At 37.6% G+C, this 72089-nt stretch overlaps 4 protein-coding genes, 1 long non-coding RNA gene, 1 other non-coding gene and 1 pseudogene across 6 annotated transcripts; 2 read left to right on the top strand and 5 right to left on the bottom strand.

Moving 5' to 3' along the window:
- Positions 1-1334, bottom strand: part of LOC135152245 (uncharacterized) — a 5139-nt pseudogene extending 3805 nt beyond the window's left edge.
- LOC135152466 (small nucleolar RNA R71) lies at positions 1021-1127 on the top strand. The gene has a single exon (XR_010291644.1). It is a non-coding gene; the product is annotated as a small nucleolar RNA R71 (small nucleolar RNA).
- A 22244-nt stretch (positions 1335-23578) lies between the features above and the next one.
- LOC108217001 (uncharacterized) lies at positions 23579-25747 on the bottom strand. Its single transcript, XM_064092094.1, has 2 exons — positions 24843-25747; positions 23579-24719 (listed from the first exon to the last, which is right to left on the bottom strand). The coding sequence occupies exons 1-2, from the start codon at positions 25745-25747 to the stop codon at positions 23579-23581; spliced, it is 2046 nt and encodes a 681-aa protein (XP_063948164.1).
- Positions 25748-29486: 3739 nt separating this feature from the next.
- Positions 29487-31618, bottom strand: LOC135152244 (uncharacterized). Its single transcript, XM_064092093.1, has 2 exons — positions 30717-31618; positions 29487-30603 (listed from the first exon to the last, which is right to left on the bottom strand). The coding sequence occupies exons 1-2, from the start codon at positions 31616-31618 to the stop codon at positions 29487-29489; spliced, it is 2019 nt and encodes a 672-aa protein (XP_063948163.1).
- A 3245-nt stretch (positions 31619-34863) lies between these two features.
- On the bottom strand, positions 34864-36995 carry LOC108217000 (uncharacterized). The gene is made up of 2 exons (XM_064092092.1): positions 36094-36995; positions 34864-35980 (listed from the first exon to the last, which is right to left on the bottom strand). The coding sequence occupies exons 1-2, from the start codon at positions 36993-36995 to the stop codon at positions 34864-34866; spliced, it is 2019 nt and encodes a 672-aa protein (XP_063948162.1).
- Positions 36996-39820: 2825 nt separating this feature from the next.
- LOC108216999 (uncharacterized) lies at positions 39821-42195 on the bottom strand. Its single transcript, XM_064092483.1, has 2 exons — positions 41138-42195; positions 39821-41024 (listed from the first exon to the last, which is right to left on the bottom strand). Exons 1-2 carry the CDS (start codon positions 42046-42048, stop codon positions 39908-39910), a joined length of 2028 nt encoding a protein of 675 aa, XP_063948553.1. The 5' UTR covers positions 42049-42195; the 3' UTR covers positions 39821-39907.
- Positions 42196-47364: 5169 nt separating this feature from the next.
- LOC135152369 (uncharacterized) lies at positions 47365-48168 on the top strand. Its single transcript, XR_010291450.1, has 2 exons — positions 47365-47589; positions 47882-48168. It is a non-coding gene; the product is annotated as an uncharacterized LOC135152369 (long non-coding RNA).
- The last annotated feature ends 23921 nt before the right edge of the window (positions 48169-72089 follow it).

The following is a 72089-nucleotide window of genomic DNA, read 5'->3' as shown; positions in this document are numbered from 1 at the left end:
GGTGGAGGTGGATATACTTGCTTGACCCCAATATCAGCCTTCGGGCCAGATCTCTCGGCTGAATCCTCGCTTGCTTCCTCGTTGATTTTATTCTTGTCAGCCTCAACAACAGTTTTTCCACTATCTGACTTAGATGAGAGCACGGGTGTTTCAACCTGTTGATCACTCTCTTCCTTGTTTTGCTCTGTTGCTGATTCTTTTTCCTTCGTAACCTTTCCGGACCTTAAGGTGACAGCCTGTACCTGTTCCTTCATCTCTTTCTTACCCGGATTGGCCTCGGTATCACTAGGAAGCGTTCCTTGTGGTCTGTTTATCAACGCGTTAGCAATCTGCCCAATCTGATTTTCCAACGTTTTGATTGACACCGCTTGGCTTTTAATCATTAATTTCATCTCTTCCCATTCAGATCTTTCGTTGGAAGACTGTCCAGCCACCCCATGATTTTGTTGCTGGAATCCAGGTGGATGGAATTGCTGCTTCGGTGCAAACTGTTGTTGAAAACCAGAAGGGTTGAAAGGTCTAGCTCCTTGCTGCTGAAACTGCTGTTGCTGTTGTGGCATGAAGTTCTGATTATTGCTCCAGCTGAAATTCGGATGATTTCGATTATTCGGGTGATAAGTAGCCGGAGCTGGCTGCTGAGATCGCTGAAAATTGCTCACAAACTGAGCTGACTCGCTAGATATGGCACACTGATCAGTGGCATGTGTACCCGCACAAAGCTCACAAACTGAAGGTGGCTGCTGAATTCCCAAGTTTACCAAAGAATCCATCTTCATAGTAAGAGCCTTGATTTGCGCAGTCAAGGCTGTAGTAGCATCAACATCCAGAATCCCTGCTGCCTTGCCCTGATGAAGACGCTGAGTAGGATTCTGATATTCATTTGCAGCCATCATCTCGATCAACTCATAAGCCTCCTCATAGCTCTTAGTCAATAGAGCTCCACCTGATGCTGCATCGAGCATTGGTCTCGATTGAGGACCCAAGCCATTATAGAAGCAATTGATAACCATCCAATCAGGCATCCCATGATGTGGGCACTTCCGAAGCATCTCTTTGTAGCGTTCCCATGCTTCACAAAGAGTTTCACCAGATAGCTGAGAGAATTGAGTGATAGCATTCCTTAGTGCAGCTGTTTTAGCCATAGGGAAGAACTTAGAAAGAAATTTCTGAGCCAGATCCTCCCATGTCGTAATAGATCCTGCAGGAAGAGAATGTAACCATCCCTTAGCTTTATCCCTCAGAGAAAACGGGAACAACCTCAATTTAATGGCATCTTCCGTAACACCATTGAACTTGAAAGTGTCGCAGATCTCAATGAAGTCTCGAATATGCATATTAGGATCCTCTGTCGGAGAACCCCCAAACTGTACTGAGTTCTGTACCATCTGAATAGTGCTAGGTTTGATTTCGAAAGTGTTGGCCTGAATCGCTGGCCTGACAATGCTCGACTGAATGTCATTGATTTTCGGCTCAGAGAAAGCCTTAAGAGCCTTAGTATCATTAACTGCTGGTGGTTGATCATCAATCGTATCAATCTCTATCGTTTCTTCCTTAATTAATGCTTCCTTACGAGCCTGAGAACGTGTTCGCATACACGTCCCTCAAGTACCTGAAACACACACAACGAACTAAGGTGAGAAAAGAATCCAAGTCACTGAACTTTAACGACCACTAATGACAAGCACATAAACTAAAATATAACACCGAGTCCCCGGCAGCGGCGCCAAAAACTTGTTCGCACAAAATCACGCAAGCGTACGTGGTCACAAGTAATATAGAATATAATTCAAGTTCGTTCCCACAGAGACTGGTGTATTCGGAAATATGCACTTATGCACCAATGTATGATTATTATTCAATGCTTGGACAAGTAATCAAATTGAGTTTTGGTTTTATACTTAACTAATCCTATTCGAATTATGAAACTAAGAATTATGAACTAATAGAATAACGATTTATTAATGAGAATAAAACATGGGATTCTAGCTTCATTAACAACTTCAATCAGAGTTCTACCTTTATTCGATTGTAATGGTTGATAACTAATCAGATAACACGAAACTGATACACGCTAACTGTCGTTATACGTGCACCATACTGCTACACATCCACAATTAAGATAGAAGGTAAACAGACACCAATTATGCTTAGACCCTATATGTCTATAGAATTTGAAAACATAACGGTTGAAGAGCAAGTTATCTATCAAGATTACATAGGGCGATGCAAGATGGGTAAAATCACATCACAAGTCATGTTATCGAACACGAAACCTATGCTCGCATGGCAAGTTCTAAATCAATATATCCACTGTCGCTTCAATAAAGATTAACAAGCAATCTTAGATGTTAGCTACGCATCCAAGACGAAAGCACAACCAATACGAGGAAATCAAACCATCACATATGAACAAGGCAAATTAACTACTGAAATTCATCGATAAATCCGCTAAAATCCCATGACAATGATTAGTTCATAATCGAACTTCTCATCATCATGGGTTCGAATGTAAACATGGTACTGATTAGGAAAAACAATATCAAAGTACTAGAACAAGAGTTAAGAAACAAATCCGAAATGAGCATCCAAAGTTACGCCTACTTCGAAGAATTACAAAAGTGAAAGTATGAAATTGATCTTGATCTTCTCCGTAGCCGTCACGTGCTCCTTAGAATGTTTCTAGGTTGTGTTTTAAGTCCCCCAAGCCTTCCTTTAAGTTTCCCAGCTAACGGGCCTTCAAATGGATCAAAAACGGGCAAAACGGGCCAAAATTCCCGCTCAGGTCGTGGGGCGGCCGCGCCAGAGTTGGGGCCCCCGCGCCACCGGGGCGGCCGCGCCAAAATTGGGGCGGGCGCGCCAAATCAGCAGCCCTGACACCCAACCTTGTCACGTCCATAACTTTCTCCTCGTGCATCCGATTGCTTCGCCGTTTTTTTTCAATTAAAGCTATGATTCCCCTCTTCGTTCTCCTTCCAAGAAACCTACACAACACCACACTAAAACATATCAAAAATATCAAAAGCTTGAGGCCATTCCATCGATTTAAGCCAAAACGAAGGCTTCCAAGTGGATATAAAATCCACTTATCATGGATACCTAGGTGTTGACTTTATCAAGCTGATGTTGTACTTCCTGCAAAAGGCTTTAGTTTTATCGCTTATGAATTGAGAACCATTGTCACATATGATTTCGGAGGGCACTCCGAACTTGCACAAGATATTCTTCTTGATGAAAGAGATGACCTCTTTTGAAGTTACTTGTCGGTAGGCTTCTGCCTTGATCCATTTGGAGAAATAGTCTGTCATGGCGAGCATAAACACCTTCTGACCTGGCGCAGTGGGTAGCTTCCCGACAATGTCCATTCCCCATTTCATGAAAGGCCATGAGGGTATTGATGTGTGTAGGTGCTCTGATGGCTGGTGGATGACAGGTGCATGGCGTTGACAAGCATCACATTTGTTGACAAAGTCTATGGCGTCTTGTCTCACAGTTGGCCAATAGTATCCCATTCTTAGCACTTTGAGCGACAAGCTCCTTCCCCCTGTGTGATTTCCGCATTCTCCTTCGTGAAGATCTCGTAACACTAAATCTGCTTCACTGCTGGTGAGACATCTCTGCAGGAGCCCAGTTGCTGATTTCTTGAATAGGACTTCGTCGATCATGACGAACCTTGAGGCCTTCATGCGTAGCATTCTGGCTTCATTACGATCAGTGGGTTGGTCTCCTAGCTGGAGGTAGTCCTTATATGTCTGGATCCATTTGTCTTTGTCACAGCATGCCTCCTCTATGTCCATTATGTGGGCTGCCATCTGGTCCTCTGTCCTTACATTGGCTGGTTTCAGGACGTGAATGATCGGGACGTTGAGAATGTTGTTGTCTTTCATGACGGCACCTAGTCCTGCCAAGGCGTCAGCTTGCGTGTTGAGTTCTCTAGGCACCTGTTGAATGTTGAACGTGTCAAACGAGTGTTGTAGCCGTTTCACAGTGTTAAGGTATAATGACATTTTGGTATCTTTAGCTTCGTAAGAGCCATTGACGTGATTAACAATTAGAAGAGAATCACAATTGATATTGATGTGTTTAACCTTTAAGTCTCTTGCGATGATCAGTCCCATAATTAGTGCCTCGTACTCAGCCTCGTTGTTTGTTGCTTTGAAGTCACAGCATATTACATATGGCATGGTGTCCCCCTGTGACGATTTGAGGACGAGTCCTAACCCGGTGCCATTCACGTTGGACGCCCCGTCTGTGTGCAAGATCCAAGGCCCCTGATCCTGTGTTGTCGTCAACTGTTGACATTCCACCTCTGCTTGTGTCATGAGGCTCGGACTGAAATCAGCCACAAAATCGGCTAGTGCTTGAGATTTTATAGCGGTTCGGGGTTCATAGACGATATCGTAAGTGCTCAGGCGGATGGACCACTTTGCCATGCGTCCTGTCATGTCCGGTTTGCTCAACACCATCCTCAAGGGGAAGTTAGTCATCACCCGGATTTTGTGTGTCTCAAAGTAGTGTCTTAGCTTGGTCGATGTCATGGCGAGGGCCAAGACTAGCTTCTCCAGGGGCGTGTACCTCGTCTCCGTGTCAATCAGGCTCTTGCTGACGTAGTATACTGGAAACTGTGTGTTGTCGACCTGCTTCACAAGTACACTGCTGACAGCATGTTCCGTTACGGAAAGATAAAGGTAGAGTTCCTCTCCTGGTACGGGTTTGGCGAGAAGTGGAGGTGTGGTGAGGTAATTTTTCAAGGCCATGAGTGCTTGTTCATGCTCAGGGGTCCATTCGAAACCTTTATTCTTTCTCAACACGTCGTAAAACATTCTGCACCTGTCAGATGACCGTGAGATGAATCTGTTCAGGGCAGCCACTCTTCCTGTCAACTTTTGGACCTCCTTCATGTTGGATGGACTTGTCAGATCAAATATTGCCTTTATTTGTTCAGGGCTAGCTTCGATTCCTCTCCTTGTCACCATATGTCCCAAGAATTTCCCAGAGGAGACGGCAAAGTTGCATTTGCTGGGGTTTAGCTTCATGTTGAATTCTCGGAGTATGTCGAATGCTTCTTTAAGGTCCCTAACATGATCTTCTGCTCGCCTTGACTTGACAACCATGTCGTCGATGTACACCTCCATAGTGCGTCCAATTTGTTGTTTGAACATTTTGTTGACTAGTCTTTGAAAAGTGGCACTTGCATTGCGTAGGCCAAATGGCATGGCCAGGTAGCAGTATATGCCTCTCTCCGTGATGAAGGCTGTCTTCTCGGCATCACTAGGTTCCATCTGAATTTGGTTGAATCCACTTGAGGCGTCCAAAAATGTTAACAGCTCATGTCCAGCCGTGGAGTCTACCATTGTGTCAATGTGGGGTAGTGGGAAGGGGTCTTTTGGACATGCCTTGTTTAGGTCAGTGTAATCCACACAAACCCTCCACTTGCCGTTCTTTTTTTGCACTATGACCACGTTGGCGAGCCACTCTGGATACTCGACTTCTTTGATCATCCCTGCCTTCAATAGACGTGACACCTCCTCGTTGACAATCCTGTTTCTTTCAGCTGCAAACTTCCTCCTTTTCTGCTGTATAGGTTTAAAATCTGGATCCACATTCAACTTGTGCGTGATGACGTCTGGGCTAATTCCCGTAATATCTTCGTGATCCCATGCGAAGGCGTCCTGTCGTGTCGTGAGGAATTCAACTAGGTTTGCCTCCAAGATGGGCGTTAAGTCTTCTCCCACAAGAACTTTCTTGTCTCCTTCTGCCAAGTCCACTTCTGCTAGTTTTTATGGTCCGCTTATAGGCACCCTGTTGTCTTTCATGTTGTCACACTGAACTGTAGGTTTCATACATGTCTTGTAACACTCTCTCGCCACACTTTGTTCTCCTCGTATTTCTTGGACTCCCCAAGGTGTTGGAAATTTGAGGACTTGATGGAAAGTGGAGGGCACGGCTTGTAGGTCATGAATCCAAGGCCTGCCCATGATTATGTTGTATGTTGAGTCGCAATCTATGACCAGAAACTTGGTCAATATGTTGACGCCTTTGACATACGTAGGCAGTGTGATTTCTCCAATGGTTCTCTTCGTCTCGCCACTGAATCCCACTAGAGTGGTTGGCTTCTTGATCATGTCACTGTCTTCAAGGGCCATTTGTCGTAATGTGTCCTTCATCATTATGTTGGCAGCACTGCCGTTGTCCACCATGATCCGTTTGATGAAGCAGTTACCGACGGGTAGCGATATTACCAGGCTGTCATGTTGAGGCTCCATTACATGTTGTCTGTCAGGGTCGCCAAATACAAGTGCAGGCGTCGTGTCATTCTTTTCAGCAACCGCCATCATCTGTGGAGCTTTTCCCCTAGCCACACGTTTTGCCTGTGAGTATGTAGTTCCACTAATCTCACTACCTCCAGCTATGAAGTTTATGATCTTGTGGTATGGTGGTGGTGGCAGCTGCTTTGAAGGGGTCTTGTGTGGGGAGTCGCGTATGACACCCGTCGTCTTGCCGGCCATGAATTCTGTCAAGTATCCCTTGCGGACCAGGTATTGGAGTTCACGTCGCAACGCAACACAGTCGGAAGCTTTGTGTCCATAGTCGCCATGATAATCACACCACAACTTTGACTCAGGGTTAGCTTTTGGTTTGTTGCTCTTAACCGGCCACTTGACCGTATCTCCCATCTTGGTAAACTCCCTCATCATCTCCGTTGGTGTGATCGTGAATCCATAACTGTCATAAGTTGGGGGAAGGTTGGGATCCTTCCTCCAATCTGTCTGTTCCTGGGTCGAGTTGACGCGTGGCTCCTCCTTCACGTCTCTGGCATCCCTTGAGTATGGTCTGTAGTCCCTGGTCTTGGTTGTCAAGATCTTCCTGTTTGGACGGTAATACTTGTCATCATGATCCCGTTTATCCTCCTCCAATCGTACTTGGGCCATTGCCTTAGCCTGAACGTCGTCTAAAGTCTTGCAAGGGTATTTCGTCAGCTCATCGTAGAGTGGGGAGTCCCGTTCTAAGCCCCTTCTGAAGGCTTCAATGGCTGTTGGAATGTCACAATTGGTGATGGTAACTTTTTCTCGATTAAATCTGGTCAAGTACTCTCGGAGTGGTTCTCTGTATCTCTGAGTAATCTTGTACAAGTCACTCGTGGTCTTTTCAAAAACTCTGCTACTTGCAAACTGGAGATTGAAGGCGTCTACTAAGTCGGCAAAGGTCCCAATGCTCCCGTTAGGTAGGCCCACGTACCATTGCAAGGCCGGTCCCGTGAGTGTTGAGCCAAATCCTTTGCACATGCATGGCACCCTGAGATCCCTCGTGATGGGTACGGTGAACATTCTCTGCTTGTATTGTGCCACGTGCTCCTGTGGGTCAGTCGTGCCGTCATATGCTTTCATGGGTGGGACTGCAAATCGCTTCGGCGTCTCGACCATTGCTATGCTGTCGGAGAAGGGCGAGTCTGCATAACTCAGGGGTGTAGCCTTTTCTAGGGGTTTGGGTACCCCTGGGATACGTTGCACCATCTCTTTGAGGGCCTGTAACTCCTTGCGCATCGTGTCATGACTACGTGACTTACTGGATTTGCTTTCTTTCTTTTTCTTCTTTTTGTTTCCCTTGTCGTGTCTGCTATTTTTGTCTTGTTTCTCTGGTCCACCATTGTCACCATTCGGACCTCCACCATTGTTATTGTTGTCATCCTCTGGACCCCTTTGTTCTGGGTTTTCCACTTCGATTTCCTCGTCGTATTGCTCCTCTTCCTCGTCATCCATGTTCAAGCGTCTAGCCACACTGCCCAACACTCCTCTCTCCGTGGGGTTAGACTTGGATCTAGCTGTCGTGAGTTCCTTCTGTAGTGTTTCTCTCTCGGTTCTCCATGCCTCTTGTTGAGAACTCATGTCATCCTGCATCTTCCGGATCGTCTCCAACAGTTGCTGTATTGTGGGATTGTCTTCCTGGCTCGTGGAGCCATGTTGTTGTTGATCACCCATCGTCATATGTCTCCTTGCAGATTCTTTAGCAAGTTTCCCACAGACGGCGCCAATTGTTCGCGCTAGATTTTGCGGGGTTAAATGCTAAAGAAATAGAGCTAGAAATAGTAAAGTAAAAAGACAAGAATTGGTTACGCGGAAAACCCCGTAAGAGGAAAAAACCGCGGGAGGGTTACGACCCTGCCATGAATGCTTCACTATAATTCAAAGTATGTTACAATGTGTTTAGGCTGATTTTACTTGCTCTCTACACCCTGAATACAAGCCCTATTTATACAGATTGAATCGCAACTAATTGTCCTATTATCGCTCCACGTGCAATTGTGACTTATCTTTGGCAACAACTCCGTGCATGACTCTTTCAATGGTTATCTACTTCTGTTGACTAGTTCCACTACTTCTCCCGTCATCATGTGCTCACGTCTGCCTTGTCACCTCACTATGACGTCGAACATCTTCTCGTCAGCCGTAATCAGCGAATGCGTACTAACAATATACTGAGGATATTATAGGAGCAATCAGTGGGTAGAAGTAGGTATGATGGAGGAAGAGGTGAATAAGTCGTAATTGCCGCAAATTATCTATGAAATGAAGTATATCTCTTTTAACCTTTTAATATAGGGTATATTAAATTCAGGTATGGCTATTGTGAGTTGGAATGCTTGAAGCTTAAATAAAGATGAAGCGATACGACATGCAAGGCTGCTCACAAAAAATCACAAGCCAGACTTAATGTTTCTAATGGAAACAAGGCTAGCAATGGGAAAAGTTAATAACATTTGTAAGAGCCCCGATTTTGAGCAAGGTTTAGAAGTTCCGGGAATTGGGCTTGGAAGGGGGTTAATGATTATATGGAAGGATACAGTGGGGGTTACACTTTTATCATCGTCAGCTAACCATTTTAGTTGTCTGTTATGGTGGGATAAACAACCAAGACCTTGGCACTTCACTGGTTTTTACGGGGAACCAAAAACAGCTAATAGACATTTTACATGGGAGCTGTTAAAAAAGCTTAAGACCGTAACTAATGAGCCATGGTTGGTTAGGGGAGATTTCAATGAGACACTTAGTCATGAAGATAAGGTAGGTGGAAATATAAAAAATGATTCACAGATTGAAGCCTTCCGGATTTCGATGGAAGAATGCGAGCTACAGCCTTTGGAATATAGAGGTGATCGTTTTACTTGGTTTAGACAGTCGACTGATGGTTGTATACAAGAAAGGCTGGATTGGGCAGGGGCTAATGGGGTTTGGTTGGAGGAATACCCAAATCATTCTCTAATCCATCTGGACTACTATGGATCAGATCATAGAGCACTCATGTTTACAAGATACTCAAAGTATGCCCTCACATAATAAGAAAAATGATCCAGATTTAGGTTTGAGAACATGTGGATAAGAGAACCAGATTGCAGAGAAATAATAGAGTCCAGCAGCGTAGATACAAATCAGGAGGCATGTCAACAATCCAAAATATAAAAAAATGCGCAAATAATTTGGAAGCTTGGAACCATGACAAATTTGGATCTTTGGCAAGAGACATAAAGTTGATTCATCAACAAATTATTCAAATTCGCAATAACCAAGCTCAGAATGGCGATACAAGTGAATTGAGGGCCAGGGAACGGGAGTTAGATGAATTGTTGCTAAAAGAAGAAATTTTTTAGAAGAAAAGATCTAGAATCTCATGGTTGCAAGAAGGAGATCGAAACACTAGATTTTTCCATCAAAGAGCAAAAAAGAGGAACAAAATAAATAGAATAAAAGGTATGGCTATGATTAAAATGCAATGCCTTGTTCATACTGTTAATGAAATGTCTAAATATATAGCTTTATCTTGAAGTATAATACAAGGTGTGCGACTATTGATAACTCAATTAATACATAACCAACTTAAATTTTTAAGATATAAATCTAGAAGAATGAAGGAGTTTCGATCTGGACTCAAATCGCATAAACTTTTGAATGGTAATTTCAATTACGAAGACTCCCGATACAATTAGATTGATGACGAGGTTAGCATGTTTATCATCTGGCAGCAATCTCATCTTCTAGCTTATTTTGAATAAGAGGCTATTGCTTTATGAAAATTATTCTCTCTAGTGCTCATCTGAACTATGTAAATATAATTATTTACTAAAGACTGAGTTCTGAATTTAATAGTATTTAGTAATGTCTCTTTATATTTTACTATGTTCTTTGCAAGTAGGGTATTTTAGAATGAATCTGAGTTTTAAGGATTACGAAAAATTAATAATTGTCATCAAGAAGCATGGTTGAAATATTGAAATCTTAACAGTAGTATACATTTCTTATGTAGTGAATGAAAATTATTCAACTTTACAAAGTAGCAAGCATTAGAAAGAAAGTTGTTCAGACTAGGATCTTTAGTATCTTATCATTTTTATTTATTTTATATTGTCTCAATTATCCATTTGCTCGCCATTAATATGGTGGAGAGTCTTCTGAACTAAAATATTTTAACAAACATAACACTACCAGTACATTTACATTGTAGATTCTTTTAATTGTGATATTGTAACTAAGTACTGCAAGCATATACTGACGTGTAACTGTAAAGTTAAAATCTACCTTTAATGGCGCGAACTAGATCTTTATAAGGATTGGAGCAAATGCTGCAATATCTTTACTATCTTCATTTTGGACACATCAACGATTTCTAAAGCAGCTATTCTGGGGATTGTTGTGGGTGCATTGCTGATTCTGTTCATGATCTTAGTAGCAGCATGCCGACCACAAAATCAAGCTCCTTTCATCAAGTCGATCACTTGACAAACCAGGTACAGTTGTGTATGATTTTATACTTATTTAATTGGACAAAATCTCTGAAACTTTATTAGCTACTAACTGTTTTATGGCTATTGACTACATTAAATTACTCAGCTCCAAAGTTGTGATACTTAACATGAACTTGGCACTTCATGTCTATGAGAATGACCGAGAACCTGAGTGAGAAGTGTATAATCGGATATGGTGCATCTAGCACCATATACAAATGTGTCCTCAAGAATTGCAGACCAGTGGCAGTAAAAAACTGTATACTCAGTGTCCGCAGTACCTTAAGGAATTCGAGACGGAGATTGAGACGGTTGGGAGCATCAAGCATCGTAATCTAATCAGCGTCCAAGGATATTCACTGTCTCAATTGCTATTCTATGACTACATGGAAAATCGGTAGCCTTTGGGATCTCCTTCATGGTGAGTGTACAGAGTTTTGCATTCTGCAAAGTTGCATGTTTATCCGATAATGATAGGTGTCTATAAGAAACAAATTAAAATCGTATTTGTTTGACTAAGAAACCACAAAGCATCAATATGCTTCAGTGTAATAAGGGGGTATTAGGCACCATGTGTAGAAATGGCCTTGGTTTTATTATGCATAAGCTAGATTAATTATATGCTCTCCATCTATCCTTCGGCTGGACTAGGCGAGTTTCACTCTTTATATTAATAAATTTTTTGAATCTGTTTCTTAAGGCCCTACTAAGAAAAAAGCTGGCCTGGGACACCGGCCTACGAATAACACGAAATCTCTATTAGTGCCAAGTAATTTGAAAATACATAGGTACTTGGTTTTCAAAAGACTTTAATTAACTGAATTGGGATTAAAAACTTAACTGTTAGACCTTTTATTTGTAGAAATCTCTGTTATAACTTATAAGCCAATATAATACAGATGGAATGTAGTTAAATCTGAAAATTGTTTTTTTAGATTAGTGTTCAGATATCTGGGCTCATTTACACTCCTTTAATATAATGGTTGTGTAGTTTGAATAAAAGTGGTTGCACTGATGTTCCAGACTCAGGGGACTTTTTTTGTGGTTAAATGGTGGGGTGTTGATGAGTAGTTTAACTGTGAAAGAGATGTTGATATAAGTATGAGCATTCTGGGTAAGGTCGCAGGTTGACATGGTGAATTTATAATATGCCGGTACTTCTGACACCATGGCTATCCTCTTGTTTGCCATTTGGATAATCAATATGTGGTGTGCTGAAGTTGGTTCATTTGACAACCTCTGTTTTTAAGCTGACATGTTTCTCCCAGGAATATATAATTATGTTACGCACTAGGTCTCTTGAAATTAATATAAAATTCTTTGCTTATGTTAATATTGTTTTCACAAGAAAAGTTTTAGTATGAATTATGAATATTTTAATACTTGTGTGTCTAACCAAAGTTCTTGCTTTGGTTAGACATTTTAATTTTTTGTCTATATTCTTTATTAATTTAAATATTTATATTGTTGAATACACGGGCGGACGCACATATAGGTGACTGGTGACTGGGTGCCCAGGAACCCACTTGGGCCTGGGCTTAAGGGATATATTATAGTGAATTTGCTTTTGGAATCCACTGTCATATTAACGAGGAACCCTCTAATATAAAGAAGCCCAAAAAAATTACACAATACAAAAGAAAAAGCTGTAGTAGTAGTAGTTTACCACGTTTAAAAAATAATAATAGAATTTACTGTCTGTGCTGCTCGTGCTCTGTCCCTTTGATCCTCTCGGTAGGGTTTTAAATAATTAACTTCTTTCGAACTCCTGGTGAATCTTTAAAAACCCACTTGAACTCTTGATGAAAGCACTATAGGAAGCAATTTTAAAGTGTAGAATATATTTATTTTTTTTGACAGAAAGTGTAAAATATTTCTAATATTAATGTATTTCATACTATTTATAATTATTATTGCATTTTTTTATTTTAACATTTATATTAGGAACCCATTAAAATAATTTTCTGGGTCCGCCACTGGTTGAATAAATTTGTTATGTCATGTAGTAGGTATTATATATCATATATTTGGTTTTTATAAGGTTCCCCCACAATATATACTTGTTCTGCTTAAATTATTATTCTTATGTTTTCTCTTTGTTTGTTTTGATTTTCAAGATCATGGGAAGAGATTTTATGTGTTTTCTTATCAGACTTTAAAGTCTTGTTATCTAAATGTCCGGAGATATCTTTGTGTATCTTTCGGTTAGATAATAAACTTTGTGGATGATAGTAATCTCTGATGCGGCTATTGTATCTATGATACAACTCATCTACGAATATGTAGATCCTGACAAAAATAAAATAAAATAAAGGTTGTTGCAAGTAAGGGTAGTAATAGACAACTATCTCATGAATTTAAATTGATGTTTCTGTGCACAACCGATCCAAAGAAATTGGAGGAAGGTGACAATATTAGGGAAGAACATGATTATTGTATAAAATACACAATTAAAATTTAGGTTCGCCGTGCTTTAAATCTTTAATTACATATAGAAATTTATTTTCATTTTTTCACTCGTGAATTATAGTCCAATTTTTCAATTTTATATATTGATATTTGTATTGCGTAGAGGTGTTTATAAAGCTAAATTTATTTTATTCTAGAAATATTAATTTTGAATCATTAAATATAATTTTTATAGACCGGCACAAATTTATTTTATTCTACAAATATTAATATAATTTTTATATGTCGCCGCAACGCGCAGCTTCTCAACTAGTTATTTAAAATAAAAAAGGATGGAAAAACCAACATAGCATTAATGGCTTTATTGTAATGTACCTTGGTATTTTCTATCATCAGTTTAGTAGTAGTTTTCCCGACTAAACATTTAGCAGCACGATCCGGGAGAACAATGTTATACCCTTCAACGGGGTCTTATGCCAAAATCACGATACAATATCTAGACAGAAAGAATTACAGATTTAGATGAATTTAATTCAAAATAGTCAAGAAACCATAATGATAACTACGAACTTAGAGCATCTCCAGCAGTGTCTTAGAGCAACTCCAATGCACTCACTCCTTACTTATATTTAGTCTACATGGACAATATTTGAGGATTGAGAACAAAAAACACAACTCCAACGCAACTCCCTATCCCTCATTTATTTTAGGTGAGAGAAAGTTCAGCCCCTTATTTGAGTGATGAAAAAGCAAACCCCTATATTCTTCATGTCATCACCGGCTCATATATCCTCTTGTTTTTCTGTCATTTACCACTGCAATTTCTCTCTCTATTTCAGTTGCATATGTGAATTTGAAATATAGGGGATCAATATAAGGTACCATTGAAGCAAAATAACTTTTTGGTCCCCTATATTTTAAGTAATCATTATTATATAATATTTTAGGGGTTGAAAATAGGGAATTGCATTGGGCTTGCTCTTAGTGTCTTCTTTATAAATATCATAAAATATTGAATCCGAGTGATTTAGGACAAGATTTTGTATTTCAACTCCAACAATGATCCTTATAATTCATTTTTTATTATTATTAGAGCATCTCCAACCATGAAGACCCCTTGGCTAAAAGATGAGTTGTCATGCCAAAAATAAAAAATTTAGCCAACCACTTCAAAAGTTCACACTCCAACCACAGTGACCTGTTGTCTATAAATTTAGCCAACCTCCTATGGATGGCTAAATTTGTCGAACCTCTACAGACCTGTAAGAAATCTGTAGGGTGATTACACATCATTTATTACCATATTAAACTGATATATTCTATTTATAACAATCTAAACATTAATAACATGCTATTTTCAAATTATAACCATCCAATATAGCCAATACCATCGAAGCACAATGTCTTATAGGTTCAACAAATGTTACATAATTCGCTACAGGTTCAATTTAGCCAACGATTATAACCAACGTCATTGGAGATGGTCTTATAATAATAAATTTGGAAAGAGATTGATAAAAGATGGAAGGAAGAGAGAGAAAATAAGTTAAAATAAGAGAGAGAAATGATTTTTTTATTAAAGAAATCAAATAAGGCATGGCTAGTGGTACCTCATTAATAAGGCATGGAAGGCTAGTGATTTAAGGCATCTCTAAGACACTGAGGATCCTAGTGATTTAAGGCATCTCTAAGACACTGTTGGAGCACTAATTTATGTCACATTCCTTATAATTGGACTTAGGACATGATATAGGGAATCTGCTGGAGTTGCTCTTAGGCACTTGCATAAAGGAATAACCTGTAATAAATTGCTGATATATACACAATTGTGCAATATATTTTTTACCTTTTCTCCGAGTTTGTATAACTTTCATGACATTTGGTAGTACACTTGAACTTTCCTTCAATTGTGTAAGAATCTTCTCGTCAACCAATGCAGCTAAAGAGAACCACCAAGCATTTGACTTTTATATGACCTTGGCCTTTGATAGGGTATAACCCGGATTGGTTTAATCTGGATCCTGGATTGGCTTAATCCGGACCCGAGCACGATATGACCCGGAGATGATCCTGGACCCAGGAGATGGTCCCGGACCCAAACACAACCTATCCACCCTTCCCCCGGACCGGGACACAAGAGTCCAAGCCGACACCTGAACAAGCCACATTCTGACATGAAAAGGATTGGCTTAACCCGGACTCTGGATTGGCTTAATTCGGACCAGAGCACGATATGACCCGGATATGATCCCGGACCCAGGAGATGATCTCAGAACCAGGAGACGATCCCGGACCTTGGAGATGATCTCGGACCCCGGAGATGATCCCGAACCCAGACGCAACCTATCCATCCTTCCCCAGGACCGGGACACAAGAGTTTAAGCCGACACCTGAACAAGTTGCAGTCTGACATGACAAGGACAATACCCAATGCCAGCTACTGACACTATGAAGACAAACCTCATAACACTCCAAAATACTATTCCTTAGCTGACACCTGGACAGGTGTTATGCATCCAAGCCCTACAGATGGACAGCAGGATCCAAGGTACACATCCTTAAACCCTAATCCTTGGCCTATAAATAGACCAAGGATGAGAGGCTTAAGGATCTTCTTCTCCACACTCTCATATTTCTCACACACTCTAAGCCACCATACACAGCAGCCATACACCTTCACCCACCACACATAGATAGCTCATTTCCCGTCTATATATTTTCCGACGCCTGTACTCATTCTCACGCCGGAGGCGCCGCGGGGCTCAAACCCCCCTCCGGTGTTGTTTTGCAGACACCCGTCCAGCAGCTACACCGCAAGACACCAGTACACGGCGGAGGAAGCACCGGAACGGGATTTGACGTTATCATTTGGCGCTAGAAGGAGGGGGAGGTTGTATTCTCCGTCCTGTGGTCACGGTGCCACTGGACTCATCTTCATCAGCAAACTCCCGAAAAGGGAGTCCCGATTCAACCCTGTAAGCTTCAAAATGCACTCAAATCTCTCAAAACCCTCTCAGCCATGATTCTCTTTGTTGTGTGCATGTTAGCAAACCCTGTCTAGAAGCACCCTAACTTTGTCTGTAGTACATCAAGACACCTTGTCCTGTAGTCCCTTACACCTTTGTCATTTAACTATTTCTAGCATTTCTTGAAGTAGTAAGTTGACTATCTGCCTACACTATTTCTATCATTCCACTATTGTCTATAATGCACACATACACTTTCACCAAAAAGCAAGCATACTCCCTGGGTAGTTCTTGTTTAAATCATTCACTATAATCATGACAAGAGGTGGAAAAACCCAAACCCAATCAACCCGATCCTAGCAGTTCAACCCGGTGGACCAGGACAATCCACATCAGGATCTCATCTCTAAACCACTCTTGACCGGGATCAATCCAGAAGAGACCCGGATCAACCTAGACGATGCCCGAGTCACAATTGAAATGAACCAGTTAAGTGCATCGATGTCCCGATGACCGCAGACCATGTTACATATCTAACCAACATAGAGTTGGCCGAAGCAATCCGGTTATACCAGGAACAACGAGCCGAGAACCTCAAAGGACCCGGGTTGATTGCTGATTTTGAAGAATTTGAAAATTCCCGCCAATCCCGGGGTTCCGTTTTTGACCGTATTGGTGACAAAGTAAGGAAAAAGAAGTAGAGAAAAAGTGATGCCACAAGGCGAAAGATCCTGGCCAAAAAAAAAAAAGAAAAAACAGAACACATCCGGAGGGAAGAAGGAGAAAAGCTAGAGCAGAAAATTCAAAGAAAGATCCAGCTAGAAGAATAAAGGCTTATGAGCAAGTCCCGCTTCAATCATGATCTATCTCTTACTTGGATTTATTTTATTTTTTTTTTCCATGGCAAACAAACAAAAAGCTACCCCGGTTCAATCATGACTATCTCTTACTTGGAAATTTTTTTCTAAGGTAAAAAACCAAAAGCTACCCGGGTTCAATCATCTTACTTGGAAAAAATTTTCTAAGGCAAACAAACAAAAAGCTACCCCGGTCCAGTTATGACATATCTCTTACTTGGAAAAATTATTTTCCAAGGCAAACAAACAAAAAGCTACCCGGGTTCAATCATGATCTATCTCTTACTTGGAAAAATTATTTTCCAAGGCAAACAAACAAAAAGCTACCTGGGTTCAATCATGATCTATCTCTTACTTGGAAAAATTATTTTCCAAGGCAAACAAACAAAAAGCTACCCGGGTTCAATCATGATCTATCTCTTACTTGGAAAAATTTTCCAAGGCAAAAATCAAAAACTACCCCGGTACAATTTTGAGAACCCGAGTACCCCGGTTCAATCATGAGCTATCTTACTTGGAAAAATTTTTCTAAGGCAAACAAACAAAAAGCTACCCCGGTCCAGTTATGACATATCTCTTACTTGGAAAAATTATTTTCCAAGGCAAACAAACAAAAAGCTACCCGGGTTCAATCATGATCTATCTCTTACTTGGAAAAATTTTCCAAGGCAAAAAGCAAAAGCTACCTCGGTTCAATTTTGAGAACCCGAGTACCCCGGTTCAATCGTGAGCTATCTTACTTGGAAAAAATTTTCTAAGGCAAACAAACAAAAAGCTACCCCGGTTCAATTTCGAGTACCCCGGTTCAACCATGAGCTATCTTACTTGGAAAAATTATTTTCCAAGGCAAACAAACAAAAAGCTACCCGGGTTCAATCATGATCTATCTCTTACTTGGAAAAATTTTCCAAGGCAAAAAGCAAAAGCTACCCCGGTTCAATTTTGAGAACCCGAGTACCCCGGTTCAATCATGAGCTATCTTACTTGGAAAAATTTTTCTAAGGCAAACAAACAAAAAGCTACCCCGGTCCAATTATGACATATCTCTTACTTGGAAAAATTATTTTCCAAGGCAAACAAACAAAAAGCTACCCGGGTTCAATCATGATCTATCTCTTACTTGGAAAAATTTTCCAAGGCAAAAAGCAAAAGCTACCCCGGTTCAATTTTGAGAACCCGAGTACCCCGGTTCAATCGTGAGCTATCTTACTTGGAAAAATTTTTCTAAGGCAAACAAACAAAAAGCTACCCCGGTTCAATTTCGAGTACCCCGGTTCAATCATGAGCTATCTTACTTGGAAAAATTATTTTCCAAGGCAAACAAACAAAAAGCTACCCGGGTTCAATCATGATCTATCTCTTACTTGGAAAAATTTTCCAAGGCAAAAAGCAAAAGCTACCCCGGTTCAATTTTGAGAACCCGAGTACCCCGGTTCAATCATGAGCTATCTTACTTGGAAAAAATTTTCCAAGGCAAACAAACAAAAAGCTACCCGGGTTCAATCATGATCTATCTCTTACTTGGAAAAATTATTTTCCAAGGCAAACAAACAAAAAGCTACCCGGGTTCAATCATGATCTATCTCTTACTTGGAAAAATTTTCCAAGGCAAAAATCAAAAACTACCCCGGTTCAATTTTTAGAACCCGAGTACCCCGGTTCAATCATGAGCTATCTTACTTGGAAAAATTTTTCTAAGGCAAACAAACAAAAAGCTACCCCGGTCCAGTTATGACCTATCTCTTACTTAGAAAAATTTTCCAAGGCAAAAAGCAAAAGCTACCCCGGTTCAATTTTGAGAACTCGAGTACCCCGGTTCAATCATTAGCTATCTTACTTGGAAAAATTTTTCTAAGGCAAACAAACAAAAAGCTACCCCGGTCTAGTTATGACCTATCTCTCACTCAAAAAAAAAAATTTGAAAAATTTTCTAAGGCAAAAAAGCAAAAGCTACCCCGGTCCAGTTATGGCCTATCTCTTACTTAGAAAAATTTTTCAAAATATTTTTGAAGGCAAAAAAGCAAAAGCTACCCCGGTCCAGTTATGACCTATCTCTTACTTAGAAAAATTTTTCAAAAATTTTTTGAAAGCAAACAAGCAAAAGCTACCCGGGTTCAATCATGAGCTATCTATTACTTGGAAAAATTATTTTCCGAGGCAAACAAACAAAAAGCTACCCGGATTCAATCATGACCTATCTCTTACTTGGAAAAATTATTTTCCAAGACAAACAAGCAAAAGCTTCCCCGGTTCAATCATGGGATATCTCTATTATTTAGAAAAATTTTCTAAGGCAAATACATGTAAAGCAATCACGCCCGAACTTATGTCAAGCAATCCCGTCCGGACACATGTCGAGCAATCCCGTCCGGACTCATGCCGAGCAATCTCGTCGAGACTCATTCCCAGCAATCTCGTCCGGCCTCATTCATACTCTATTACTTAGAAAAATTTACTAAGGCAAATATTTGTAAAGCAAGCAATCCCGTCCGGAGTCATGTCAAGCAATCTCGTCCCGGCTCATTCATATTCTATTACTTAGAAAAATTTTCTAAGTCAATTATTTGTCAAGCAATCTCGTCCGGACTCAACCTTCAAGCGCAAAACCATCTGTAGCGACCCTGATCAGATGACGAGAGCAAAAACCTCCCCTTGTCCGAACCAACCCAGACTAATGGAAAACAACAAAAACTCACCTCTTGTCCGGATCAACCCAGGCCGAGGGACAAAAAGCAAAATCCCACATCCTACCCTGATCAACCCAGACGGGGGGGCAAAAAGCAGAATCCCACCACTTCGTCCAGATCGGTCCGGACAAGGGGGCAAAAGCAAAATTTCACACCATGTCTGGATCCACCTGGATAGGTGAGCAAGATTTCACACCCAGTCCGGGTCAACCCGGGCAGAGGAGCAAAAGCAGGATTCTTCGCGTAATACCGGATTAACCGGGATAGAGGCGCAAAAGCAAAAATTCCACCTTGTCCAGGTTAGCCCGGACAGGAGGGCAAAATAAAAACTTCACCTTCTCCGCAATCAGCCCGGACCGAACAATACACTCTACTCCCTCACACAGAAAATCTGTATAAGGGAGTGGGGGGCAAATGATAGGGTATAACCCGGATTGGTTTAATCTGGATCCTGGATTGGCTTAATCCGGACCCGAGCACGATATGACCCGGAGATGATCCTGGACCCAGGAGATGGTCCCGGACCCAAACACAACCTATCCACCCTTCCCCCGGACCGGGACAAAAGAGTCCAAGCCGACACCTGAACAAGCCACATTCTGACATGAAAAGGATTGGCTTAACCCGGACTCTGGATTGGCTTAATTCGGACCAGAGCACGATATGACCCGGATATGGTCCCGGACCCAGGAGATGATCTCAGAACCAGGAGACGATCCCGGACCTTGGAGATGATCTCGGACCCCGGAGATGATCCCGAACCCAGACGCAACCTATCCATCCTTCCCCAGGACCGGGACACAAGAGTTTAAGCCGACACCTGAACAAGTTGCAGTCTGACATGACAAGGACAATACCCAATGCCAGCTACTGACACTATGAAGACAAACCTCATAACACTCCAAAATACTATTCCTTAGCTGACACCTGGACAGGTGTTATGCATCCAAGCCCTACAGATGGACAGCAGGATCCAAGGTACACATCCTTAAACCCTAATCCTTGGCCTATAAATAGACCAAGGATGAGAGGCTTAAGGATCTTCTTCTCCACACTCTCATATTTCTCACACACTCTAAGCCACCATACACAGCAGCCATACACCTTCACCCACCACACATAGATAGCTCATTTCCCGTCTATATATTTTCCGACGCCTGTACTCATTCTCACGCCGGAGGCGCCGCGGGGCTCAAACCCCCCTCCGGTGTTGTTTTGCAGACACCCGTCCAGCAGCTACACCGCAAGACACCAGTACACGGCGGAGGAAGCACCGGAACGGGATTTGACGTTATCAGCCTTCACTTTGCAGAGAAAAAATATGCTAAGCCATTGGCTGCCTAGTGCTAAAATGAAGAACTCTAGTTTTCAACTTCAGATCTTTACAGTTTATGTTGGCGGTTTTGCGAAAAATAGGGGGATTTAGTAATACACTAAGATCTTTACATGTCAGCGATGTTTCTCAGCCCCCTGATGATTCGATAGTCGGTCATGGTATTATCATATTGGCATGAAGACCAAGAGGTCTTTGTTCCAGTCCGGCGACTCCCAAAATTTATTTGCTGTTCATATATTGTTAACTTCACCAACAGGTCGAAATGTATGTATTGATGAACTTGTGTCTATCCAATGCATTTGCCATGATCAGCCACAGCAAGGAAGTGTATCTTGAGCTCATCAGCTAACCTGGTTAAGGATTCCTATTTCATTGAATAATGTTAAATGTTTGATCAATTTATTTGCTCTGAAACTATGCATTTCATAGAATTTATTTCTACAGAACTTGATTATATTAACGGAATAAAATTTTATTATAATTTAAAAAGGGTTTGTCTACTGTGTGTCCATGCGCACATGCTAAGCGCGGAATTTGATATGTTTGGGAGGTTTTGATCGGTGTGGTTGTTGTATTTGCAGAGGGGTTCACCATTATTAAGATATGAGAGCCAATCAAAATCTCTCAAATTTGTAAAATTCCGCGCTTAGTATATGCACATGGGCACACACTAGAAAAACTGATTTAAAAATAAACAGAAAATAACTTCACCTTTGTAGTTGCCACTTACAGATTACTATATACAAGCTTCAAGAAGAAACCCACATTAAGTGACTCTATTGATATACTGATCCACCTTACTGCTGCTGGTGGTCGGTAAAACTGGGCTTAATTCACTTTTATCCCTCAATATTTGGGGGTGTTGGTTAAGCCTCAATGTATTAACTCAGCCGATTCAACCGATAAGTTTCGATAAGTTCTCGTACCAAAAAAAGTGTATAACGGATGGAAAATGATGACATTTCACACTCGTGAGTGTTAAAAAGGTATTATATACAGAGGGTTACAAGATTAAAATACACATCTAATGTATTTTTTAAAGATTAAAAGAAACGAGCATATTTTATGTTCAATAATAATCGTCAAATTTACTCTCCGTTCTCCGATTAGTCCTCATACCAAAAAAGGTGTATAACGGATGGACAATGATGACATTTCACACTCGTGAGGGTTAAAAAGATATAAAATATTGACGGTTAAAAGATTAAAATACACATCTAATGTATTTTTTTAACGTTAAAAAAAAAAGAGCCAATTTTTTTGACAGAAGAAACGAGCAAATTTTATGTTTAATAATAATCGTCAAGTTTACTCTCTGTTATATATTTTGTCATCATCCAGATATGAGGTAAATCGGAACATCTCGGACATTTAGAGAGTTAAATTGACTGAGTTAAAACATTGAGACCGCATCTGTATATCCCAGAGTAAAAAGAGCATTCACCCATAAAACTAATAATACTTGCAGGTAGTTCTGTTGTAAGAAGTAGTAACAAATTGATCAAGCAGCTGGAAAAGAATATCAAAAGTCTTACAGTTAAAGAAGACTCTGTTTGTGTTGCTGGTGCAAGTTCCACTTGTGACAAGACTAAAGAATGTGTTACTCGAATGTTTGGGGTGAAACGGGGATGCTCCTACAGGCATTCCTAAACTTTTGATATAGATGAGAAGGGAATTTCCTTGTAAACCGTTTTTTTCCGGCCGAATATATGTTACTGGGCCAACTGTCATTTATCAAACGGTTTGGCTAGTGTGTGCCCATGGGCACATGCTAAGCGCGGAAATTTTTGTATTTTGGGAGATTTTGATTGGTTTGGTTGGTGTATTTGCAGGGGGGTCCACCATTATCATTAGATAGGAGCCAATCAAAATGATCCAAGCACAAAATTTTCCGCGCTTAGCATGTGCCCATGGGCACACCATAGAAAAACCGTTTATCAAATTACGATTAGAGTGCGAGACATAAGAATATCAAATTACTATAAGAATGGACAATGGATATAAAGTAAACAGTCTTATATAGCATAACACAGACAAGCCTAATGAAAAAGAAAAAACTGACGGGGGTGTATTCGATTGGGATTTTAATGCATTGTTTTTAGTCTATGGATTTTAATGTATTGTATAGGATTTTGATTTTTTGCGGATTCTTGATGAAATGTCGCAGAGTTGATAGGATTTAGGTATAATGCTTCAAAATCCCATTGAATTTGGTGGGATTTCAAAAAACTTAAAATACACTGAAGAATGTCACAAAATCCATCATTTTATGAAATGAAAAAAAATCCATCAGCATTTGAATACCATCAGATTTTAATGGATTTTAAACAATCCCAATTGAATACCATCGGATTTTAAAGCATAATTTAAAATCCCAATTGAATACCACTAGATTTTGCAGCATAGTTTAAAATCCCAATTGAATACCTCAAGATTTTAATGGATTTCAAACAATCCCAATCGAATACCTTCGGATTTCATGAATGCAAAAAAATGCTTTAAAATCCCAATCCAATACACCCCTCTGATATTAAAATACAATAAGTTTCCTATGTGGGAATTACAAATTCACTGGGTGAACTTTCGCCCAGCACCTTAATGACACATTCATAGCAGGCAAGATACCCACAGCCATCACATCTAAAAAATAGACCAGATTCGTAGGAGTCCGCACAATTGCGACACTTGTATAGGAAGCCTTTTTTCTTAGGTCTCTCCAAAACAAATGTAAATATGTGCGACTTATGGTCAATATCAAGTTCAATGGTCCCTCCAAATTTGACGTTGTAAAGAAGATCAAAGCAGTCATAGTGAAAAGAATGATCAGATTTATCACAGTGATAGAGTGCCCATTGATTGTTAACTTGTTCTTCGCACATTTCACAGTAGAAAACTCCTTCGTAGAAAAATGGAGGAAGTCTCAACGTTATCGGGTGACTATCAAATCTGTGTTTGATCACGCTTGGCAAAAATGCACAAAGTATACTAATATGTACGTCACTGCAAGTTTCACACCCATATACCAGGCCACCTGTAATTGTAATCTTACTTATGCTACACATGGGTTCGGAGAATGGACGCTGAACAAGAGCATGCTTGTGAGATATATGTTTAATCCTGGTGGGTAAGAATGCACAACGGATATCAACTATGATATCACAAGTCTTACAGTGATAGAAGAATCCATTCGTGGGGCTGTTGCAAGCTCCACATATCACAAGACTAAAGACCGTACTGATCCTCTTCCACAGCATGAGCGAATGTTGAGGGTGGAATGAGGATGCTCCTGCAGGCAACTCTGTTGGCAACTTGGTCGCACAAAAGGAGTGAAGAAAGTAACCACATTGGATACAAGCATAGTAAGATGGATGAGAAAGTGTTATGGGTTGAATGCACCCATCGCAAATCAACACGGCTGCATCATCATCACTGTCGTCGTCATCATCCTCACACGCAGTATAATGGAGCTTTTCTAATTGATGCTGGGGGTGACTCCAGTGCTCGTAAATAATAAGTGGATTATAAAGTCTTGTTGATAGAGTGAAAAACCTTTCAGTACCTTCGCCCTGATGGTCAACTTGGAACTTGTCATACTGGGTGATGATAAGATCAAGCAGTGACTCCTTGCTAGGCAAAGGAAATTGTACCAAATCAGGTTCATCATCAATATCATCTGCTTCAATCTCATTTCTGAAAAATTATATTAAAATTAGTTCTGAGATAACAAACATAAAACACATGAAGCTCGTGAAAAATTATGAAATAATTGGTCTATATAGCCAAGGAGAAAAACAATTAAAAAAGGGTACTCACATTATAACCGAGGATGTTGCACATTTGATGTGCCCAAAGTATGTGCATTTCTGGCAATAATACATCCAGGAATTTGGATGAACTAGTTTGTTGCAGATGTTGCAGAAGCGGAAAAAATAGCGATGAATGTCTGGTATAGAGTAGACAAGAGTGAGAGGGTGGTGGTGGTGACTGGAAGCTTCAATAATGGAAGGGCATAGAGCACAAGTCCTGTGGATCCAAAAGTCACAGGTGACGCACACATACGAAGAATCTCTGGTTTCCTCGTAACAAGCATCACAGGTGAACAAGGATTCCCTCTGCATCAATGTTAGTGTGTGCTCCGGATGACCTTGATGACTAAGCACTCTCTGTTCGAAAGCACAGAGCACACACACATCAAACTTACAATCATCACATTTATAAGCAAACTTTACGACATGAAAACAAACATCACAAAAGCAATTAGGGGCTGGCAGAAAAGCAAGGGAGTGCTTGCTGTGCTTATGGTGGTTCAGCTGCAAGGGGAATTCTGTACAAGTCTTGTGGAGGTAGAAATTTTGACAATCAACATCGACATCATGAATGCAAGTATATGTAAGAAAGCCTGCTACAATTTGTTTGTTGCAAACAAAGCATGCAGAATCCCCTCCCTTAATATCGTCCTCCTCTTCAATTAGTCTTAGCGGGTGTCCATGGTAGTCATCTCGTATGGACAATTCTGCACAGCTCTTGTGCAAGTAGAATCCTCGACAATCAAGATCATCATGACTAACACTGCAGATATATGTAGGAGAGCCTATTATTGATTTCTCGCAACCAATGCAGTTTGCATCCTCTCCAACATCATCATCATCCTGTTTCAATTTTAATGTGTGCCCACCATACCTAGACTTGTCACTACACAACTCATATACAGAAATCATTTTGGGCGAGGGGAAGATCTAGAAATGGGATGATTACTATGGGATTAGTATACTGTATTAGGCCTAGAGCACACACAGATATATATAGACATAGTAAAGTCAATGGCAACTTCATATAGTATCATCAGTTAACTGTAAGCCTGTTGTTTATTATATTTTGGAGTAGATTCAGGATCAGCTGCATGTTATATGATGCTATACCACGTGCCATTGCACCCAATCTTGATCGCGAGATCCGACAATCATGGTTGAGCCTCGTTAACAAGTGCTAGTGGCTGAATACTATAATAAGTGGTCTAGTTTAGGAGCAGAGGCCAGAGGGAAGAACATAAGTAAGTGAACTGACTGAATAGATGCAATGGAGTGTTTCTTAGTCATATATTCTGTTCTCTTATTTTTTATATTTCGTGATTTCTATTTACATGACTACTTTTTGTTACACTTCACTTAAAAGCTAAATAACAGACTAACTAGGGAACACTTTTGAAGAAAAAAAACTAATCATTCACTGTATTACAGTTATTTTATTGACAAGGCAGTTTTCTTATCTCAGTTCAAGTCATAGAGGGAGTGTTTACTTGTAAAAACTGGTAAAGGAGTGACTGAAGTTGAGAATGGTTTTCAAGGTAGCTTTTAAGTGGACCGGCAGCATATGAACACTGACATCCACCTGGTTGATCCATACTCCCTCCGTCCCACTCAAATCTATACGTTTTTCTTTCATTGCTCGGCATGCCCTCTAATGCTCGTATAAAATATATAGTTCTATAACTTATTTTTAAAATTTTCTCTTTCTGAATAAAAATTTAAAATCATACAACTATATTTTACAGGAGGATTCACACACTTCTCCGCCCGCCAATATATAGAATTCAGGGGGACGGAGGGAGTACGAGTAACAGATAGTGTTCCGATGTGAAAGCAGCCTGATTGCATAACAATATGCAATCTGATCATCCAATGATGTATCCAGGAAAGCAATCAATTTACTGCATGTTGTTCATCCGACCTTACCAAATTGCCTAACGTAGGCCAAGTCATCACCTCGTTTTTAGTTGTGTCCTTTTCTCATGCATTGTAAGGTACCTGTTCTATTTTCTTGTATTCTCAATGCAAATAGCATATTAATTACTGCTCACTCCGTCTCTAATTACTTTTCTTGTTTAATATGTCGGGACTGTTCATAACATGAAGCAAATTACTAATTTACATGAAATCTGTAAAATCAAATATAGTCATGAGTGATCTTGTTGGATTCATTCTCATGAGTATGGTGAAGTTTTTATATTTAGTAAGAATGCAAAATTAAAAATATTAACGAGTAAAAGCATGTGTTATCAAACGTGATAAAGACAAAAAGAAAAAGTATTAAGAGACTCGGGAAATACCTTTTTATACGCCCTGCCCAAATATGTGGCTTGCTTATTCTGGGAAGAAGCAGCTGGTACACACAAAACAGGAGCTCTTGGACAGGAGTTATTGGTCTTGAGCCGCTCGTGCTGAGCACAGTTGCAGTGTACATATCTCCAGGTTGGGGTGGAGTGGTGAGGAGAGGTGGAAGAAACTGACCCGGAGAGTGACCGGGTCAGTTGCAGTGAAACAGTTCCAAAGCTGTTTGACAACAAGGAAACACCAAAGAGCACAGCTTTCCCAAGATAGGGAACTCAACCTGTCTCCAGGGCCGGTGATTAGGGTGTGCAAGAAGCCCTTCGGCACAGGGGCTCAAGATTTGGAGGGCCCCGAATTTTTAAGCTGTAATATTTCTACACATATACAATTAATTTTATTTTTCATTGTATGTTGATTAAAATCCTTGATTTATATATTTGTTTATAGTTAGTTGATTATCATTAATATTATTATTATTAAATATAAACTGATATTATATATTCTTATGTTAGTATTGATTATTATTTATTAAATTAATTTTTGAATTTTTGGTATTGATTTGCTAAATATTTTTAGTGAATAATTAATATAAATATAATTTTTATTCTTGTCACATATTATATATTATAACTATTATTTATTTTTTGTGTTAAATAAATTAATTTATTTAATAAAAATATAAATATGCTACTCAGACGATGTATATTTTATTTGACGTTTTTCTTATTTTAAGTTTCGAATTAATTTAAAATAGAATAACATTTATGTGATGTTTTTTTTTATTAAAAGGCACCATTTAAATTTAGCATAGGCCTCAATTTTGATTGAGCCGGGCCTGCGTCAAACTTAATCACATGCAGGGGGTGACAATATCAGACACGATCCGAACTCGACCCGAACCTGTAATCCGATTTACTAAGACAAAACTCGAAAGTGATCCGAAAATCACCCGATTGACACGAAATGGACCTGAAATGACCCGAAATTAGAATTTCATTTTTTTTTTTTTTTGACAAATGCAAGAAGATTTCATTAACTTGAATATAATACAGTCGGGACAAACCCCCAACTGTCGATACAACCAGGTGGTAAAACAAATAACATGCTAAAAAACAATTAGATGATTTGTTTCCTGATCGTTTAACAGATAGAATTCAAAAATTCTTGAAGCTAAGAACGAAATCAAAGACATCCCAAGCGATCCAAATTGCACCAAAATTTCTGGAAACAGTAACATCGCAATTGACCGTATCACATAAAAACTATTGATAGCCCAATGTTCAGAAACACCAATCGCATAAATCGAGATTGGAGAAGTGGCACCACAGCTATCTACATGCCGGATACCAGCTATAGACTTGCCGAAGGCACCCCAGCTATCTACATGCCGGATACCAGCTATAGACATGCCGAAAGTATAAACCTGTGAATGAAGAACAATCTTTGATTGTGAAAGGTGAGCTCTTGCAATAATCACCCCCGTCTCAGATTCGATACAGTTTTTGTAGATCACCAAAAATATCAATAAAATCGTTTTCAACTGATCCAACACGAAATAAACCCAATCATGACTAAACAAAGACATAACAAACACTCCAAAAGGAGAGACACAACCACACACTCCAAGAGGAGAGACACACAAACACCCAAAAGATTGGGTTTTATTGAAAAGAAATTAACAAGAGTAAAGATAGATAATAAAGGGGTTGGGGCTTTCCACCGGAGAAAACCAGTGGAAGCCCCTCGATTTACTTGAAAAAAACAAACCCTAATGGAAGAGGAAGAGAGGAGAAGCGGCTGGGAGAGAGATAATAACTTCAACTTTCAGTTTTCTTTAATTGTAAGTGATTTTAGCTTTACCTGAAATTGACCCGATTGCTGACACGAACACGACCCGTTACCCGAAATTCTTTTGGATCTATAGAATACTAGAATCATTAAAATACCTGGGTAACAAACCATTAGTTCGATCTATAAAATACTCAGTTCACTAATATTTCTCAAAGTTTCCAAATTATAAGTGCTGCAGAAAGCTTTAGCAATTTCTCAAAACGCTGAACTGCCGAATAACATGAGAACTTTCTAGTTGGCATCAGAAGCCGTAAAAACTTTTAAAACTTTTAATATGAAAATAAAAATCATAGTATCCCTTTCTAGTTATAGATGAAAAGGGATTACAATGTCATCTGACGATAGACCGACTCAGGTTCCCTTGTAAGAATATGTAATTACTATAAGAATGCACAATGGATTTAAAGGAAATAATATGACAAGTCTTGTAAGTATAGAATAACACAGACAAGCTTAAAGAAGAAGAAAAAAGAACTAATAGTACAATGCAATAACTTTTCTATTCGGGAATTACAAATTCATTGGGTGAAGTTCCGCCCAGCACCTTATTGACACATCCATAGCAGGCAAGATATCCACACCCGTCACATCTAAAAAATACACCAAATTCATAGGAGTCAGCACAATTGCTACACTTGTATAGGAAGCCTTTTTTCTTAGGCCTCTCTAAAACAAATGTAAATGTGTGCGGCCGATGGTCAATATCAAGTTCAATGGTCCCTCCAAATTTAATGTTCGGAAGAAGATCAAAGCAGTTAAAATGAAAAGAATGATCCGATTCATCGCAGTGATAGAGTGGCCATTGATTGTTAACTTGTTCTTCGCATAATTCACAGTAGAAAACTCCTTCGTAGAAAAATGGAGGAAGTCTCAACGTTATCGGGTGACTATCAAACCTGTGTTTGACAATGCTTGGCAAAAATACACAAAGTATACTAATATGTACGTCACTGCAAGTTTCACACCCATATACCAGGCCACCTGTAATTGTAATCTTACTTATGCTACACATGGGTTCAGAAAATGGACGCTGAACAAGAGAGTGCTTGTGAGATATATGTTTAATCCTGGTGGGTAAGAATGCACAACGGATATCAACTCTAATATCACAAGTCTTACAGTGATAGAAGAATCCATTCGTTTCGCTGGCGCATGCTCCACATGTCACAAGACCAAAGGCCGAAATGCTCCTCTTCCACAGCACGAGCGAATGTTGAGGGTGAAACGGGGAGGCTCCTGCAGGCAACTCTGGTGGCAACTTGGTCGCACAAAAGGAGTGGAGAAAGTAACCACATTGGATACAAGCATAGTAAGATGGATGAGAAAGTGTTATGGGCTGAATGCACCCATCGCATATCAACAAGGCTGCATCATCATCACTGTCATCGTCGTCATCCTCAGAAACACTAAAACGGAGCTTTTGTAATGGATGATCAGGGTGACTCCAGTGCTCGAAAATAAGAGTAAGAGGATTATAGAGCCTTCTTGACCAAGTGATAAAGCTTTCACCTTGGTAATACTGGGTGATGATAAGATCAAACAGTGACTCCTTGCTAGGCAAAGGAAATTGGACCAAAGCAAGTTCATTATCAATGTCCTCTGCTTCAATCTCATTTCTGGATATAAATAATTTATATTAGAGCTGATAATCGTCAGACATGAAGCTCGTGATAAATTATGAAATAATTGGTCTATATAACAAAGAATCAAAATAAGAAAGGGTACTCACATTATAACCGAGGATGTGGCACATTTGATGTGCGCAAAGTATGTGCATTTCTGGCAATAATAGACCCAGAAATTTGGATGAACTACTTTGTTGCAGATGTTGCAGGAGCGGACAAAATAGCGATGAATATCAGGTATAGAGTAGACAAGAGTGAGAGGGTGGTGGTGGTGATTAGAAGCTTGAATAGTGGAAGGGGAAAGAGCACAAGTCTTGTGGATCCAGAAGTCACAGGTGAGGCACAAATACGAAGACTCTTTGGCTTCCTCGTAACAAGCATCACAGGTGAACAAGGATTCCCTCTTGATCAATGTCAGTGCGTGCTCCGGATGACCTTGATGACTAAGCACTCTCTGTTCGAAAGCACAGAACACACACACATGAAACTTACAATCATCACACGCATAAGCAAACTTTAAAGCATGAAAACAAACATCACAAACGCAATCAGGAGCTGGCAGAAAAGCAAGGGAGTGCTTGTTGTGCTTATGGTGGTTCAGCTGCAAGGGGAATTCTGTACAAGTCTTGTGGAGGTAGAAATTTTGACAATCAACATCGACATCATGAATGCAAGTATATGTAGGAAAGCCTGCTACAATTTGTTTGTTGCAAACAAAGCATGCAGAATCCCCTCCCTTAATATCGTCCTCCTCTTCAATTAGTCTTAGCGGGTGTCCATGGTAGTCATCTCGTATGGACAATTCTGCACAGCTCTTGTGCAAGTAGAATCCTCGACAATCAAGATCATCATGACTAACACTGCAGATATATGTAGGAGAGCCTATTATTGATTTCTCGCAACCAATGCAGTTTGCATCCTCTCCACCAATATCATCCTCTTTCAATTTTAATGTGTGCCCACCATACCTAGACTTGCCACTACACAACTCATATACAGAAATCATTTTGGGCGAGGGGAAGATCTAGAAATGGGATGATTACTATTAGGCCTAGAGCACACACAGATATATATAGACATAGTAAAGTCAATGGCAACTTCATATAGTATCATCAGTTAACTGTAAGCCTCTTGTTTATTATATTTTGGAGTAGATTCAGGATCAGCTGCATGTTATATGATGCTATACCACGTGCCATTGCACCCAATCTTGATCGCGAGATCCGACAATCATGGTTGAGCCTCGTTAACAAGTGCTAGTGGCTGAATACTATAATAAGTGGTCTAGTTTAGGAGCAGAGGCCAGAGGGAAGAACATAAGTAAGTGAACTGACTGAATAGATGCAATGGAGTGTTTCTTAGTCATATATTCTGTTCTCTTATTTTTTATATTTCGTGATTTCTATTTACATGACTACTTTTTGTTACACTTCACTTAAAAGCTAAATAACAGACTAACTAGGGAACACTTTTGAAGAAAAAAAACTAATCATTCACTGTATTACAGTTATTTTATTGACAAGGCAGTTTTCTTATCTCAGTTCAAGTCATAGAGGGAGTGTTTACTTGTAAAAACTGGTAAAGAAGTGACTGAAGTTGAGAAAGGTTTTCAAGGTAGCTTTTAAGTGGACCGGCAGCATATGAACACTGACATCCACCTGGTTGATCCATACTCCCTCCGTCCCACTCAAATCTATACGTTTTTCTTTCATTGCTCGGCATGCCCTCTAATGCTCGTAAAAAATATATAGTTCTATAACTTATTTTTAAAATTTTCTCTTTCTGAATAAAAATTTAAAATCATACAACTATATTTTACAGGAGGATTCACACACTTCTCCGCCCGCCAATATATAGAATTCAGGGGGACGGAGGGAGTACGAGTAACAGATAGTGTTCCGATGTGAAAGCAGCCTGATTGCATAACAATATGCAATCTGATCATCCAATGATGTATCCAGGAAAGCAATCAATTTACTGCATGTTGTTCATCCGACCTTACCAAATTGCCTAACGTAGGCCAAGTCATCACCTCGTTTTTAGTTGTGTCCTTTTCTCATGCATTGTAAGGTACCTGTTCTATTTTCTTGTATTCTCAATGCAAATAGCATATTAATTACTGCTCACTCCGTCTCTAATTACTTTTCTTGTTTAATATGTCGGGACTGTTCATAAAATGAAGCAAATTACTAATTTACATGAAATCTATATAATCAAATATAGTCATGAGTGATCTTGTTGGATTCATTCTCATGAGTATGGTGAAGTTTTTATATTTAGTAAGAATGCAAAATTAAAAATATTAACCAGTAAAAGCATGTGTTATCAAACGTGATAAAGACAAAAAGAAAAAGTATTAAGAGACTCGGGGAATACCTTTTTATACGCCCTGCCCAAATATGTGGCTTGCTTATTCTGGGAAGAAGCAGCTGGTACACACAAAACAGGAGCTCTTGGACAGGAGTTATTGGTCTTGAGCCGCTCGTGCTGAGCACAGTTGCAGTGTACATATCTCCAGGTTGGGGTGGAGTGGTGAGGAGAGGTGGAAGAAACTGACCCGGAGAGTGACCGGGTCAGTTGCAGTGAAACAGTTCCAAAGCTGTTTGACAACAAGGAAACACCAAAGAGCACAGCTTTCCCAAGATAGGGAACTCAACCTGTCTCCGGGGCCGGTGATTAGGGTGTGCAAGAAGCCCTTCGGCACAGGGGCTCAAGATTTGGAGGGCCCCGAATTTTTAAGCTGTAATATTTCTACACATATACAATTAATTTTATTTTTCATTCTATGTTTATTAAAATCCTTGATTTATATATTTGTTTATAGTTAGTTGATTATCATTAATATTATTATTATTAAATATAAACTGATATTATATATTCTTATGTTAGTATTGATTATTATTTATTAAATTAATTTTTGAATTTTTGGTATTGATTTGCTAAATATTTTTAGTGAATAATTAATATAAATATAATTTTTATTCTTGTCACATATTATATATTATAACTATTATTTATTTTTTGTGTTAAATAAATTAATTTATTTAATAAAAATATAAATATGCTACTCAGACGATGTATATTTTATTTGACGTTTTTCTTATTTTAAGTTTCAAATTAATTTAAAATAGAATAACATTTATGTGATGTTTTTTTTTATTAAAAGGCACCATTTAAATTTAGCATAGGCCTCAATTTTGATTGAGCCGGGCCTGCGTCAAACTTAATCACATGCAGGGGGTGACAATATCAGACACGATCCGAACTCGACCCGAACCTGTAATCCGATTTACTAAGACAAAACTCGAAAGTGATCCGAAAATCACCCGATTGACACGAAATGGACCTGAAATGACCCGAAATTAGAATTTCATTTTTAATAACTTCAACTTTCAGTTTTCTTTAATTGTAAGTGATTTTAGCTTTACCTGAAATTGACCCGATTGCTGACACGAACACGACCCGTTACCCGAAATTCCTTTCGATCTATAGAATACTAGAATCATTAAAATACCTGGGTAACAAACCATTAGTTCGATCTATAAAATACTCAGTTCACTAATATTTCTCAAAGTTTCCAAATTATAAGTGCTGCAGAAAGCTTTAGCAATTTCTCAAAACGCTGAACTGCCGAATAACATGAGAACTTTCTAGTTGGCATCAGAAGCCGTAAAAACTTTTAAAACTTTTAGGTTGTGTTCACTTGGCATGAATGGAATGGAGGGAGAATGGAATGAATTTTGTACTCTAAAATGGTGTTGCTTAAAGAAAATGTATATATTTTTCATTTCTTCAATCATTCCAATCATACTATTTTATTTATAATTCTAACCCACATGTTTTAAAAGGAATGCTCATTCCATCTCTACATCATGTTTCTTTACCTACTTTCTCACAGGAAATTTAACTACATTCATATTTTGTCCCTATTATTTCATACTTTCCATTTTTCTCCTTAAAACTTCTATATAATTTTTCATTCCATTCTTCCCTCATTCCTTTCCATGAAGTGAACACAGCCTTAATATGAAAATAAAAATCATAGTATCCCTTTCTAGTTATAGATGAAAAGGGATTACAATGTCATCTGACGATAGACCGACTCAGGTTCCCTTGTAAGAATATGTAATTACTATAAGAATGCACAATGGATTTAAAGGAAATAATATGACAAGTCTTGTAAGTATAGAATAACACAGACAAGCTTAAAGAAGAAGAAAAAAGAACTAATAGTACAATGCAATAACTTTTCTATTCGGGAATTACAAATTCATTGGGTGAAGTTCCGCCCAGCACCTTATTGACACATCCATAGCAGGCAAGATATCCACACCCGTCACATCTAAAAAATACACCAAATTCATAGGAGTCAGCACAATTTCTACACTTGTATAGGAAGCCTTTTTTCTTAGGCCTCTCCAAAACAAATGTAAATGTGTGCGACTTATGGTCAATATCAAGTTCAATGGTCCCTCCAAATTTGATGTTCGGAAGAAGATCAAAGCAGTTATAATGAAAAGAATGATCAGATTCATCACAGTGATAGAGTGGCCATTGATTGTTAACTTGTTCTTCGCATAATTCACAGTAGAAAACTCCTTCGTAGAAAAATGGAGGAAGTCTCAACGTTATCGGGTGACTATCAAACCTGTGTTTGACAATGCTTGGCAAAAATACACAAAGTATACTAATATGTACGTCACTGCAAGTTTCACACCCATATACCAGGCCACCTGTAATTGTAATCTTACTTATGCTACACATGGGTTCAGAAAATGGACGCTGAACAAGAGAGTGCTTGTGAGATATATGTTTAATCCTGGTGGGTAAGAATGCACAACGGATATCAACTCTAATATCACAAGTCTTACAGTGATAGAAGAATCCATTCGTTTCGCTGGCGCATGCTCCACATGTCACAAGACCAAAGGCCGAAATGCTCCTCTTCCAGAGCATGAGCGGATGTTGAGGGTGAAACGTGGATGCTCCTGCAGGCAACTCTGGTGGCAACTCTGTCGCACAAAAGGAGTGGAGAAAGTAACCACATTGGATACAAGCATAGTAAGTTGGATGAGAAAGGGTTATGGGCTGAATGCACCCATCGCATATCAACAAGGCTGCATCATCATCACTGTCATCGTCGTCATCCTCAGAAACACTAAAACGGAGCTTTTGTAATGGATGATCGGGGTGACTCCAGTGCTCGAAAATAAGAGTAAGAGGATTATAGAGCCTTCTTGACCAAGTGATAAAGCTTTCACCTTGGTAATACTGGGTGATGATAAGATCAAACAGTGACTCCTTGCTAGGCAAAGGAAATTGGACCAAAGCAAGTTCATTATCAATGTCCTCTGCTTCAATCTCATTTCTGGATATAAATAATTTATATTAGAGCTGATAATCGTCAGACATGAAGCTCGTGATAAATTATGAAATAATTGGTCTATATAACAAAGAATCAAAATAAGAAAGGGTACTCACATTATAACCGAGGATGTGGCACATTTGATGTGCGCAAAGTATGTGCATTTCTGGCAATAATAGACCCAGAAATTCGGATGAACTACTTTGTTGCAGATGTTGCAGGAGCGGACAAAATAGCGATGGATGTCAGGTATAGAGTAGACAAGAGTGAGAGGGTGGTGGTGGTGATTAGAAGCTTGAATAGTGGAAGGGGAAAGAGCACAAGTCTTGTGGATCCAGAAGTCACAGGTGAGGCACAAATACGAAGACTCTTTGGCTTCCTCGTAACAAGCATCACAGGTGAACAAGGACTCCCTCTTGATCAATGTCAGTGCGTGCTCCGGATGACCTTGATGACTAAGCACTCTCTGTTCGAAAGCACAGAACACACACACATGAAACTTACAATCATCACACGCATAAGCAAACTTTAAAGCATGAAAACAAACATCACAAACGCAATCAGGAGCTGGCACAAAAGCAAGGGAGTGCTTGTTGTGCTTATGGTGGTTCAGCTGCAAGGGGAATTCTGTACAAGTCTTGTGGAGGTAGAAATTTTGACAATCAACATCGACATCATGAATGCAAGTATATGTAGGAAAGCCTGCTACAATTTGTTTGTTGCAAACAAAGCATGCAGAATCCCCTCCCTTAATATCGTCCTCCTCTTCAATTAGTCTTAGCGGGTGTCCATGGTAGTCATCTCGTATGGACAATTCTGCACAGCTCTTGTGCAAGTAGAATCCTCGACAATCAAGATCATCATGACTAACACTGCAGATATATGTAGGAGAGCCTATTATTGATTTCTCGCAACCAATGCAGTTTGCATCCTCTCCACCAATATCATCCTCTTTCAATTTTAATGTGTGCCCACCATACCTAGACTTGCCACTACACAACTCATATACAGAAATCATTTTGGGCGAGGGGAAGATCTACAAATGGGATGATTACTATTAGGCCTAGAGCACACACAGATATATATAGACATAGTAAAGTCAATGGCAACTTCATATAGTATCATCAGTTAACTGTAAGCCTCTTGTTTATTATATTTTGGAGTAGATTCAGGATCAGCTGCATGTTATATGATGCTATACCACGTGCCATTGCACCCAATCTTGATCGCGAGATCCGACAATCATGGTTGAGCCTCGTTAACAAGTGCTAGTGGCTGAATACTATAATAAGTGGTCTAGTTTAGGAGCAGAGGCCAGAGGGAAGAACATAAGTAAGTGAACTGACTGAATAGATGCAATGGAGTGTTTCTTAGTCATATATTCTGTTCTCTTATTTTTTATATTTCGTGATTTCTATTTACATGACTACTTTTTGTTACACTTCACTTAAAAGCTAAATAACAGACTAACTAGGGAACACTTTTGAAGAAAAAAAACTAATCATTCATTGTATTACAGTTATTTTATTGACAAGGCAGTTTTCTTATCTCAGTTCAAGTCATAGAGGGAGTGTTTACTTGTAAAAACTGGTAAAGGAGTGACTGAAGTTGAGAATGGTTTTCAAGGTAGCTTTTAAGTGGACCGGCAGCATATGAACACTGACATCCACCTGGTTGATCCATACTCCCTCCGTCCCACTCAAATCTATACGTTTTTCTTTCATTGCTCGGCATGCCCTCTAATGCTCGTATAAAATATATAGTTCTATAACTTATTTTTAAAATTTTCTCTTTCTGAATAAAAATTTAAAATCATACAACTATATTTTACAGGAGGATTCACACACTTCTCCGCCCGCCAATATATAGAATTCAGGGGGACGGAGGGAGTACGAGTAACAGACAGTGTTCCGATGTGAAAGCAGCCTGATTGCATAACAATATGCAATCTGATCATCCAATGATGTATCCAGGAAAGCAATCAATTTACTGCATGTTGTTCATCCGACCTTACCAAATTGCCTAACGTAGGCCAAGTCATCACCTCGTTTTTAGTTGTGTCCTTTTCTCATGCATTGTAAGGTACCTGTTCTATTTTCTTGTATTCTCAATGCAAATAGCATATTAATTACTGCTCACTCCGTCTCTAATTACTTTTCTTGTTTAATATGTCGGGACTGTTCATAAAATGAAGCAAATTACTAATTTACATGAAATCTATATAATCAAATATAGTCATGAGTGATCTTGTTGGATTCATTCTCATGAGTATGGTGAAGTTTTTATATTTAGTAAGAATGCAAAATTAAAAATATTAACGAGTAAAAGCATGTGTTATCAAACGTGATAAAGACAAAAAGAAAAAGTATTAAGAGACTCGGGGAATACCTTTTTATACGCCCTGCCCAAATATGTGGCTTGCTTATTCTGGGAAGAAGCAGCTGGTACTCACAAAACAGGAGCTCTTGGACAGGAGTTATTGGTCTTGAGCCGCTCGTGCTGAGCACAGTTGCAGTGTACATATCTCCAGGTTGGGGTGGAGTGGTGAGGAGAGGTGGAAGAAACTGACCCGGAGAGTGACCGGGTCAGTTGCAGTGAAACAGTTCCAAAGCTGTTTGACAACAAGGAAACACCAAAGAGCACAGCTTTCCCAAGATAGGGAACTCAACCTGTCTCCGGGGCCGGTGATTAGGGTGTGCAAGAAGCCCTTCGGCACAGGGGCTCAAGATTTGGAGGGCCCCGAATTTTTAAGCTGTAATATTTCTACACATATACAATTAATTTTATTTTTCATTGTATGTTTATTAAAATCCTTGATTTATATATTTGTTTATAGTTAGTTGATTATCATTAATATTATTATTATTAAATATAAACTGATATTATATATTCTTATGTTAGTATTGATTATTATTTATTAAATTAATTTTTGAATTTTTGGTATTGATTTGCTAAATATTTTTAGTGAATAATTAATATAAATATAATTTTTATTCTTGTCACATATTATATATTATAACTATTATTTATTTTTTGTGTTAAATAAATTAATTTATTTAATAAAAATATAAATATGCTACTCAGACGATGTATATTTTATTTGACGTTTTTCTTATTTTAAGTTTCAAATTAATTTAAAATAGAATAACATTTATGTGATGTTTTTTTTTATTAAAAGGCACCATTTAAATTTAGCATAGGCCTCAATTTTGATTGAGCCGGGCCTGCGTCAAACTTAATCACATGCAGGGGGTGACAATATCAGACACGATCCGAACTCGACCCGAACCTGTAATCCGATTTACTAAGACAAAACTCGAAAGTGATCCGAAAATCACCCGATTGACACGAAATGGACCTGAAATGACCCGAAATTAGAATTTCATTTTTAATAACTTCAACTTTCAGTTTTCTTTAATTGTAAGTGATTTTAGCTTTACCTGAAATTGACCCGATTGCTGACACGAACACGACCCGTTACCCGAAATTCCTTTCGATCTATAGAATACTAGAATCATTAAAATACCTGGGTAACAAATCATTAGTTCGATCTATAAAATACTCAGTTCACTAATATTTCTCAAAGTTTCCAAATTATAAGTGCTGCAGAAAGCTTTAGCAATTTCTCAAAACGCTGAACTGCCGAATAACATGAGAACTTTCTAGTTGGCATCAGAAGCCGTAAAAACTTTTAAAACTTTTAATATGAAAATAAAAATCATAGTATCCCTTTCTAGTTATAGATGAAAAGGGATTACAATGTCATCTGACGATAGACCGACTCAGGTTCCCTTGTAAGAATATGTAATTACTATAAGAATGCACAATGGATTTAAAGGAAATAATATGACAAGTCTTGTAAGTATAGAATAACACAGACAAGCTTAAAGAAGAAGAAAAAAGAACTAATAGTACAATGCAATAACTTTTCTATTCGGGAATTACAAATTCATTGGGTGAAGTTCCGCCCAGAACCTTATTGACACATCCATAGCAGGCAAGATATCCACACCCGTCACATCTAAAAAATACACCAAATTCATAGGAGTCAGCACAATTGCTACACTTGTATAGGAAGCCTTTTTTCTTAGGCCTCTCTAAAACAAATGTAAATGTGTGCGGCCGATGGTCAATATCAAGTTCAATGGTCCCTCCAAATTTGATGTTCGGAAGAAGATCAAAGCAGTTATAATGAAAAGAATGATCAGATTCATCACAGTGATAGAGTGGCCATTGATTGTTAACTTGTTCTTCGCATAATTCACAGTAGAAAACTCCTTCGTAGAAAAATGGAGGAAGTCTCAACGTTATCGGGTGACTATCGAACCTGTGTTTGACAATGCTTGGCAAAAATACACAAAGTATACTAATATGTACGTCACTGCAAGTTTCACACCCATATACCAGGCCACCTGTAATTGTAATCTTACTTATGCTACACATGGGTTCAGAAAATGGACGCTGAACAAGAGCGTGCTTGTGAGATATATGTTTAATCCTGGTGGGTAAGAATGCACAACGGATATCAACTCTAATATCACAAGTCTTACAGTGATAGAAGAATCCATTCGTTTCGCTGGCGCATGCTCCACATGTCACAAGACCAAAGGCCGAAATGCTCCTCTTCCAGAGCATGAGCGGATGTTGAGGGTGAAACGTGGATGCTCCTGCAGGCAACTCTGGTGGCAACTCTGTTGCACAAAAGGAGTGGAGAAAGTAACCACATTGGATACAAGCATAGTAAGTTGGATGAGAAAGGGTTATGGGCTGAATGCACCCATCGCATATCAACAAGGCTGCATCATCATCACTGTCATCGTCGTCATCCTCAGAAACACTAAAACGGAGCTTTTGTAATGGATGATCGGGGTGACTCCAGTGCTCGAAAATAAGAGTAAGAGGATTATAGAGCCTTCTTGACCAAGTGATAAAGCTTTCACCTTGGTAATACTGGGTGATGATAAGATCAAACAGTGACTCCTTGCTAGGCAAAGGAAATTGGACCAAAGCAAGTTCATTATCAATGTCCTCTGCTTCAATCTCATTTCTGGATATAAATAATTTATATTAGAGCTGATAATTGTCAGACATGAAGCTCGTGATAAATTATGAAATAATTGGTCTATATAACAAAGAATCAAAATAAGAAAGGGTACTCACATTATAACCGAGGATGTGGCACATTTGATGTGCGCAAAGTATGTGCATTTCTGGCAATAATAGACCCAGAAATTCGGATGAACTACTTTGTTGCAGATGTTGCAGGAGCGGACAAAATAGCGATGAATATCAGGTATAGAGTAGACAAGAGTGAGAGGGTGGTGGTGGTGGTGATTAGAAGCTTGAATAGTGGAAGGGGAAAGAGCACAAGTCTTGTGGATCCAGAAGTCACAGGTGAGGCACAAATACGAAGACTCTTTGGCTTCCTCGTAACAAGCATCACAGGTGAACAAGGACTCCCTCTTGATCAATGTCAGTGCGTGCTCCGGATGACCTTGATGACTAAGCACTCTCTGTTCGAAAGCACAGAACACACACACATGAAACTTACAATCATCACACGCATAAGCAAACTTTAAAGCATGAAAACAAACATCACAAACGCAATCAGGAGCTGGCAGAAAAGCAAGGGAGTGCTTGTTGTGCTTATGGTGGTTCAGCTGCAAGGGGAATTCTGTACAAGTCTTGTGGAGGTAGAAATTTTGACAATCAACATCGCCATCATGAATGCAAGTATATGTAGGAAAGCCTGCTACAATTTGTTTGTTGCAAACAAAGCATGCGGAATCCCCTCCCTTAATATCGTCCTCCTCTTCAATTAGTCTTAGCGGGTGTCCATGGTAGTCATCTCGTATGGACAATTCTGCACAGCTCTTGTGCAAGTAGAATCCTCGACAATCAAGATCATCATGACTAACACTGCAGATATATGTAGGAGAGCCTTTTATTGATTTCTCGCAACCAATGCAGTCTGCATCCTCTCCAACATCATCATCATCATCCTGTTTCAATTTTAATGTGTGCCCATACCCAGGCTTGCTGCTAGTACACAACTCATATACAGAAATCATTTTGATTTAGAAATCAGATGATTTACTATACAGCGGCACAGATATGTATAGTACTAATTGTCAATGCTAACTTGATATACATCCAGAAATAAGGTATCATCAGCCAACTGTACACCTCTTCTCTATTACTCCCTCGGCCTGTTTACATTTCACGTTTCATGTCTCGACTCCAAATTATTAATTTATGTCTAATTTATAAAAATAAATATAATCATGAGTGATTTGTATTTATGAGTACTTTAATATAATGAAATTTTATTCATAAAATTAATTATTTTATTATATGTTATAGAATTATAAAAATATTAAAATGTCGTGTGTCTCTGTCCGCCAACCCATAGAATACTAAAAGAGTATTATATTCTTGTATTAACGGTACAATTTTTAGTAATTTGTTAACAACCATCAAACCTTACCTTACGATTGCATGCACAATAAGTCAATGGAGTACCCCTCAACAAGGAATAAAGTAATGCAATAATGAAGTGCTTTCACATAATTTAATACAAGTAGTTGTAACTTTTACTTAAATGTTTGTTAGGACTAATTGTTTATGCTTGATGACTTCGTCAGAGCATTTGTTCAGTTCTGTATGTATTGAATTAAACATTCTGCACCATGATAAATATAAAGTAATAAGAGTACGTGGTTTTTTTTGACAATTTAGGCTTATATGTCTTACAAATGAGCATGTGTTCTAATATTTATCGGGTGAGTCAAAGTCGGATCCAAGTATCCTGACATAACAGAGGATAAACCCACTACTGGGTTATCCGATCGTGCTCAGTACAAACATTCTAAGTGTGTGTTAAGTGATAACTATTTTTTAATTAGATGAAAGATTTTCATTGACGAGAACTTTTATGTCGGACTATCGTTATTAGTGGGATTAAATCTGGACGTACAAGGTGAGCTAAGAGGCTTAGAGCATATCCAATGGGCTACTCAAACAAGCTCTTAACTCTATAATTTAGGAGGATATGAAAAAATAGAGCTCCAATGGGCTCCTAGTAACTCTTTATAAATTTAAGAGCTTTTTCTCTCTCCTTTCTTTTAAAGAGCATCTAGGTGCTCCTAACTTATTTTTATTGAATAAAATAATCATTTCCTTCTATTTCTATTCACTTCTCTCTCAAATAATAATAAATTATGAGTTAAGAGCAAGTATAAAGAGTATGGTTGGAGTTGTCACGACATTTAATGTATTAACTAACTAGGAGTCATATATTATATTATTTTTCATAATATCTTCAATTTTAATTTTTATACCTTCAATTTTCTTTTCTTTTCTTAAATTTGCCTATTTATAAAATGAGTCTAGCCCTATTAAAATGAGCCCATCTATTTTTATATTGAACCCAGACCATTAACTAAACTAGTCTCCATTATGCATACCAGACTTGGACTTGGTTGTGTGAAATGATTAAAAAAAAGCTGTTCGCAAAAAGATTATTATGTATTTTAGATCTTTAAGATTCTTTTTTTGAAAAAAAATATTATTGAAGCCCCTCCTTCGTAAAATTCTGGATCTGCTACTGGATTAGACTCAATAAAATTTCGCAACCTAACTAGAAAGTGATTGTTAGTGTGTATCATGATCTGATAGGAATTGGAATAATTAAATAGTTACTTTAATATTATTGCCCGATCCAAGAAAGTCCGAGTAGTTATCTAGTCATCAGAAATCTAGCATCGACCACTAAAGGCCCGAATCTCACATGTGGATTATTAGGAGAAACTTAATTGGGTTGGAGCCCAATTGAGGGTCCAGTTAGGAATTTAAATCATGTAATACGACTAACTCTCAATGATAAACATTCGAGAGTCCGAGATAAACATCAACACTCGAAGATAAGAGTTCTATCATATCTCTTGCTCCGAAACGACATCACAACAAGTAAGGCTGCGCCATTTTGTCAAAAACAGATAGGCCGCTCCTTTACTTACTTGTCCAAAGCATCATGGACGTATAAGGGCTTGAAGATGGCCATGAACCTACATTTTATGAAGGCGCGCCCTTCTTTTGATATATTCCACCTACAAACAAAATGGTGGGTTTCTGCACAAATATTATGTTTAAACATGTGATTTCAAAGGAAAAAGCCACTGTCAAAGACAGATAGGCCGCGCCCCCTGCTTTGTGTCCACATGAAGAATGTTCATAACTTATGGACATGTCATGATGGCGCGCCAGTCTCATGCTTAGTCATCTGGATAATAATAGAAATACAGTAAAAGTTCAATACGCATCACAAGAGGAACAAGGTGATAACATCCACCAACGGTAGCCGAATAGCGCACCACTTGGCTAAACATTGAAAGACACCGACATCATATATATTACAACTTTGCAAGGCCTGCGCGAGCCTATAACTTGAAATATCAAGGAATGAAAAATGGCTTACATCATGCCTATGCGTGGTCACGCCCTCATAAGAATATCTATGGTGTGGTGTAAAAATTTCCCTGGTATCTTCAATATCAAGAAAATTTGGGCAGTACTTGGTATAGTCAAATTTGGCTAGGTCTTTATTGGGCCGAGTATGTACCTAGCTAGACTGAGCAAGTATGAATTGGGCTGAAAGTCTTATATTATGTAAGGGTGCGCCCTCCTAGTCATGAAGGAAGGGCACGACTCTTGAAGGTTCCAATCCGAATGGAATGGCACAACCCTCTGTGAACTTGCTTGGTGCATATGATCTAGTTATGATGTATGATCTATGTTGAAGAGGGTGCGACCCATGGAAGATGAATGTGCTAAGTGGCAAGATAACCAGAGAAGATGACTCCCTATATGAGACCGGACGCGCCCTTAGGGACCTGATTTGTATAATTTCATGTCTGAAACATGAGGCACACCCAAAGAGGTCTAACTCTAATGAAATAATATTTTGACAACATATATTGTAAAAAAGGCTCTTCCTATATGGAGAGTGTGATCTCGTAAAGACAACACTTCCGGCGTATATTGAAGGCAACCCTTCCGGGGGATACGAAGACTTACCCTTTCGAGAGATATGAAAATCACCCCTATGGGAGATATGAAGTCTATAGCTCCCGAGCTCATTCGACGTGATCTACAACCCTCAATCCTGTATTTTTCCGAGTTGCTCTCGTGCGGGGGCTTGAGGTGATCACGATTCTTATCGAAGGCCCTCCGGGGTGGTGTGATGAACGGTCACATGTCTGGATCCTAGACTTTGGTTAGTTACTCTTATTTGGGGATTGAGATGATTGTATGTCCCAATTGTCTAGAAAGAGACTTTGCCATGTATTCTTGTGGGTATCCTCACTAGGAGGTAAGGGCGCGTCCTTACACCTCAAGGATGGTCATGGCTGTATCGGACGATTTCTTCCATGATACGAAATGTAGCGGTTAGTTTTATCTCCAATGGTTAGGGATAATGTCGTACACATGATGTACTTGAATTAGGAGTTAGGTAGTTGGCCTCAAGACTAGTCCTTAGCGGAGTAGGACTCCCCTTCCATGAATATTGGAACCACCTTGGCAGAAGAATTTTGAAGACCTTAGAAGACTAGTAGATAAGTCACGCTCTTGGCTATGTACTTATCTCCAGGAGTCCTACTTCTGATCGAACTAGGTGTCCTTATAACCTAGAATTACGTACGTAGACACATTAGGGGGACACGAATTGAAAGCACAAGGAAGCAACTCGACACCTTAATCTCGACCACACCCGCAAACACACAACCATCACACTCTGTTGATAAAATCATTGTAACATATATTGATTCCGTCCATGAACCTCATCTCTGTTGATTACCAAATTCATCTCTCAACAATAGGTATGAGCTACTTATGGTAGTTTACAATTTGAATCGTCAGAAATCCAACCGATCAGATGCAATCATGCAAGTTTATGAAAATCCTTTGTAGCCATGCACGGTTAGCATGAAAGGAGAGTTATCACTTCATTATAATTTTAAAGTGTGTATGGTAAAAAAAATGTTTAAGATTCCGCATTTTTGGGAGACAAAACTTGAGTGAAGCGAGCTGAAACTGTATAAAAGTTTTAATATGTCTTGTATCAGGTACTATTTTGGCAGCAATTATATCAAAAAATGAGAAATGCTCTGTTTGGTAACTTTGATTTGATTTCAAATCATGTGCTTGTTCAAATCCACTGTTTGGCAAATTTTGTAAATTCTGGATTTGGATTTGTCCAATTCCATTAAACTTAAACAGAAGCCAAAATAAAATAATTTGAATTACTAGTCTACCACATGTCATTTGAAATTAAAAAACAAAACAAAAACTTCAGCTCCTTCACGATTCAAGCTGCTACTCGCTCTTCTTCTCTCCTGCCATCCTTTTTTCGTCTCCGTTGAAAATCAAAGGTGCAGTTCTTTGTCTCTTGCCCCCCCCCCACCCCACTCTCTCCCTCTCTCCCTCCCTGCCTCTCTCTTCCTATCGCCAGTATTGGATTATATGTATCTCTTGCCAGTATTGGATTATATGTATCTATTCTCTTTGTATACATTGATTGTTGTCATTTTATTGCTTAATTTGATATCTATATGTATTTATGGTGTAATTGATTTCACTACTGTCATTTTTGTAATTAGGGTTTAACATTGTGCATATAATCTATGTGTATATGTTTACTTCAGTTTTTCGCTTTTGACATCTGAACAACTAAATTGAGACTCATAGATTTATAATTTCTGTTTTTTGAATAACTTTATACATACATACAATATGTGTAGGGATAGGATCAAATAAAAAAAATTAAGTTACAAACTTATAAACATACTTTTTAATTTTTTTTTATTCTCCCAACCTGTTAATCCTTAGTTATAGAAAGTATCCATGTTGAAAATTATTGAAAAAACATCACAAATTTCAAAAATAACGAATAAATAAATCGTGCATTTAACACATTTGTAATCGGGGTTCAACATTGGGTGTAGAACACTAATTATCATTGTGTTGAATATATTTAGAGAGATGCTTAAACTATATCTCTGGGGTTTGGGTAGGGCCTAAAAAGATAAATATTGGTTACATAATACGTTTAACTTAGTTCTTACATTGAAAAATTAGTTTATGTACTTCTCTAACACAATTTTAGTCGATGTTCAACAAAATATGTTAAAAAATGTTGAACTCAAGTTATATATATGTTGAACGCATTGTTTATTTATATGTTTTCTAATGATATATTGAAGTATTTTCAACATGGGTACCTTAAATAACTAATAATTAACACATGCAAAAAATAAAAAAATAAAAAAAAAGTTTGTAAGTTTGTACCAGAATCCTCCCCCCCCCCCCCACACACACACACACACACACATATATATATATATATATATATATATATATATATATATATATGATTATTGCACTAGATTGAACGCCTAAAAAGTACAATGCTGATGAATTGAGTTTGGAGATTCGTGTAAACGTTTGAGGGATGATGAAGATATGGAGTTGGCTACGATAGTTGCGGGTTTTATTGTGGAAGTAGCAGCGGCATTATGTGGTGGTTGCGTGGATATTTCCGAGCAACGTAGGAGGTAAAAAGAAAATTTGTTTGGTTTTAAAGATTTATGAACCTTTCAATCCACACATGGATGTGATTTCTTATGACTATAGTGAATACCCTACTTGGTGTAGCAAACATTTGGATATATATTTTGCTACAAATGTATCCCGATTACAATGTGGTGTTTGAGGTTTAAGTTGCTTTTGTTATTTGTTAACAGTGCTATTTTAATACCACTAATTAATTAGATAGTACCCTATGCTTGTATTCTGCTAAACATTGTTAATCTTATTCTATAAGTGTTCAAACTTTTGGATGGGCAGATTGGTGGGACAGACAAGTTTGCCAAAGTTATTGATTTTCTTCGCCGCCAACTTTGCATGGAGACATTGGTAGATAGTAGATGCTCAACAATTTTTTTTCTTTTTAGTTGAATAATTCTCTGGACTTGGATTAATTGCTCCTTTTGTTTTTCCTTCTTCCAGTTTGTGTATATTAGTAGTACTTTCTCTCCTAACTCGGATGAACTGGTGAATGATCTATATAACGTAAGTTATGTTGGCTAATTATATATATGTATATAATGTAAATTATGTTGGCTAGTTTTATATCCGCCCGTACTACTTGCTGTTTATTTACCAAACAGTTAATATAACATTCGCATTCGTACTTTACGAGTTAAGTTTTTTAAACAAGCATTTAGTCTAATTTGTTCCTCTCTTATATTGCATTCCTATATATTTAAATTACTCTGGCTTTATAAAAAGTATACAGAGTGATTCACCATTTGACTCATTTCTGTACATATTAAAAACTTAGATAAACAACACACTGGGTGTATTTAATTATTGATTAAACAGTTCTTGGCTGCTAACCAGTTGGCCATCTAATTAACTACAAATTCAGAAAAGTTCTAGCTATTCATATGTAGAAGTTTTTCGCTAGTTAGATGCCGTGTCATTTTGTATGGAGTTCAGCAGCATAATGTTTACTTTAACCAGTTGGTAGCTGATCTTGGGCTTTTAGTCATTTCCCAATAACTGTATTTTGTTGTGTGCTGTAAAATATTGGTTTTGATGGCAAACTGGTAGTTAATTATGCTTCTTCAATGGCGTGGGGCTAATTTTGATAACAAAATACTTTGCCACTAGCTCCTGCTTGCAGGATGGGCATTTGTTTGAAATTCTTAAGAGCCTACCAGACGATGATAAATTAGATTAGATTTTGTTACACATTGATAACTAGTTTGAATATTTTATCTTAGACTTTATTTGTTATTTTGAATGAGATTAATTATTTATCTCATGTATCTCCTACTTCAAAATATTATTTAGGTAAATAGTGAAGAGCATTTGTAATTAATTTTTTGGTTATGATTGAGATTTTTTTATAGAAATTTCTTTTAATTCCAAATTCAACTTTTGAAATACTAAGATATCCCAAACAGTGGATTTCGATTTCAAATACAGGAATTGAAATGCTAATATTTCCAAACTATGGATTTGTATTTCAAATTCTATATAAAATCCTAGGGTTAAATGGCGTTTTAGTCACTCAACTGACCGGAAACTTGCAATTGGGTCATCCAACTCAGAAAGCTGTCAGTCACATCATTATACTCTTAAAAAATTTCATTTAGGTCACTGGCCGTTACACTCCGTTAAAAATTTGACGGAAAGGTGACTAAGCATCGTGATTTGGCTTAAATAAATCCACCGTGGGTTGTACAGTCAGCTGAAGTGACATTTTGGTCACTCAACTGACTACAAACTTACAATTGGGTCATCAAACTCAAAAAAATTTCGTGTAGCTCACTTATCATAATATCCGTTAAAAATTGAAAAAAGAAAGAATTAAAAGCTATCATGCAGCACTTTTTTTTCTCTCTTGAAAATTTCGAAACTTATTACCAAATGAAACAAATACACACACATAAAATCAATAGTTTCGCGTACAAAAACTTAATCATTGTTTATCTTTTATCGTTGTATATATCTTGAGGTCATTTTGGAAAAACTCATTAAATTTTTGATGGACTTTTCCACAATGACCAAAAGATATTATAAAATGACAATAGATTTATAAGTACGAAATTTTTCCAAAATGGCCATAAGATATATAAAACGATAAGAGATAAACAAAGATTAAGTTTTTGTGGGTGAAACTATTGATTTTATGTGTGTATTTGTTTCATTTGTTTCGAAATTTTTAAGAGAGAAAAAAAGGTGATGCATGATAACTTTAAATTCTTTCTTTTTTCAATTTTTAACGTATATTATGATAAGTGACCTAAATGAAATTTTTTTGAATTTGATGACCCGATTGCAAGTTTGTAGTCAGTTGAGTGATCAAAATGACACTTCAGCTGACTGTACATGCCACGGTGGATTTATTTAAGCCAAGTCACGAAGCTTAGTCAGCTTTCCGTCAAATTTTTAACGGAGTGTAACAGCCAGTGACCTGAATGAAAATTTTTAAGAGTATAATGATATGACTGACATCTTTTAGAGTTGGATGACCCAATTGCAAGTTTCCGATCAGTTGAATGACCAAAACGTCATTTAACCCTAAAATCCTACATTTCAAATGAAATTCATGTTTCCAAACAAAATCTTAATGTAATTGTGTTTTATCTAGATAGTGCTATTGAAATTTTTCGTGTGCATATACATGTCTTCATGCATAAGACATCGGTGAAATGAATTGTGGATTTAGGAGATCATAAAGAACTCATCTTAAACTTGATTTAGTTGTTAAGTTTTTTTTTATACCGTGTGATTTCGTACAATACTTTGTGCACTTAGCGCTCTTAAGTCTTATACTTGTAAGGTTTCACCGCCAAGCAAATGTGAACACTGTAAAAAACATATGTTAAGTTCTATGTTTCTTTTTTTTTTGACAAACAATTGATTTTATTAACAGAAGTCACTGATTGGAATCCAGCCGGGACAAACCCCCGAATTGTCAACTACAATCTGATTGTGAAATAAAGAACGAGCTAAACAAATAGCCGTTTTGTTTTCAGATTGCTTAACATATAGAATATCCAAATTCTTAGATCTAAAAAGCATTACAATAACATGTCGAGCAATCCAACCTACATCACCTACGAAATTAGTAGCATCGCAATTGACCTTCACATCAGCATCATCTGAAGCCCGATGTTCAGAACTATCAGTTATATTAACTGATATTGGAACAACAAATGCCTCCAAAATATGAAGTTGCGAGAGGTGAGCTCTTGAGATATCCACCATCGTCCAACAATCGATGCAGGTCTTATAGATCACCCAAAATAACATATTGGAACCGATGAAGGGATGAAGATTTAGAGGATGGAGAAGTGACGGCTTGAACCCTATTTACGGAAGTCGACTATCAAAACAGAGGGGAAGCAGGGAAGCAGTTCTCTGTTTTTTTCTCATGGATTAAGAAATGGTCATTTAGCGTGTCTTGATTATTCAACACAAATCACGTTTAAATCCACAAAGTATTTTTGTAATGGTGATTTTTTCCTTTTTTTTTCCTTTACTATTAAGTTATTAAACTATTCTAAACAAATAAAAATCGAACATTAAAATAATAATTTAGAGTAATCTTTGCACTCTCAAACTAATCAAAATAAATATATGAATATGTTTGAAAATGGCATTTACTTATTTTTGTTATATGAATATAACTATAATAGTTGAGAAACAAGTAAAACCCATCATCGAACATGCGAATTCATTTTTAATTCTATATTTTATTAAGTACTGATTATTATGATATTTACGATAACTTTTGGGGGTTTATATAGTCTTAATGAGATAATTTTCTACCCTTTTATTTTGTTTCGCATTTTTATTTTATATAAACATAATTTCACAAAATTTTAATTTTATCTTAAATATTTTTAAATTGATTTTTATTTGAAATGTCTTAAATGTCTTAAATGTCTTCAACTTAAAAAAAGAATTATTCTTTTAAGAGAATGAGATAATTCAATAAATAACAGCCATACGGCATCTACGATAATGATCGAGTCGAACAAACATAGAATAGATTAACACGCCTGTCTTCATACGCAATATGAGACAAATAAACGGTGTTGAAATTGATGATAGTATATTTATAGATCTTTACTCTATGTTCATCATCTTTTCAGAAACCGTTTGAGCTATCAACCACAAATACAATTTTTGGGATTTTTATCGATAAATCTTAACTAACTCTCACAAAAGAAGGAGAGAAAAATCACACTCTCTCAACAGGTAGAGAAATCAAACTATAATTATAACACACGAGAGAAAATCCAACTGCAAACTAAAACGATTATATCTGCACCACGAACCTACATTAAGAGATAATTGATCCACTCACAAATCCAAAAAGCCCTCTGGAAACGAATAAGAACGAAAATTGAAAGTTTCAGTGATATAGATCTAAGAAAACTTTACCCAGTGAGGGAGATTTATTGAGAAAATCAATGAAACAAGCAAGAATAACCAAAGAAGAAGCAATTAAACGGCAGGATTTTGGGGCTTTCCACGAAAAACCGGTGGAAGCCGGTCAGAATGAGAAAAGGAGTCGGTTAAAAAGAAGAGAGAGAAAACGTTAGGGTTAGCTAAATAAAATGTAAAAAAAAAAGAATTTTTATAATTTAATTCAAAGAGTCTTTACAATTATCTCAAAATAATTGACATAGATTTAAAACTCAATTTATTACTTTTGTGCATCTGTTTTAAACATTTATATGTTTACTTCGCAGAATATATCTTTGAATCGATTTTATCACCTTGTTAACTTATACGAGGCCGCATCTTGTACTAGGGTGTACACGGTTTGTGAAACCGACCGAACCAACCCAAACCGATCATAATTCACCCGAATCAATCCAAATTTTTTTACCCGATTGATAATTTGATTAAAAATTGAGTAACCCGATTTAATCGGGTTGGACACGGGTTTCGGGTTTTTTTGACCGATCCAACCCAACCCGATTAAAAAATATTAAATTACATATAAAAATTATCCATCCCGATTTATATTGATAGAACAAGAGTCCAGATATACAGGAAATGACTTTCTAGCTATAACTATCCATGCAGGAATGCGGCGACTAAAGCTTGTAGAGTTTATTAGGGCCGAGTAAAACCGAACCAAACCGGAATAACCGAACCGAACCGTACATATTCGGTCCGGTTCGGTTTGGAATTTTTTAAAACTCCGGTTGATTCGGTTTTCGGTTATAACCGAACTAAAAGTTCGGTTCGGTCCGGTTTCTAAAAACAGAAGTTCGGTTTAACCGAAATAACCGAAGTTTTATATATATATTTAAATCATATTTTTATATATTAATAATATTTGTATTTAATAATAATAATAAATAAGGAACATACATCAACGCCGGTCACCCTAAATTCCTGTCACTGCCCAGACCACAGCCCCCGCAGCTCCACTCCATTCTGTCCCAATCGGCAATCTCCGTAGTCCATTCTCCAGATCGTGATTCATTATTCAAGCTTAACATTCAGTTCTTATTCAAGCTTGTGTTGTTAAACTAGATAAGTAAATTTGCTGCAACATTCTTTCTCATCTATGTTGGACCACTGGCCATTACTCCGGTGCCGGATACAAGTTTTTTTTTTGTATATATATAAAGTTCGGTTTTAACCGAACCGAACCGAAAAAACCGAAGTAATTACGGTTCGGTTCGGTTTGGTTAGAAACACAAGTACGGTTCGGTTCGGTTTCAAAAAATATGAAAGTTCGGTTTTCGGTTATTTCGGTTCGGTTCGGTTTTCGACCGAACCGACCGTTTGCTCACCCCTAGAGTTTATTGTTTCATTATTGCAGATGATCTTTTACATGATGTGTTATTGACAATTTTCACCAGTATTTAATTGTAATCAAGCCTAGTCCCAAAATTATACTATAACTAGCATGAAAGCCCATGCTAGGCACGGGCCCATAATATATTTGATTTTATAATTTTATAAATATAAATTTATTTTAAAAATCAACTAATAATGTTAATAATACATTATTCAAGTTGTTATTTGGACATATTATTATTCAACTTGAACTAACACAACATATGAAATGTTTATACAAATATTAATTTGTCTAGTTTATTCTTCAATCAAAATTCTATAGTTAAATTAATTTTAGGTCAAATTAATTTGATATAATCATATGATAGACGATTTATTTTTTTTGACAGAATATAATAGACGATCTTTAATTGAACTTTCGATATTGAACTTTAGCTAGGGAACATGCATATATATATATATATAGGGTCCAACTCTAATACAAACTAAATACAAACTAAAGTAATTAAGTAGAATGGTAAGGGTTTCGGGATCGGGGATGGACCCCGAGATGGGCCTAGACGGGGTCTAAGTGGGGCCTAGTAGGGTCGTGGCGGGACCTAGTGGGACAATGATGGGGTCAAGTTTTGGCTCTTAAGATTGTTTGGAGCCTGTCCCGGGCCTGTGCGGAGCCTTGACAAAAAATATTACATGCTTCTTTAAAAAAAATTTATGCTCATTATTTATCTATTAGATCTGGTGTTTCGAAATTATTCTCCTACTTGATTTTCACATTATTTGCATGACATGTAACTTGATTTTTGGACTAACTCCGGTCACTTAAATAAAACTTGGGCCATATTCTGGATGACGTGGATCCGACCATAAAAAGTAGGGATGAGCAGAAACCGAACCGAAACCGAACCAAAAACCACATGAAACCGCACCAAACAAAAACTGAACCAAATCAAAACCGCACCGATACTTTGGTTTTGGTTTTCAAAAATTTTAAAACCGAATACAAACCGAACCGAACCGCAATAATATTTATATTTATTTATTTATTTTATATATTTGAATATAATATATACATTACATTTATTATTAATATATAATTATGTGTTATCATGGTTTCTCTGCGGAACTCCTGTTATTATGAGTTTAGGTGTTCATAGTCAGATCAATTGTACATATGATGAAAAGAAAATGAGATGCGAAAGAGCAGTGAGCAGATAATTTTTCAAAACTTCAATCTTTTTTGAAGTTCCTGTTTTCAGGATTTTAGCCCATAGAATTCATGTTTGTAATATAATTTAGCATGCCTATTCTTTTGTAATCTTTCTCTTACAGAGTACCACTTTTTCTAGGTGCTCCAGTTAAGTAGTTTTGTGACATTCATTTTTGTTCATTTTATTAATCAATATTTATTTATTATTTGAATTAATAATTCCATATCTTCCTGATATATCTATGAAGAGATAATTATTTGTGACATGATTATTGTAAGCTTGTTAAGGATTTCAGTATTCTAGAGTTTATCGGATCTTTCACGGCTTGAAAACCGAACCGCACCACAAAAACCGAAACCGCACCATTAGTATTTGGTTCGGTTTCAGTTTTCAATTTTAGAAACCGCGTTTCATGGTTTTGGTTGCAGTTTTGGGTGCAAACCGCACCAAACCGCAACATACACATCCCTAATAAAAAGTATACAGAAATATGATCTTTTTAGATAAAATAAAATAAAGATCAACATAACTAAATTAATATACATATAATGTATAAATATACATTTAATTATCATAAATAATTTAAATAAACTTTTTGATACATCTCATTCTGATCCTAGTATTTTTCAAGTCTAAGTACCTATTTTTGACAGGCTTATTAAGCTAAATAATTTTAAGGGGAATTATCTTGTATATTGTTTTTTCAATCTTATTTTCAAAAATACTACCTTATCCAATCTTATTTTCAAATCTCTAAAATATTTTCAAAAATACTACCTTTTTGAAAATATTTTCCAAAAATACGGTGGTTGCATATGCAACCATATATGCAACTACAAATCCTGATTTCAAGTTTCAGTTTTCAAATGTCATTTTCGACCTCATCTTTGGAGTTGATATATATATATATATATATATATATATATATATATATATATATATATATATATATATATATATATATATATATATATATATATGGATTCCAAATATGAGGTCGAAAATGACATTTGAAAACTGGAACTCGAAATCAGGAATTCAGTTGCATATATAGTTGCATATGGTTGTATTCAGTTGCATATGGTTGCATTCAGTTGATTCTATTGCAATCTAACGGCCCCGCCAGGGGCACACCATACATCCGTTGCAACTTACAGTTTTCAGTTGCATTTAGTTGCATATGAGGTTGCATTCAGTTAATTCTATTGCAATCTAATGGCCCCGCCAGGGGCACCCATACTTCAGTTGGAACTTACAGTTTTCAGTTGCATTTAGTTGCATATGAGGTTGCATTCAGTTGATTCTATTGCAATCTAGTGGCCCCGCCAGGGGCACCCATACTTCAGTTGGAACTTACAATTTTCAGTTGCATTTAGTTGCATATGAGGTTGCGTGCAACCTCATATGCAACCTCATATGCAACGAAAAACTGTAAGTTGCAACTGATGTATGGGTGCCCCTGGCGGGGCCATTAGATTTGAAAGGCATATGTTAAGCCTATTTGTAATTAAGAGGAATCAACTCAACTCTGATAAGAAAGCAAGAAAATAGCAAGTACTGTTAACTGGAATCCGTTCGAAGAACGTCAAATGATTTATTGAAGATTTTATGTCAGAAGAATTTCAGGATGCTGCTGCAAACCACTGGAAGAAGTTCATTAATATGATCAAGCCTCAGTGTACAAATAATCTTTTGTAGCACGTCCAGAAGATCAGAAGGTATAAAGTTTAAATACTTTATTTATTCAGAAGATTCCATATTGTGTCAACAAATGAAGATGAACTAAGAAGACGAAGAATCGACGAACAAGCCACTGCCTAATTGTTTAATTGACAAGGAATATTTAATTCAGCTAGTTACAGATGAACCAGACAGTACATTTGTGTATCAGCTCATCCGGTTAAATATTCTGAGTCAAGAGAAGGTGGTCGTTCAATCAAGTCGAAGATCATAATTATTTAAAGAAGACTGAAGACTCTGCTGAAGAAGGAAAAGGATAATTAATTATCTAATTAATTATTTCACTTCTCAAAATAATTATATTGGATGTGTAATTTATTTATTAAATTAATTCTATCTCGAATTAATTTAATTTATGAATTTATGCATTTAAAATAATTAAGTGAATATTAATTGGTTAATTAATTAAAGGGAAAATGGATTGTCTACTTGAAATACACAAGGAAAGACAATCTATTTGATTGTCTAGTTGAAAAACAAGAAGGAAAGACAATCTAGTTGATTGTCTAAGTGTTTAACTACAAGGAAAGACAATCCAAGGCATTGTCTTGCTAAAACAAGCAAGGTAAGACAATCCAGTGGATTGTCTTGCTGTTTTAAGCAAGGTAAGACAATCCAAAGGATTGTCTTACCGACTGTTGCCTTCACACAACACGGCAAGACAATCTCCTAGATTGTCTTACCGCATTTATCCCCCTCCTTGACACGGGAAGACAATCTCTGATATTGTCTTACCGATTGTTGCATTGTCTTGCCTTGGTAGCTTGCAAGACAATCCTTGTGATTGTCTTGCCGATTGTAGAACAGTAAGACAATCTCCCAGATTGTCTTACCGCACTTCTCAATTGTCTTACCGACCCCTAGATTGTCTTGCCCACGGATTTCATTGTCTTACTAGTTGTAGACAATTAATTTAATTGTCTTACAAGCTCTAAAATAGCAAGACAAAGTGCCAAATTGTCTTAGCAAGCTAGGGATTGTCTTTGCCACCATTGTCTTACTAGTTCAAGGGTTTTGCCTATAAATATGGCTCTCCCCCCTTCATTTATTCTTGTTCAAAGTATTGTAAAGCTTTCAAGTTGTGCTAAACTTGCTATTCGTTAAATCCACAGTTTACTGTGCTTTGATCATTCGGTTGTTTTGTTCCGCTGAGTTAGAATACTTTCTGTCAAATTTATTCTACGAACTAGTGGACATTAAAACGAACCATATTAATTATATAACGACTTAAAACATTGTTATATTAATTAATCTTAATCTGATTAACAAGTTACATTCCAATCAGATTTATTCCGCCGCGATTATTTTTAAGTGACGATTGTATTCAACCCCCCCCTTCTACAATCGTTCCAGGACCTAACAATTGGCATCAGAGCGGTTGATACCATTTTACCGTATCAGATCCTATACACACTCTGTAACGTCAAAATATTTTTTATTCGAATTAATTTTATTCCAAAAATTAATTTTGATTAAAAATATTTTTCTTTCAAAAATCCAAATCTCATCCAAACACTATTCACTTCAAATCCAAATATTTTAATTCGAATTAATTTTTTTTTAAATTAATTTTGATTTAAAATATTTTTCATTCAAAAATCCATTTCTCATCCAAACACTATTCACTTTAAATCCTTAAAAATGAGTACCCAAAAGATTAGTAGCATTAAAATCCCACCGTTCAGCCAAGAACACTTTGGCCTATGGAAAAGGCACATGTTCCTATTCCTCCGAACAGCGAACAGAAAATACATCGGGATTTTGGACAAAGGTGTTACTACTCCGATGAATGTCATATTAGCACACGAAGAGGATGGTGTGTTAATACCTCATCAGGTCATTCCGAAAGAACTTTCTGAGTACACAGATGAAGAGAGTGAACAGATGAACTTAGATGACGCTCTTCAACTAATATTGGTTGAATCTCTAAATCCAGTGATGTACAATGCTGTTGTAAATTGTACGAACGCCAAGCAAATCTGGGATACATTAGAGATTATCAATGAAGGCTCAGAGGAAGTTAGGGAAAACAAGAAAGAGATACTGATGGCTCAGTATGAACAGTTTGGTTCCCATCCCGGTGAAGGGATTTCAGAAGTATTTATCAGACTCAATAATCTGATTAATAACTTGAATCTGAATGGGAAATTCTACGACAAGAAAGAGGTCAACATGAAGTTTCTCTTAACCCTTCCCGAACATCTGGAACACAGAATCACTGCCATCAGGGAAAGCAGAGATCTGAATGAGATTTCTCTGGAAAGACTCTACGGAGTTTTGAAAACTTATGAACTGGAGCAAGTTCAGAGTAAACAGAGATATGGCTGGGGTAAAACACAGAACCATTCGAGAGCTCTAGTTGTTGAGTCACCTGCACCGGAAGAAAAGAAGGATGTTGTTGTTCCTTCTAAAACCACTCAGGAATTTGTTGTACCTGAGATGGGTCAGACTGCCTCTTCCAGTGGTGACGAAGAGTTCTATACAATGGAAGAGCTAGAACAGTTAGAAGATCAATCTCTATCACTGTTTGCCAAGAAATTTGGAAACATGAGATTCAAGAAGAACCCCTCCTACAAGTACAAACCTACTGTGAACAGGTTTCAGAAAGGAGGTTATTCATCTTCTACGAGCAAAGGAGGATACAAGACTGGGATGGTCGATAGAAGCAAATTCAAATGCTTCAACTGTGGTGAACCGGGACACTTTGCAACTGAATGCAAACAACCCAAGGTTCAAGGAAAGAGAAAGGATTCGTACGACGAGCTGAAGCAGAAGTATGATGCACTAGTGAGAAAGCATCAGGGTACTTCTGGAAGTCAAAGTTTCAAGAGCAAGTCTTATCTGGCAGAAGGGAAAAGCTGGGATGATACAGACAGTGATGAAGAAGAGCAGATAGGGAATGTTGCTCTCATGGCTAATGCTGGATCATCTTCACCTCCTCCTGCTGGAAGCTTTCAGGTAGATCCTACATGCCCTAAACTTTTTATGCAATTAGGACTTGAAAGAGATGATGCTATTAAAAAGATGAAAGCTGCCAATCTTAAAGTTGATACTTTAGTCTTAGAAATTCATGCTTATAAGATGAATGAGATGAAAGTATTAAAACCTAAAATAGAACAATTGACTATGGATTTAGGATTACAATGTGCTAAAGTCAAAGTTCTAGAGAAAGGTGAGATTGCTTTAAGACTTCAGCTAGACGAAGAGAAAGTGAAATGTAAAGCCTTTAAGGATGCCTCCATGATAGTCAAAGAACTTAATGATAAACAAGAGATCAAGAGAACTGTTGGAATAGGTTTTGACTATAACAAATCTGTAGGTAAGGCTAGTAACATTACTCCTTTTAAGAAGAGTGCTGAGGAGAGAGGGATTCCTTTTGTTTTGAAAGATTCCCCTAAACCTTTATTTAAAACCTCAGAAGCTGAACCTCTTTTAGAGACTCCTGTTGTCATTAGATATGAACTCAAACAGGAAGACCTTAAATTGAAAGAGAGTAATGAGAAGAGAGATGAGATCCTGACATCACTGAAACCAATCAAAGTGAAAGGCAATGTTAGGTTGCCTAAAGCTGGTTTAGGTGTCAACTCTGAGAGAACTAAATTCAACAAGCCTAATAATTTTGTGAATAGTAAGAACAAGAACAATAGATGTCATTCTACCGAAAACTTTAAATCTGATAACAAGATTAGAGTAGAATCTATTGATGTTCCTACTACTATGACTGATACTCCTGTTGTTTCTGCTTTTGATGCATGTCATAAATCTTGTAGTGTTGATAATTGTATGACTTGTGCTTTCAATTTGATGTCTGCTTATTTTAAAAATTTGCATGCTAAAAATGAAAACACATCACCTAGACAACACACAAACAACAAGCATGCTAGATCAAAGACTGCTAGTCCTACTCGTGTTAGGAAGGAGACTTATGTTCCGAAGCCTAAAACCAAGGTTTATAAGGCTGTTGTTAAGGAAGTAAGTTCAGTCAAATCGGAACCAAGTATCAGTCCAAGAGGCTCTGTTGTTACACCTGATAGAAATCAGTTCTTTAAGTTTGCTGGACCCAATCAAGTGTGGGTCCCAAAGAATGTTTAATCAATTTGTCTTTTGCAGGGTGCCAGTGGAATTGTTCGTGTTACCTGGGTGCTTGACAGTGGAGCGTCAATGCACATGACTGGCAATAAATCCCTGCTGGAAGACATAAGAGAAGGAGCTGGCCCTACAGTCAGTTTTGCTGATAATAGCAAAGGTCGTACTGTGGGATATGGCAAGTACAAAATTGGAAGGATCATCATAGAAGATATTGCAATAGTTGAAGGACTTCAACATAATCTCCTGAGTGTCAGTCAATTCTGTGACAAAGGATATTATGTTCATTTTGAAAAGGAGATATGTATCATTAAACATATCAAGGATAAGCGTCCTTCACTATGTGGCATAAGGAAAGGCAATATATTCGTAGCTGATTTATCTTCTGGACCAGGAAACGAAGTTCACTGTTTCTACGCCAAAGCGTCTGCTGAAGATAGTTGGTTATGGCATAAGAAGCTCTCACATCTCAACTTCAAAACCATGAACTCTCTAGTCAAGAGAGATCTAGTGAGAGGTTTGCCTTCCCTGGAATTCTCATCTGATGATCTGTGTGAAGCTTGTCAGAAAGGAAAAGCGAAGAGAGCATCTCACAAAGGCAAGACCATCAATACCATTACAGATCCACTTCATTTATTGCATATGGATTTGTTTGGCCCTGTGAATGTTGCATCCATTGATGGAGGAAGATATGCCTTGGTTATTGTGGATGACTTCTCGAAATTTACTTGGGTTTACTTCCTTGCTTCTAAGGATGAAACTCCGTTGACAGTGATTGATCATATAAAGTTAGTTGAATTGGATAAAGGTGTGCCAGTCAAAGCTGTAAGGTCAGACAATGGCACAGAGTTCAAGAATCAAACTCTAATTAACTTTTACTCTGAAAAGGGAATTAGAAGGCAGTATTCAGCACCAAGGACTCCTCAGCAGAATGGAGTCGTCGAAAGAAAGAATCGTACATTAATTGAAGCTGCAAGGACTATGATTGCTGAAGCAAAGCTTCCTCTGTATTTTTGGGCTGAAGCTGTGTCTACTGCCTGCTATACCCAGAATAGAACTTTGATCAACAAGGATCATATGAAAACTCCATTTCATCTGTATAACAACAAGAAACCTTATGTCAAACATCTTCATGTCTTTGGAGCCAAGTGTTATGTTCTCAAGGATGGTGAAGAGAACTTGAACAAGTTTGAGCCAAAGGCATCTGAAGCAATTTTTGTTGGTTATACAAATAATGCTTATAGAGTTTTTGTAATTGATACTCTGTCAGTGAAAGTTAGTGTCAATGTAACATTTGATGACACTAAACTACCAAGTTTACAATCTGCTGATCCATCTGAATCTCTGAAGTTTGACAACTATCCAGATTCTGATTCAGATGATGATGTGCCACCTGAGGTTGCAACAGGTGATGACAACAATGATAATGATCCAGGCAATGGTGGAGGAAATGGCAATAATGCTGGAGATTCCACTGATGCTAGTGGTGGATCATCAAGTCATCCTGGCAACAACTCAGGGGGAGCTGGTGGATCAACTAGTCATACACATCAGCTTACTGACAATACAGCTGAATCATCTAGGACACAACTTCCAAGGGAAAGGATTTGGAGCAGAGATCATCCCTTTGATCTTATAATTGGTGATCCTGATGTTGGTGTAAGGACTAGAAGTGCTACGACAAATGAATGTCTATTCTCTGGTTTTCTATCACAATTAGAACCAAAGAAAATAGATGAAGCACTTGCTGATCCTGATTGGGTTCTTGCCATGCAAGAAGAACTCAATCAATTTGAGAGACAAGAAGTCTGGGCCCTGGTTCTAAGGCCAAAAGGAAAGTCTACAATTGGAGCTAGATGGGTCTTCCGTAACAAGTTAGATGGTGATGGCATTGTTGTAAGAAACAAAGCCAGACTGGTCGCAAAAGGTTATTCTCAAGAAGAAGGAATTGATTACGATGAAACCTATGCTCCAGTTGCTCGTCTTGAAGCCATCAGAATATTCCTTGCATTTGCTGCACACTCCAACTTCAAAGTTTATCAGATGGATGTGAAAAGTGCATTTCTGAATGGAAAGCTGGAAGAAGAAGTATATCTGGAACAGCCCCCTGGCTTTGAAAATCCAGAATTTGCTGATTTTGTTTACTTCTTATTCAAAGCTGTCTATGGGCTCAAGCAGTCACCAAGGACATGGTATGACACTCTCTCTGAGTTTTTAATTGAAAACAATTTCACTAGAGGTGTCATAGACAAAACTCTCTTTTACAAATTGCATGATAATAATATGATATTTGTTCAAATATATGTTGATGATATTATATTTGGTTCTACTAACGATAACTTGTGCAAGAGGTTTGCTAAGTTGATGCAGAGCAATTATGAAATGAGTATGATGGGTGAGCTGTCCTACTTTCTTGGTCTTCAAGTAAGCCAAAAGGAAGATGGCATCTTCATTTGCCAGTCAAAGTATGTCAGAGATCTTCTGCGAAAGTACAATCTAGAAGACTCTTCTCCGGCAAAGACACCCATGGCCACTGCCACAAAGCTTGACCAGGATAAATCTGGTAAGAAGGTTGATATCTCAAGCTATCGAGGTATGATTGGCTCTTTACTCTATCTCACTGCTAGTAGACCAGATATTATGTTTGCAACATGTTTGTGTGCTAGGTTCCAAGCTGATCCTAAAGAATCACATCTTATAGCCGTCAAAAGAATCTTTAGATATCTTAAGGGTACACCTGGTTTAGGTATTTGGTACCCTAAGAATACTGGTTTTGACTTAACCGGCTATACAGATTCTGATTATGCAGGATGCAGGATTGATAGGAAAAGTACGTCTGGAAGCTGTCAATTTCTAGGACGTCGGTTGGTTTCCTGGTATAGCAAGAAGCAGCATTCAGTGTCTACTTCTACTGCTGAAGCTGAGTATATAGCTGCTGGAAGCTGCTGTGCTCAGATACTGTGGATCAGAAACCAATTGAATGATTATGGGATTTCTGTCGACAAAATTCCAATATTTTGTGACAACACAAGTGCCATAGCCATTTCCAACAATCCGGTTCAACATTCCAGAACCAAGCATATAGATATCAGGTATCATTTTATTCGAGAACATGTCATGAATGGTACAGTGGTATTACATTTTGTGCCCACGACTGATCAAATCGCTGACATCTTCACTAAACCACTTGATGAATCCACTTTCTCTAAGTTGGTTTGTGAGCTAGGGATGTTAAATATGACATGATTCTCATTGTATATATTTTTAATATGCTTTATATATTTTTATATAATTTTATGAATTTTCTGTGTATTTATAGGTATGTTATTAGATATTATATGATTGTCTGTATATTATTTGATAATTATCTGTGTAATTATGCATGTTTATATATTTATCTGTAATTTTCTAAATGCCTGATTACTTCCCTGTATTATTCTCTATGCATTTAGATAATTATTTGTATTCATTTTGTATTTTTCAAAATTAATTAAGCATAAATATTTGAATTTAAGTTAATTCATTTTTATGAATTAAAGTTAAGTTCATAAGTATTTATATTTAATTAAAGTTGAATTTTACAAAATATATGTGTAATATTTAATATTGTTGTTATTTTAGATTTTTGATTTAATGTGCAAAACATTTTATTTCAAAAATAAATCAAAAATCACCTTTTATATATATTTTTCGTTTGTTTTTATTAAGAAAAACTCGGCAAGACAATTACTTCAATTGTCTTACCGAATTTTTCACGTTTTAAATGTCTTTTTCTGTTATTCTTCGTGCGGCAAGACAATCCATACGATTGTCTTACCGATTTTAAGATTTTTTTTCTTCTTTTGCTGAGTAATTAACTCGGCAAGACAATCGAATTGATTGTCTTACCGAGTTCTGTGGCTTCTCTTATAAGCTACTCTCGGCAAGACAATCTTTACGATTGTCTTACCGAGAATTCCACTCCCCTCTCTTCAGTTTCTCGGCAAGACAATCCATACGATTGTCTTACCGAGATTTGAAGTGCCAAGACAATACATTCGATTGTCTTACTCCCCTGTTCATTCATCCCCTTCACTTACACACGCATATACACACACATTCTCTCGCTTTTTCAAGTTTTGTTCGAAAAACTTGCTGATTTCGTACTAGTTTTTCAAGTTTTGTGTAATAAACTTGCTGGTTACTCCCATTAACGCCTCAACAAGACGAAACGCTGCCCGATTTTACCGAAATTCACGAACTAATTTAGCGAGTTGGGGTTTAAAATCGCTGATTTGGACGAAGTTCTTGTGTTTAAAGCATTTGTTTGTCTGAGGTTTATCAAGATTTGCCGAGCTTGGGTGTGGATTTTGATTAGTTTAATTCAAACCCTCTTTCGTGTTCTTGGAGTTTTTGGAGGGTTTCGAATTTTGTGGATTTTGTGGAGATATTTGAACTGTTTTTGGAGTTTTGGTTCAAGTTGGATTGATTTTTCACACATTAAGTTAATTAACTTTTAATTCGAGATTAAATCAATATTTCGAATTATTAATTAATTAATTAATTGTTAATTAATTATCAAGTGAAATTTGCGAGAAATTTGAGAAGTATCGTTTAATTTGATAAATTCTCGCTTAATTCATTTCATAATTATACAAATGGCTGGAAAATTTATAATCCAAGAGACCAATTACAATGCCTATCTGGATCCTGAGGTTTGCCCGAGCCGGTTCAAGCACTGGGTGAGATTTCTGAATGAACAATGTATCGCCAGTACTGCCCTCACCGCATCTGCAGAGTTACAGATACAGCCACTCTACGACTTCTACTCAACCGCGCTGAATTCTACACTGCTAGAAGAGTACAGGATGATCGGAGATATAAGGCTTGGTGATGTGAACGGCCGAAGGAGTATTTTGATTACATCTGATGATGTTAATCGTGTTTTGGGTTTTCCTAGGGGCAACTTTGCTGAAGTTCCTGAGGAACCAGAGTTGGTACAGTTCTTTCAGACCATACAGTACCAAGGAGATATCAATCTGCCCAAGATGTCTAAGGGTCATTTGAAGCCTGAGTGGGAGATTTTCTTTGACACCTTGGCTAAGGTGTTCTCTCCTACAGATCGCAGAAACTTCCACTACATCTCCAACATCCTTCAGGTTTTTGGACTTTGCATTGCTTATAATCGTCCAATTGATTTTGGCAAGATAATCCTGAAGGAGATTCTAAGGAAAATGGGACCACTGATGAGTCGATCAGTGGATAACAATGATAAAGTTGAATGCTTCTACCCTCGGTTTCTTATGCTGCTTCTGAATGACAAGATGACGGAAGCTGATAAGAACTTCTACTTCAACAGTGAACGAGCTTTGGTCAAGAAGGCCAGTACTAAGTTGGTGAATAAGCTCGCTAAATCTAAGAAGCACCTTTCTGTTCCACTTGTAGTCACTCCATTCATGTCAGAGATGTTCAACGCTCCGTTGGCACCTCTTCAGTTTAATGTGGCTCAACCTGAACCCCTGCAACAACAACAACCTCACCAGCAACAACAACAACCCCTGCAACAGTTATTTCAACCACAACAACAACACTCTCCTCAACCATCACCTCAACAATCACCTACTCAATCACCTATCCACCACCAACAAGAATTCCCTTCAGTTGAAGATGAGCCTCTACAATACAACTTCTTTGAAAATAACCCATCTTCATCTGAACCTATAATACCCCTCACTCAAACACAATACTCTCCTCAAACACAATCAACCTCACAACCACTACCATCAGAATCTGCTGTCAACCCTGGACTTCAGGAATTCAGAGATAACTTACAGGTAGCTCAGGTACTTACTGACTTCTCATCTAACTTTAATGTTGATATATCTGATTATGGTTGTAACTTTGATTTGTTTTGTCAGCCTGCCAGCAATGAACCTGACAACACACAGGTTCATATCCCCGCTGATGTTTCTTTGCAACAAACTCTCTCTTCTCCAAACACAACAAACATCACTACTACGAAACCTGTTCGTAAAGTAGCCCGGAAAAGGAGTGGGAGTGCTTTTGTGTCTGAACCCGCAGCTCTGTCTTCTCTAAAGAAGCAAAGGGTGGAAACCTCTAAGACAACTGCAGCCTCATCCTCGCCTTCTCAAAAGGGCTTGGACACTGATATGGCAATACAGTCTCTGGAGTCATTCTCTCAACAGAGTGAACCCATTGAAGTTGACCGTCCAGCCACGGTAATCTGTACAGAGTCAAGCACTGATCTAGCACTCACTCTAGTGCAAAATCAAGCCAATACACAGGTTACTACACTTTCTGAGAGCACAGTTTTTCAAAACCAATATACTATGTATGAAAAATTTGCTGATCATTCTTTCTTTAATGATCAGGAGCTGCTTGGCAATGTGCAAGTACATCTGCCGTCAATGGCATCCGGAGGACAATTTGTTCCTCCACTACCTTTGAACCCATCTCAGGGAACATTGGTAGTATATACAGGTACATCTGGAGCTATGAGTGAATCGAGTGATGAAAGGCAAACACCGAGCGATACACTTGCACGAGAGGCTAGTGAAACAGCTTTGAGTGTACGTGAGGTGAGTGCACACACTAACACAGCTCTTTTTGAGGAACAGATTGCAAGGTTACAAGCTGAACTTGCAAGAATGATTGCGGAGAATGAAAGGTTGAAAGGTGCACAACTGGTCACCTTAGAGAAGAAAGTAGAGGAGGAGCCATCCAGTACTTACAGGGATGAGCTTAGAGCTGATATCCAGGGTTTAGCTGTCGAGATGAGATCCAACCATGAGCTCTATATGTCTAAATTTGATGAAATCGACAGCAAACTGGATCAACTTCTCAGTAACTCCAAGTCTGATGATCCAACCTCCAGAGAGGATCCCTCAACTAAGGGGGAGAATAGAGACAAGGGAGGAGAAGACAAAGGAAACAGCTCCAATCAAAGTAACAAAGGGAACACTAACACCAATACTTCTGATTCTGCACCTGGCAGAGAAACTGAAAAGTCTAAAGGCAAGCAACCCATGCATCAACAGGAAGACAATTATGATGCCTTTCCTAAGGAAATGGATGATGATGATGTGTTTGATGCCACTTACTGCCAGAATCAAGAAGATGGTGTATTTGATGAAGCTTATCTGTTCCAGACAGAAGAGGAAGCTGTAGATCTTGAACATGAAGAGTTGGTGAAAAAGTTCAAGATGGAAAATGAAGCTAGGAAGCGAAAGCTCAGGGACTTTCAGAAGCTCCTAGAAGACAAGCTGATTACTGAAGAAGAAATCAAGAAGGAAAAGCAGAAAATCTATGATGCTGCCTGTGTGCAGAAGAATCTTGATATTAAGCACAAAGTTGGTAAGAGTTGGGACATTGCACGGAGAATCATCAATGGACCTCAAAGGGAACCCTTCGACGACAAGAAGTTCATGTCTTTGATCTATGATCTAAGGGAGGTAAACCCTGATGAGGATTTATTTATGCATGCCTTATCTCTTGAACTGTGGTACATTACAGTTGCTGTCAGGAACTTGCTAGATGAATGGGAGCTTATCATTTATACCAGGAGGAACGGGACATTCAGACTCTCAGTTGAATTCTTAAAGTCATTTACAGTAACTGAGCTCTGGGTGCTTCGTAACAAAGTTAAAAGAAGCTCTAATTTGAATGAACTCCTTCGAGACAAGCTGATGGAACATGCTGAATTCAATAGTCCTCAGATTGTCAAGAAACCTTATTGTCTGAAGTTCATCAATGACGACGTCATAAATACTGTGTATCTGAATGATGAAGCATTCCCAAAGTATCCTGTGAACCAACTGATCCTTGCATCTACTCTCCTTAGAACCAAGGGATTCGCTTCGAAAGAAAAGGCTGATGCTGATAGTGTAATAGCTGACTACTGTCTTCGGAATGGTATTTCTAAATACACAAGGAAGATGAAGCAAGTCAAGAAGACTCAGCCTGCTGACTTTCAGGAGGACCCTGTGGATTTGGAAGTTATGCATCAACTGGCTCTGGCTAACGAAAGGATGAAACGTGGTGAAGCCACTACTGCAGAAAAGCCATCCAGGGAAGAACCTTCAACTCCTATTCTTCACAATTCTGATTCTGAAGAAGGAGAAGTTGATCTATAGATTATAGGGTATTGTAATATATGTTCCAAAGGAACACCCCTTTTGTAATCTATCTTATTATGTTTGAATCTGGTAAATGTTTAATGAATACCAGAAACTTTTGCTATTTATCTTTCAATGTTTAATCCTTTGTCTTATCAGTTAGTTGAGTTATCCTCTCGATAATTTGCATGTTATGTTAACAAACAAATAGGGGGAGATTGAAAGGCATATGTTAAGCCTATTTGTAATTAAGAGGAATCAACTCAACTCTGATAAGAAAGCAAGAAAATAGCAAGTACTGTTAACTGGAATCCGTTCGAAGAACGTCAAATGATTTATTGAAGATTTTATGTCAGAAGAATTTCAGGATGCTGCTGCAAACCACTGGAAGAAGTTCATTAATATGATCAAGCCTCAGTGTACAAATAATCTTTTGTAGCACGTCCAGAAGATCAGAAGGTATAAAGTTTAAATACTTTATTTATTCAGAAGATTCCATATTGTGTCAACAAATGAAGATGAACTAAGAAGACGAAGAATCGACGAACAAGCCACTGCCTAATTGTTTAATTGACAAGGAATATTTAATTCAGCTAGTTACAGATGAACCAGACAGTACATTTGTGTATCAGCTCATCCGGTTAAATATTCTGAGTCAAGAGAAGGTGGTCGTTCAATCAAGTCGAAGATCATAATTATTTAAAGAAGACTGAAGACTCTGCTGAAGAAGGAAAAGGATAATTAATTATCTAATTATTATTTCACTTCTCAAAATAATTATATTGGATGTGTAATTTATTTATTAAATTAATTCTATCTCGAATTAATTTAATTTATGAATTTATGCATTTAAAATAATTAAGTGAATATTAATTGGTTAATTAATTAAAGGGAAAATGGATTGTCTACTTGAAATACACAAGGAAAGACAATCTATTTGATTGTCTAGTTGAAAAACAAGAAGGAAAGACAATCTAGTTGATTGTCTAAGTGTTTAACTACAAGGAAAGACAATCCAAGGCATTGTCTTGCTAAAACAAGCAAGGTAAGACAATCCAGTGGATTGTCTTGCTGTTTTAAGCAAGGTAAGACAATCCAAAGGATTGTCTTACCGACTGTTGCCTTCACACAACACGGCAAGACAATCTCCTAGATTGTCTTACCGCATTTATCCCCCTCCTTGACACGGGAAGACAATCTCTGAGATTGTCTTACCGATTGTTGCATTGTCTTGCCTTGGTAGCTTGCAAGACAATCCTTGTGATTGTCTTGCCGATTGTAGAACAGTAAGACAATCTCCCAGATTGTCTTACCGCACTTCTCAATTGTCTTACCGACCCCTAGATTGTCTTGCCCACGGATTTCATTGTCTTACTAGTTGTAGACAATTAATTTAATTGTCTTACAAGCTCTAAAATAGCAAGACAAAGTGCCAAATTGTCTTAGCAAGCTAGGGATTGTCTTTGCCACCATTGTCTTACTAGTTCAAGGGTTTTGCCTATAAATATGGCTCTCCCCCCTTCATTTATTCTTGTTCAAAGTATTGTAAAGCTTTCAAGTTGTGTTAAACTTGCTATTCGTTAAATCCACAGTTTACTGTGCTTTGATCATTCGGTTGTTTTGTTCCGCTGAGTTAGAATACTTTCTGTCAAATTTATTCTACGAACTAGTGGACATAAAAACGAACCATATTAATTATATAACGACTTAAAACATTGTTATATTAATTAATCTTAATCTGATTAACAAGTTACATTCCAATCAGATTTATTCCGCCGCGATTATTTTTAAGTGACGATTGTATTCAACCCCCCCCTTCTACAATCGTTCCAGGACCTAACAAGATTACAATAGAATCAACTGAATACAACCCATATGCAACCATATATGCAACTGAATTCCTGATTTCAAGTTCCAGTTTTCAAATGTCATTTTCGACCTCATATTTGCAACCACAGTATTTTTGAAAATATTTTAGAGAAGGTAGTATTTTTGAAAATAAGATTGGATAAGGTAGTATTTTTGGAAATAAAATTGAAAACGTGATTATTAATAAAAAAAAGCCCTAATTTTAATGTACAATTCAAATTCACTAAATTATTTAATGATTAATGGTATATAGATGAGGTCCCTCACTCTCCCTTTTTTTTGTTCTCTTTTAGGTCACACACATATGAGTGAGCATTTATTTTGGTTAACCGAATACCGAAGCAAATTAATTTAATTTTTATTCATTTGTATATTTCAATATTATTAGTATTAGTAATTTGGATTGTATATTAATCTTATTGTCAATAATTTAGTTCGAAACTACTAATTTTTTATTTTAATTTTTTTCCAAATTTTGCTCGTAATATTCTCTACAAAAATTTGATAAAACCAATTATTTTGGTTATGAGTGATATCAAATCATGTGCACAAAATTTATTAAATTTATGCAAATGAATAAATTACAATAATACTTTTATTAATGAGAGCAATCAATATAGGTATGTATTGTGTACGTAGTTCATTAATTAGTGAGAATATAATAGCTACATTAATTATTGATATTTTTGTAATTACATTATAACTAAGGGTACAATTGAGATTTCACGGGCATTTTTTTTGACAAATTTTGCCCTTGGTTCTTCTTTTATATATAAAAATAGATTCTTAGGTATCCTGACTTAAATATTGAGTGACTTGGTGATTATCTTATTTATTAAACAGTAGTATTCTGCTTGCTTCTTGTATCCTGGAGACTAGAGTTGGCTTTATCTCTTTGGCAGGCTCATTAAAGTTACAGTCCACCAAGTGTTAGCAATGCAACAAATAAGAGAAAATTATGAGAAAATAGATCCATTTAACATGGATAATTATGTTATAGATCCATTTTCTATTTCATAACCCGATCAAACCGATCCGAAGTAATACAAATTGGTTTGGATTATGAATTTAATTTTTATGGTTTGGGTTGAGAATTTTAAAACACGATTTAATTGGGTTGGGTCGCTAAATTTCTTTAACCCGCCCAACCCGAACTGTGTACACCCCTATCTTATACGGTTGTACCAGCTTCTGTGCTATGCTTCCTATCTAGTTTCAAGTTACTCCCTCCGTCCCCTGGATTGTATACATTGGGGGACGGGGAAGTGACACTGACTTTAATACTCTTGTAAAGTGTAGTTTTGCAATTTATTTCTAAAATTTTCTTTTTCTGAATTAAAGTTTGGATAAATTCTTATTCAGGAAAAAAAAATCTCAAAAAAAAATTACGGAACTACATTTTATAAGAGCATTGAAATGCGTGTCGAACTGTTGAAAAGAAACGTATATAATTAAATGGATTCGAGGGAGTACAACTTACTCCCTCCGTCCCAGCCAGTTGTATACATTGGGGGACGGGGGCGCGACACGAATTTTAATGCTTCAATAAAGTATATAGTTCGGTAATTATTTTTAAGATTTTTTTCTGTATAAAAGTATAACATTTATATTTTTACACAAAAAAATAAAATTTTAAAAATAAGTTGTAGAACTATGGGGGTGTTTGGTTCATGGTTAATGAGCCCGGTTAACGGGAAT

This window comes from Daucus carota, chromosome 4 (assembly GCF_001625215.2).
Source record: "Daucus carota subsp. sativus chromosome 4, DH1 v3.0, whole genome shotgun sequence".
Taxonomy (NCBI): Eukaryota; Viridiplantae; Streptophyta; class Magnoliopsida; order Apiales; family Apiaceae; genus Daucus; species Daucus carota.
The sequence above is the reverse complement of the archived record's forward strand: the minus strand, read 5'-3'. Positions and strand labels throughout refer to the sequence as shown.

Excerpts from the sequence above, each read along its gene's own strand:
- LOC108217001 (XM_064092094.1), bottom strand. The coding sequence starts at position 25,747 with ATGATTTCTGTATATGAGTTGTGTAGTGACAAGTCTAGGTATGGTGGG. Across the intron at positions 24,720-24,842 it reads GCAACATCCTCGGTTATAAT|AAATGAGATTGAAGCAGATG; the intron begins GTGAGTACCCTT and ends ATAATTTTTCAG.
- LOC135152244 (XM_064092093.1), bottom strand. The coding sequence starts at position 31,618 with ATGATTTCTGTATATGAGTTGTGTAGTGGCAAGTCTAGGTATGGTGGG. Across the intron at positions 30,604-30,716 it reads GCCACATCCTCGGTTATAAT|AAATGAGATTGAAGCAGAGG; the intron begins GTGAGTACCCTT and ends ATTTATATCCAG.
- LOC108216999 (XM_064092483.1), bottom strand. The coding sequence starts at position 42,048 with ATGATTTCTGTATATGAGTTGTGTACTAGCAGCAAGCCTGGGTATGGG. Across the intron at positions 41,025-41,137 it reads GCCACATCCTCGGTTATAAT|AAATGAGATTGAAGCAGAGG; the intron begins GTGAGTACCCTT and ends ATTTATATCCAG.
- LOC108217000 (XM_064092092.1), bottom strand. The coding sequence starts at position 36,995 with ATGATTTCTGTATATGAGTTGTGTAGTGGCAAGTCTAGGTATGGTGGG. Across the intron at positions 35,981-36,093 it reads GCCACATCCTCGGTTATAAT|AAATGAGATTGAAGCAGAGG; the intron begins GTGAGTACCCTT and ends ATTTATATCCAG.